This window comes from Talpa occidentalis, unplaced genomic scaffold (assembly GCF_014898055.3).
Source record: "Talpa occidentalis isolate TD23 unplaced genomic scaffold, MPIMG_talOcc4v2.1 talOcc4.3, whole genome shotgun sequence".
NCBI classification, from domain to species: Eukaryota; Metazoa; Chordata; class Mammalia; order Eulipotyphla; family Talpidae; genus Talpa; species Talpa occidentalis.
This window is the reverse complement of record NW_023603184.1, coordinates 85,571,521-85,643,609: the sequence shown is the minus strand read 5'-3', so window position 1 is coordinate 85,643,609 and position 72,089 is coordinate 85,571,521. Positions and strand designations below refer to the sequence as shown.

The 72,089-nt window shown below is 36.7% G+C and overlaps 1 long non-coding RNA gene and 2 pseudogenes across 1 annotated transcript; 1 reads left to right on the top strand and 2 right to left on the bottom strand.

The window, feature by feature from the left end:
* Positions 1 to 24,460: 24,460 nt before the first annotated feature.
* Positions 24,461 to 46,605, bottom strand: LOC119254754 (uncharacterized). The gene is made up of 6 exons (XR_005127345.2): positions 46,549 to 46,605; positions 42,320 to 42,432; positions 37,658 to 37,902; positions 36,900 to 36,945; positions 28,257 to 28,428; positions 24,461 to 24,561 (listed from the first exon to the last, which is right to left on the bottom strand). It is a non-coding gene; the product is annotated as an uncharacterized LOC119254754 (long non-coding RNA).
* LOC119254753 (NADH dehydrogenase [ubiquinone] 1 beta subcomplex subunit 3-like) lies at positions 30,327 to 30,613 on the top strand (annotated as a pseudogene).
* On the bottom strand, positions 32,103 to 33,984 carry LOC119254752 (60 kDa heat shock protein, mitochondrial-like; annotated as a pseudogene).
* Positions 46,606 to 72,089: the final 25,484 nt, after the last annotated feature.

The window sequence follows — 72,089 nt, the reverse complement described above, 5'->3', positions numbered from 1 at the left end:
ATCCAGAACTCAAATTCAAGTCAGCCTGCAGCCATACGCTTTTCCTAAAAAAGGAAGAGTCAGATTGGTGATGGGCAATGAGCGGTGTTGCTCCAAGCCATTAGAAGGTTCAAGTGACATAGTCAATTTCATTGTCATATTAAAAGCAGAGCCTTCTAGCGAAGGACAGTCCTAATTGCTTAAGCATATCACCATGTGTCAAAATTCCTAATTGATTTCCTACTCATTAAAGCCATTATGCTTTTTCAAGGCCAGATTGCTGGCTGAGCATACTTGAATGCAGATGACTAGGGGAATCAGTTTTAGAATCTATGGATTATGCCGGAATCTACATCAGAGTTGATAGAAACTAAGCTAAATGAATCACAGAAAACAGAATATAAAGCAGTATAAGTCTTTTAGTATGGTATTCTTTTAGATTATTGGGGTAATTGAATATCTTATTCTAAATCTTCATAAAGACTTAAAAAAAAAAAAAACCTAGACAGTACCTTTGAATATTACTAAATTTCATGGACCCTCTTTTTCTCTCCTCTGTATACTCTCACAAGAAGTATGTCCTATATTTTTAAATAAATTTCATGCACATAGAACTTAAAATCTCTTGTTAAATTGATTTTGAAAATAAAAACTTAAAATGAGAGTAAATTATCTGAGAATTTGGCCTCATATTTAATTCATAGATAAAAAAAACATGATTTTATTCAGTATATTTTTTTCAAAACAAATTTTGTTAAAAATATAAAATTACTATATATATGTCATAATAGTCTGTGAAAGAAACACATATTTTGGTCTGCAACTTTAGATGATTCCCTCTTACTTCTTCCTTCCCCTTAAAAGATCTAAGAATGCTATTTAAATAGGGAATACTGTTCTTCATTATTGTTATTTTTGTACAGTTAATGAACTTGAAAGGTTTCATGACTGATCTCCAGTTTGAGTTTGCTATTCTTTTGTTTCTTCTTTGACCAACCAAACATAGCCCAAGCATTTGGTAGCAAGCTAGGACTTCATGTGCTTTGCTCTTTGTATTGTCAAAGAAATCATATGTAGTATAAAAATTAACAACAATGTAAGAAAAAAGTACATTTAAATATCAAAAAAATAATAGAAATAATACATAATTTAATATATAGAACTGTTTGCAAAATCTAAAATAGCAAACTCACCAAGGTCTATAATAAGAAAAATAAAAGCAGGATAAATCTTAAAAAAATGGACTCTGTTAGAATTGCCTTTGGGGAGTCTCAGCAGAGCCATTGATTGAACTATGAGCTATTGATGACATCTGAATAACTTAGCTTTAAATGATACATACATTTTCTTTTTCTTTTTTTGCATCTTTCCATATTCTGAGAAAAATTATATACCTTTGTTTTTATACAATAGGTGTTTTTCACTTTGCTAAAATTCCTTTATCCTAGTTAACTTTTGTTAGCAGTTTAGTTTTATCATCCTCCCCCAACAAGATTTGTTGAAGCCCTGATTCTTAGTACCTGAGAATGTGACCTTATTTGGAAATAGAACCATAGTAGAGATAATTAATGAAGAAGTGGTAGTAGTGGAGTTGGGTGAACCCCTAATTTAATGTGGCCGGTGTTCATATAAGAAGATGGTTATATAAAGACAGAGACATGTGGAGAGCACATGTGACAATGAAGGCAGATTGGAGTGATGCAGCTATAAGCCAAGGAATGCAAAATATTGCTAGGGAACCACCAGTAGCTAGAAAGAGGCAAGGAAGGATTCCCCCACAGATTTTGGAGGGAACATTGTCTTGCTAACACCTTCAATTTGGACTTGTAACTTCCAGACCTATGAAAGAGTAAATTTCTGCAGTTTTAAACCTCTGAGTTTATGATATCTTGTTATGGCAGCCCTAAGAAACTAACACAGTGACAAAGCCTGTGGTTACTCTATCAGAGACTTTGTATGATTAATGTAAACCTGGTGACTTCAGTGGTTGGTCTTTTTGCCATTTACATGATCAAGTACATGTACTCCACACATCATGAGCCCTGCGCACCATCATGGACAACAGACATCACCTTAGGCTGTATACTAGTAATTAAAGGCCAGGAATATAGGCCTCAGTCAGTAACAGATGGCAGTGGAGATGGAGCTTTGCTATCTTGTGAGGTTCAGTATGCTTTCCCAATCTCAGTTCTATAAGCTGGCATAGCCATTGGCAGAGTGATAGAAGCCATAGTTATGTCCCCATTGCTAAACCTGACCCAATCAATAGCAGCAGAAGGTACTAGAGGGTTGTAAGGGATGCCCTAGACATTTGCTTGACCTGCAGATGGGACCTTCTTATGTCCAACCTTTTCCTTTTCCATTCTGCCTCAATCTCTTTCCTTACCATAACCAGCAAACCCTCTTCACTCTATAATTTCTCTAGTTGGACGTTTCTCTCAATAAATGATTTCCTTCCCTCATCCCTAATTTACACCTAACCTGGTCAAATAACAGTTTCTGGTGAATCCTGTATGAAGCAGAATGCACACAAACCTTGACCTGTAACCTGTCTGCTTTTCACCAGTTTGGTCCTGCAGGGTTACTAGGGACAGAGAAGGGTGAGCAGCAGTCACAAGCACAATAGTGGAGTTAATTAACCTTGTCTGTTTAACAAAACTTACATGTTCAGGCACAAGCCCATTGGAACTTTCGTGACTTGCTTCAGAAAACCAAATTATAATTAGGGCCACATCTCTTCTATTTTGATTTTTTCTTTTTCTTACATTTAAAATCTGTTTAATTTATTATCATTCATATAAACATACTTTCTGTCTTAAGGTTTTTTTTCCTCCAATTTTATTGAGGTGTAATTATCAAGTTAAATTGTATATATAAATATATATATATATATATTTAAATATTTATTTATTTATGCTTACAAGAACTGGGATACAGGCCAGAGGTATGGGGTGGTGGGTCGGGTAAGAGGATTCACCAGAGAGAGTGGGGAACGGAACAGGAGGGTTGACTGAAATATACTGCTGTGGAGCAGCGAGCGAGGCAGGAGAGGTCTGCTGCACCATGTCGGTTCTCTCCCTGGCCAGGGATCAAATTCGTGCTGCAGTGGCTGCTGATAGCTTCTTAGTGGTGACACTTAACCCCTTGCTCCACCAGGGAGGCCCCTAAATTGTGTATTTTTAAAGTGTCACAATGTGATGATTTGATATACCTGTACCTTGAGAAGTGATCACCAAAATCAAGGTTCATTACACGTTTGTTATTTCACAATTACATTTTCACATGTGTGTGAGTGGTAAGAAGACATAAAATCTACTCGGTGAGCAAATTTCAAATATGTTTGTTTAAATATAGTTATAATAATACTTTTAACAAATATTAAAACCATGCAATCCACTAGATTTCCAGAATATATTTGATTTTTTCTTATCAATTATGTGACATCCCACAGGTACTATTAATAGGAAGCCCACAGTCTCTTTCAGGAAGCACCATCTCTCCCCTCACTTGTTTCTTTCCTTCACCTGAAATATTTGAAGAAGTTGGAAATAACTCAGCATATTCTCAAAGAGAAGAGTTAATCCTGTTCCCAAACACCAGAGAGAACAGGTTAAAGATCAGACATAGCCATTGCCTATAAATGCCCCAAGTACTGCTATTTGGAAATTTCTCAACATATAAAAAATAGATCTGCCGTAGGATTCAGCAATTCCACTCCTAGGTTCCTACTTGAAGAATGCAAAAACAGTAATTTGAAGCCATATATGCACTCCTATGTCCATTGCAGCACCATTTACAATAGCCACATTAAGGAAACAAAATAAGTGACCGAGGACAGATGAGTGGATTAAGAAGATGTAGTTTATATGCACAATCGAAAACTACTTAGTTGCTATCTGCATCAACATGGAAGCCACTGGAAGGGATTATGCTAAGTGAAATAAGTCAGAAGGAAAAAGACAAATACCACATGAATTAAAAAAAACAACAAAGGAACAGATAAAACAAAGCAAAATGAAACCTGAAAGTCTGACTGTAGAATTGAGGCTTCCAGAAAAGGATGATGGAGGGTAAAGAACAAAGTGGGAAGGGAGTCCAGTGGACTATAGTGGAGAATTTTGAAGACTTTGGTGCTGGTGTGGTATATGGTAACATACTCCTGAAGCACCTGAAGATATGTAATCCTATGCTGCTAAACCATATGCAATGTTATAAACCAATGTTACCGCAATAAAAAAAATACAATTAAAATAGAAAATTACTCTTTTCCATTCTGGCAATTTCTAAAACTTTTTATAAAAAAAAATATTCTACCAGATTTCTCAGTCTTTACTTTCTAACTTGTCCAATGGTTCATCCTTTTTTTTTTCAGTCTCAGTCACATTATTTTCTTTCCCTTTACAGCTATATATCCAATTACCCTGTTTAAATTCTTCTGGACACTAAAATATCATTAGTCCAAAACATGAATGGTTTAGTGAAAAAAATCTACCCAATTTCTTAAGAAAGTATTTTATGGCTGGGAACTCTTTTTGATTTCTAGTTTGTTTCTATTTTTTTTTTTCTTTTTTGCTTGAGAAAATAAGTTTCAATTACTGTGCACATCAGTGAACTCAGATACAGTTCTGAAAAAGTGATGATAGGGAAGTAAATAGAAGTAGGGTAAGTTCTCTGGCCAAATTCCTTCTGTTTGATCATAAGGGTTGAATTAGTGTGGTTATCTGACTTGAATGGGTTCCTTCACAATGAAACTTAAGACTTGTTCCATGTTTGATGGAAGAAAGTGAAGTTTCCCATTGTAGCCTGTACCAATGGCTGCATAATAGCCACGGTGGCTCAGGAGCAAGATGGAGGCTGAGGTACGTGCCATGCAGGACAGAGCCTAGAGGAGAAGAGTAGATAGGTCTTTTGTGACATTGCTTAGTTGCTGGATCAACTCTTGTTGGAAAATTCGAAATGTTCTGGATTTTTTTAATTACAAGAGGGAACATATTTCTTTATTGTTTAACAATAGTTTGAGTTGAGAGTTTTTTCATGAGTAAAGTAAATCCTAATTGAGAAAACACTAAAAACAAAATCTTTTTTATTTCCCAGCTGTTCAATTAGTTAAATGAGTAAATTGCTCTTCACTGGATAAAGAGTGTTATACTTACTCTTTTTTTTTAAAAGTTTTATTTTTCATTTATACAATAGCTGGGGAACAGGGCAGAGGCGAGGGAGGGTGAGAGGATTCACCAGAGACAGAGTGGGGAGCAGAACAGGCAGATGGACTGAAAGCACTGCTGAGGGGAGCAGCGGGCGTGACAGGAGAGATTTGCCATGCCTTGTGGGAATCTCCCTGGCTGGCCGGAAATTGAACCTGCACTACAGAGGCAGCGGACAGCTTCACAGCACTGTGCTCAACTCTCTGCGCCACTGGGGAGGCCAAAGATACACTTATTCTTATGATGAAATTTTCCCCCAGTGGAATATCTATACATCAAACTTTCTTAATGTTTTTATTAGAAAAAAATAGCCACTATGGAAAAATGAAGATCCTAGATAAAATTTTCATTTCTATCAGGAAAGAGAGACCACATAAAAGATTAGGGAATTAACTCAAAGTCTAAATGCCCAACTGGTGACTCTCTTAAATTCAACCATAAACACACAATTCCAAAATTCCATTGTTAAGAACTTACAGAAGCAATTGTTGCAAAATTAACTTAGAGATAAACATTAGTAGCTTCTACAATCAAGAAAGACATAAAACACATCATTTTTATGAGAATTCCTTGCTTCTTGGTAAGGAGAGCTGGCAAATCCAGGCAGGCATGTTAAAGAGGTGTGTTAATATGGCTTTCTGAATTGAGTTTTGACAGCCTCAAAGTTGCACTACTGATTTCTTGATTTCTAGTCAGCAACAGAACACCTTCCCCTTTGCTCCCCAGTGCAGGAATAAAGCCCATCTCAGGAATAATAAAATTAGTACTTTGCTGGTCTTAATTCTTGAAATTTAGAGTTCTGTGGCACCAGTTAGGCAGCAGAGTTTCTGGCTGGCCCTTCCAGTCTGTGACAGGAGGTCACACCACAGAGGAGGGGTTGTCCCACAAGGCCCAATTAGTTTTCTTACATAGCATACTTTATATGCCCAGTATTATACCTAAATATTGTCATCTCAAAGATTTCTTCAAAAACATAACCATGCCCCTAAATGAGACCATTTTATTTTCCTTTCCTTTTTTTAAATCACTTTCCAGTTATTTAAATAAGAGTGATGGGCAAATCATAAGCTTTGGCTTTTGTTTTGACCTCATTTGCTCTGATCTCTTCTTCTAGTCTTTCTTCTTCCCATCCAGCAAGTGCTGCTTAAATTTAGTAGCAATATGCCTGCTGAAGCATTTTACACAATAACTTGCCATGTAAGAGTAATGTTAAAGACACAGTTTAGAGACTAAAACATAGTGGGTACACGATCAGTGTTAGCTGCTATATCATTAATAGTATTGTTATTTTTTTTTTGTATATTTATTTTGTATCAGTTTTTCATATATTTCAAATGTCACTTTAGGAGTTAAAAAAATCTATATCTAGCCAATATCTATGGTTTTTATCATATTCATAGAATGTTATCTTTTATTGGTGAGACATTTTAAATGCAAGCATGCAACAACTAAAGTGGATCCAGTATAACATGCATAATGATCTAGTTTATAGAATTTTAATAGATTTCTTTTAAAAAGCTGATACTTTTTCTACTTTTGTTTTTTAAAACAAAGTCACTGGTTGTGTTAAGGGGAATTCATTAATATCATCCTCATGGCAGCACCAACAAAAAGGTGTTTGCTATAAACTGATGTCCTCAGTAGGTTTTCTGGGCACGGCAGATGTGACCTGACACAATATAATTCTACTGTGGTTTTATCCACTAGGATTTGTCTTCATTGTTATGCTAGTCTAATTTCTCATTCAGACAATGAAATTGGTTTTCCATGCAAATTTCCTAGCTATCTATCCTTTGCTCCATTTTTCAAATTCCATAATTTTGTCATATTATTTTTAGCTGCTTCTACTAGCTTTGGTTTTTATGTTTATTTTTTTCAAGTTAAGAAAAAAGCCCAAAACAAGTTTTCACTTCCTATTCTCTACAATAAAACTCTAACTAGTTATTTACAAATATGTTTGTCATGATAGTTTTTAGATGATTTCTTTCCACTTTTATTTTTTTTTTTAAACTAGAAGAGACATGATGGCAAATTCAAAACTATCTGGCAATTCAATCAGACGCTGCATCTCACCTCAGTGTGTTCAGCCATTGTCAAGACTGGTATCATTAGCTTCTATATTATCATCTGCTATAGTTGGTGATTGATGATGAAGGTTTCTAATTATATGCATGATGATGGTCCAGCCAAGCTATATGATGACCAAGGTTGAGTGAACATTTCCTTCATAGTTTCTCATTCCTCAGCTAGCAAATGATAGAATAATTTCCTAGAGTGTTTAACTGCTAGAATCTTTAGGGACATTTTACTTCTTTTTATCCTGTTCTTTAAAACACTGCCACTTGTGAATATACATACACATATACCATGTGCCAAAATAATTGACAGTTGAACAAACTAATCATAAAATGTCAAACAACAACAATAAAAGTAAAATTTTAGGTAGACTTGGTCAATTTATTTAGTCAATTGCTTGATTTTAATGATAAAAGTATACATATAGACATAGAGCAAATAGTTCATGTAAGTTAATGAAAACTGACTAAATATTAAGTAAATCAAATTAAGAAATGTGTCATCAGAGCCATACTTTATGTAAGTGCAACAGAGAATAGAGTTTAAACACTAGCCTTTAGGTAGGAAAAGTGATTATATATTAGAAATAAGAATTTGGAGAACAACTAATTTAATTTCCTTTATGTAGAACATAATTTTCTTTATGGTAGAACAATTGTAATAAGAAAGGCATTAAAGTTATGATAACCAGCTAGTTAAAACTAAATTACAGTAATAGACTATTTTTGTGAACAATTTGGCAAAACTCACTGGAATCACTTGGAGAAAGTTTACGTAAAAACATGTGCTCGCAGATGGTTGCCAAATGACAATTATTGTTAGAATAAAACTAATATTACTGTTTTTGGAAAAACAAAGGGTACTTAATGGGTGTGAATTGTCTTACCCTGATGGCTGAAAACACAGGAAACATTCATTTTAGTTACTTATTTCCATGACTTTTTGTCCTAAGGCAAATATGATTGGGCCAAATCAGTGAGGAACAATGAAATTTCCAACAGTATTTTCTTCATTAGTCACTGAAATTATAACCACTTCTAAAAAAGGAAAATAAATATTATTTTAATAGGAACAATTCATTTTGTATATAGAAAATAGATTAGGGGCTTATTGAGGAGAAAGCATGTGTGCATTTGTAATTTGAACTGAGCCTTAACATTAGAGCTCATTCATCAAGTCTAGGGACCCCCTAGTAATTGCTACAATAAGTCATCACTTACTGTCTGCCTGCCACGTGTGAAACTCTGATAGAGGGACGGAAGCAATGCAAGAAACTATAAGTCATCGTCCCTCCACCTTTAGATCTGGTTGTAGAGCTAGTTTTCACACAAGATAAGGAGATGAAACAAATCCAAACAGCATGTGCTTATTGGTTTGGTGAGTAAATGGTAATGGGATGAATATAGTTAACATATTAAGGATAGGGATGTAATTTTTCATTTTGTTCAGAGAGAGCATCTGAGAGATTGGCTGTGAACTGGGTCAAGAAAGATAGGTAGAATAGGAACTGACTTGAAAAGGAAAAGAAAAGATGAACTTAAAGCAAGCAAGACAAGGATGACACGAAGTGAGCTAAAGAAGACAAAAACACACAAAAAATAATGCTAGATATATTCTGGTAGCCAGTTTGGCTGCTTGCCAGTCCTGGATAAGGAAATGAAGCACAGTTTATCAATTGAAGTTAGATTTGGGTGGGGGGTGGGAGGATGGATTTGGTTGTAGATAGAGGAGCTGTTGAATAGGGTTACATTCATCCTCAAAACTGTCCCAAAGGCACTCTTTCGCCCTGTTCCTATATCTTTGTGCCATTCAATACCCCCATGTTTTTGTCTCCACATAACCTTATCCAACTTATATGGTGCTACATGCTTTATATGTCTTACTCCATTTCTCTCTATGTCTTGAAACTAGAAGTCAGATTTCATTTTGTTGCATATTTTAATGAGCAAACTCAAAAGGTCAGAAAACAAAGGCAAACATTGAGGTAATTTTTTTGAAGATTTATTTATTTATTTATGCATACAAAAACTGGGGCACAGGTCAGAGGTGTGTGTGGGGGGGTGGTGAGAGGATTCACCAGAGACAGAGTGCTGAACAGAACTGGCAGACTGACTGAAATACATTGCTGAGGGGAACAGTGGGCGAGTCAGGTGAGGTCTGCTACACCATGTGGGTAGCTCCCTGTCCAGGGATCGAACTTTCAGTTGCAGTGCAGCTGCACTGGCTGTGGATAGCTTCATGGGTTGCGTCTCAACCCCTGCGCCACCAGGGAGACCCCATTGAGGTAAATTTTGGCCAAGATATTTCTGCATACGGAATGGGAACTCAAATATCAAAGTTATTGCTGGAGAAGTTACAAAAAGAGACCTCATCCTGTCTTCCCTTGTACCACAAATCTTCTGTTCTTTACTTGAATTCCATCATTTTTTTTTGCAAGTTGACATCAGGCTTATCAAATCAACTTAGCTCTGTCCTCCATTCCCAATACCCACCACAACATCATTCATTTATTAATGTAAATGCATTGAGCACCTACACTATGCAGAGAACTATACCATGTAATCCAAGGAAGAACAAGATTAAAACAGATCTCACTTTTGAGAAACTGATTAAACAAATAGACAACAATCAGGGAGTATATAAAAACAGAACCTGACCTGTAACCTGCTCAGGAAACTGACCTCCTTGTCTATAATAAACAACCCAGAAAATCAGTCTGCTATAAGTCAGACTTGTGGTAGGTCTGATTGCTGTCTAAACAATAACTTTTCTAACAAAGGTATAAAATGGTCAGGATTAGTGGTCTTTGATTAATGGCCTTGATTAATAACTGACAATTTTCCTAATTTTTGTCCCTGTTTTTAACCTAAGACCAACTGGAGAGAACTAAATATGGACCCCCAACTAATTACCTAAGATGTCCTGTTTTTAGCTAGTCTGTCTATAATCTTCCTTAAGCCAAAAGCTTCCAATCAGAGTGCACCTCAAGCCTTCCTTTTTTTCCCTTTGTAATGCTTTCCACTCCTCTACCTGCCTTTGAGTCTCTACTAAAATGCAAGTGATGCTCTTGCTATAGCAAACTCTTAATAAATAACCTTTGCTTCTCTCAGTAGGTGATCTTTATTTTCACACTTTAATGCAAAAGAGATGTTCTTGACAGTTCAGGAACTGTGGTATAGATGGATTGAAAATCTGGAAAAATGTAGAATGCTGCGGTAATACCAGTATTCTTTCACCCAAATCTGGAGAGGTCTTGTTGAAATTCCTACTCATGGAACCTATAAGTAACTTGGTTATTTCATGAGCAATAGTGTGGTGAAAATCAGGAAAACAATTTTAATTATACTCTCCTTGAGTTCTCTGAAGTATGACTAAAAAAAAAAAAAAAGGCACCCTGGAGATAAAGTAATGCTTGTGATCACTTCCAGACTTTAATAGTTTCAGTTTTAGGTAATACTGAGAAGATCAATTAGAATAAAAAGTTCTAGCTCTCATTCAATGACAAAGTCCCTCTCTTACATCCCAAAGGTCTGATGGAAACACACAGGAAGGAAACAGGATAGTGATTTCTTCTTTGCTAGTTTTCAAATCAACTCTCTGTCCTGCTTCTTTCACTCACATTCCCCAGAATTAGAGTAAGGCATTGGAGTGATTTGATTGGGACTCTGTCCATTGCCATGGGAACATGCTTGTCCAACAAAATATTGAAGTGGAGCAGAGGGCTAATGACTATGAAGTGAGAATTTCCCAGTGTTCTCCAGAGAGCAGACTACACACTTTTCTGTGGACTTGGGGACCTACAACTGAGCTGGTTCTGCCCTAGTGAAGTTGAGGAACCTGGAAGTTCAGGTTATTTTGAATTCAGGCCTGAGTCAACAAAGGCCTGAAAGGCAGACTTTTCCTATAAAAAATAGTAATTTTTTTGCCTGATTATTTATTAACCAGATTATTTATTAACCATTTGCCATTTTTGAAATCCTGATGTTGTATATGTAAATTAATATGCATCACTATACCTAAAAATTACATTTGAAAACTCTTCAATGTTGAGCCACACTTTTAATAACTCCACAAACCACAGGGAATTTAATCTGTTTGCATTGTATTTGATTATTTTTAACTAATATATGCAATGTATGAAAAACTTAATTGTTTGCAAATCTTTGCAAATCCTTTAGTTCTTCTATCAATTTTTTTCAATTATGTTTATTGAGGTATAGGCTTATATTATTGTATTTTGTTTGGAGGTTATAGGTTTAAACCTCTACATATATATATTTTTAAACCCTTCTAACAACCAGTGCCCCAATAATCCTCCACCATGTTCTATTAATTGGGACTTTTCCTTACTCACTTACACTCCTCTACCCTTCTGATTGCTTCAATTCAGTAGTAAGATATCAAGTGTTTATTACTGGGTTTTGTAATATTTCTCCATATTCCATATATAAATGAGACCATCTGGTATTAGTCTTTCTCCTTCTGACTTACCGTGCTTAACATTATCCTCTCCAGTTCCATCCATGCTGTCACAATGGCAAGCATTCATCTTTTTTTTTATAACTAAGTAGTAGTCTATTTTTATATATACCACATTTTTCTGATTCACTTCTCTGTCCTTGGGAACGTAGGCTGTTTTCATTACTTGGCTATTGTAAATAGTACTGCAACGAACTTAGGAGTACATATATCTCTTTAAATTTGTGTTTTTATATTCCTTGGGTAGATACATAGTGATTACACTGAATCACTGGGTCATATGGTAAATACCCTTTTAATATTTTGAGACATCTCCATAAAGTTTTCCTTTTGATGAAATCACCAAACGAGTGTTTACACCCCTTGACTTTTGGACTCCTTGTCCCAAAATCTTCTATGCCAGTAATTCCAGAGTAATGTGTCATGATCCTTACCCAGTCCTCATCAAGCCCTTTAGGTTTTTGAAAGATGCACCCTCAACCAGGATTAATGTTAATATTTGCAATATTAATATATATTCCAAAATTCCTCTTCCCATTGTGAATACATATGACTAAGAGTCTGTCTTGGAAGTTCTCTCCCTCACAGCAGTAAGAAACAACCTTGTCATATCAACTCATTGTTTTGGTCATATTTGGGGGCCTAAGCATATGAAAACCTCTCAACTTGATGTCATTCTCATCATAATATGATATGAAGTTAGATATAATATGAAGTTAGATATATACAGCTGGTGCTCGAGTAATGAATGTTTCATTTAACATTCTTTTGTCATATTTTGGTGAGAAAAAATTGATTCATGGCCAGAGCCACTGTCTATGTGGAGCTTACATATTTCCCTGTATCTTTGTGAGTCCAGACATTGGCATGTCTAAACTGTTCAGTCTTATAGAGTGTGGGTATGAGTATGTCCTGTTGATGGAAGGGCTTCCTGTCCAGCGTGGTGCCCCCCTGGTGCCTTGAGCTATAAGAATAGGTTTTGTCCACCATGACCTTGAACTGGAATAAGCAGGGTGGAAAATGAATAAAATGAATGAATACAAATTATTGTTTAATATTAAAAGTATTGGATTCTGTATTTAGTTTAATGATGCTTTTGTGACCATCCTTAAATACAGGTTTTCCCAACTATCTGAGAGTATTCCCATGAAACCTTCCCTAAGTCAAAGTATGTCAAAATAAAGGAGCAATTGCTATCATTTTATATGGAAAATATTTTGAGTTCCTAGATCTCAAAAATAACTATCAAATAATACCAAATTATATATGCAACCTAAAAAAACACTAAAATATAGTACAAGCAGGAACGATGGGATACACACAACTGTGTGAAGTAGTTCCCAGGGAAGGAGCTTGTGCAGCTCTTTAATGATCAGGCTCTTTAACAACTGCTGCAAAACTGATGCCGAAAATATTTTTGCTTTTCATGTTTAGTCCCCAAAATGAAAATCCTCTTTGGATTTCTTCTGGTTGGTAAAAATAGGTACTACTAATGATGGTCTTTCAAAAACTGAGGAGGACTGTCCAGAAAAGTCTGGACACCTATATATGTAAAGCTTCATAATGCAATCACAAATCTCATTGAAATCCAGTGTTTTAAACAGATTAAGAACCTGGATAAAGAAAAAAAACGTTTCTCAGTGAGCAGCAGTTGGATCCAGTGCTGTTTGCTCTTAAGTCTAGTGGAAGAAAGATATCCACGCAGGTAGCTGAATCTTTTATTGGTACTATGTCTGGCATTCATTATCTTATTGAGAATAGAGTAAAAACCTCTTTGTGTTATTCATGTACTACTTTTTACGGTCCAAAGGAGCAGTCACTTAATGACTAGAGAGTGGGAAAATTAATAATAATGGACCAGACTCTCATCCCATGCAATCAAATAGATGTTATTCTCTATTGAGTTATGCAGCATAAGACTCTCACCTAATAACAGTAATAAATAATGGGGTAATTTCCATGCCAGCTGCTAACAGTTTCCTTATTTCTAACCAGTTTTTTTTTAATCATTTTATTTCTGTCTTCAGGAAACAAAGACATTTTCAGACCTATTTTAAAAGTCTGCACTTTTTGCTTTTTATTGCTATAGGTTTTATGGGATGTCTCAGAGCCCAGGGTTGAATTTTTAGGATCCTAAGAGAGAGAAAAATGACCAAAACAGTATTGTTAATGGAGCTTGATGTGAATATTATGGAGGGTAAATCAGTACTTCTTTCCCAATAATACTTGTCACTAGGTTTGGGGGAACTTTGAATATGTCATTTTCCAGGCCATTTGTGTAATACTTGAGGAATGACATGCACTTTGCTTCTAGCAATTATTTTACTACTGATTTTGAGCTATCTTAGTGGTGTGGACTGAAGTTCAATAGAGTAAGGTTACCTGGGATTCTGAATCCAAAAGTACATAATAATTTTATTTTATATATAAATTATGATATATAAACATGTATTAAATATGTGTTAAATATATTAAATATTAACATATTTATCTTAATTTAAAATTATTTTGTATTTATGTTTATAAATATGTTTAATACATGCATTTAAATGTTATACATTTCTTATATGTTGGAGATTTATATATATATATATATATATATATATATATATATATATATATACACACACACATTTTGGATATAGTTCAGAAGGTGAGAATAAGGTAGAGTCCATGTGTAGACTTAACAATATTCCTGTTTTTTATCTCAAGTTCCATCCCTGTGTCATCTTAGCTGATCCTTTTGCAGTATTATCTTTTACCATCACACTAGTGCTGTAGATGTGAATTTTCTTTTACCTCTTCTTGGGACTCGTAGGTACTTGTTATATGTGTTATTTAACTGAATCATTATTTGGATACTGCTTGGGTTGGTTGTTTTCCTGTTTGTTTTCTTTGTTGGACTCTAAGTCCCTATATCCTCTTTGATATCTCATGAGGTAGGTTACTATTCCTGCGGGACACAGGTAGAAATTAAAGGTCAGGAAAGTTTTTGTTTCTAGGCTTGCAGAGCTAGCAGGTCCATGACTAATATTGGACCCACGCAGTCTATGACCCTAATTACAGCCTGCTTCCTCACTGCTGTGAACAGCTAGTATAGTTCCTTCCATGTGGTTTGTTCAACTAGATACTTTGGTCACAAAAATGGTATACAAGCATGAGGCTGTATTACTATGAACAAAAATTGTTTCCTGGGGAATGTGGTAGATGTGTTCTCTGTTTCTTGCTTCTCTGAAGGTGTGTCACATCTTTCTGATTCTTCCATCCCCATTGACACTTTTCTGGGCTGTCAATATCTACAAAGGGAGATTGGAATGCCAAGTGCTGGGCCTGCTTATACAATCTTAGAAGAATTTCCTGACAGCATACTCAGTCTCTAAACACAAGCAACATCCCTTGTAGATAACTTCTGTGGGTGTCCCTTGGCAATGGGATTGAACTTATTCATCATATGGAGTAAGCACACTTAGTGTGTTCTTGATATTCCTGAGAGTAAGGGAAATAACCTGACATTAATTATTTTTCTTTGAGTAAATGATCTATCTTGTTTAGTAGAACATTTACTATGAAACTTCATTTCCTTCTCACAGTCTCATTTGAAGACTTAACAGTTTCTAAGTTGCAAAGAACATTTTGAAAAAAACACTCTGCTACATTCCTTCAGAATTTTTTTGGTGGCAATACATATATAGAGTAAGAGACTAATTTTGGATCCAAACAGACATTCTTTTGGTTCTCTGAATGGCATTTTCCTAAAGAAACTGTTGAATGTTTCAGAAATGAGACCTGCACTGTCTAGTACAGGTTGCACAGAATATACATAAAAGAGATTCCAATATTCATTGAAGTGTTGGAGTCAGATGGTACTAATATGACCTCGCTATTACAAAGATGTATATTTGTGAGATTAGCTAAAGGAGACTTGGAAAATATTTAAGTTCTTTTATTTTTATCCTCACTCATGGTAAATAAATAAATCTTTGTATGTAAATGTCATACATCTGAGAAGGATTTTGATGGCAGCAGCTAAGCTCAGACTGTTTAATCATAAGAACAATAAAATACATGTACTAAAAGACTGTTTCTGATGAATAAATTTTTTTTGTTAGAGTAGGAAAGCCCTATTATCCAGAAAGTTTCTTAAAAGAAAACTTAAGGTTCAAATATAAGTTGTCTTGTGTATAGTTTTGCAGTTTGTCCCATCTTACCTTTACTCCTAAATACTCCTAATGAGTCAGCTTCATCTCGAGAGTGGTATCTGGTTATTTGTGTTGGAGGTAGGTGGATATGTACATGGCAGAGCTAATCAAAGGAAATTAACCATGGGAATGAAGATAGCAAATCTTATAATGAAGAAGAGGACAAAACACAACAGAAGATGGAAATTTGAACTAGATGTGCCAGGGAGAATATTGTAACTCCATATATTTATAGAATTCTTGATTAGGACATTAAATTTTCCAGAGAATGTGAGATGTGTCCTGGTCAATCTTACCTAGATTTTAAGGATCAGAGTGATCCCAAGTGGAATGTAGGTTAAAGTTAATTCAACAGTACTATGTATCCCAATGCATCAGGTTGTCTTCTAGGTCCTTGGGGTATGTCAATCAACAAAACTATGGTACCTCACCCAGACCACACTACCACCATGATATGATTAGGAACCCTGCTAAGTACTTATAGACATCACTGAATTTAACCTCTACTTTTTAGTGAAGACAGGAGATCCTGAGATTAAGTAACTTGCTCAACGCTACACAGTAAGCAAATGACAACACAAAGATCATACTCCTAAGTTTCCCCCTAGATCATATATTTCAACTTCTTGGTTTGAGATGGAAAAGTTATTAACCCTTTTTCATTGATGAGTTGACTGGGCCCAGTGAGATAACATAAGTTGTCTAAATATGTTAACAATAAATGGTAGAAGGAACCATATCTTACATGTCTGACCGCTTAGATGGTACTTCTTCATTGTTTCATATTGACTTTATACCTGTAAAACTGGATCTGAAATACAATTTATATTTCATTGTTATAAAGTATCATTGAATAGTTGGAATTGTGGAAGCAGAAAGTAAGACTTTCTCTGTGAGATGGAATTGATATGGCATAATAATGGATGTACCATAGTCATGATTTAAAAAAATAGTTTTTAAAAATAATTAGATTTGAAACTAAGAAAGGCATAAGAGTTTCAAAAATATACTGCTATATTTTAATATGGTATTTTATTATTGTTGTTAATGTTTTAAAAACCATTTCTCCTTTTCAGATTTGAAATGCTATTCTAAGATTTCATAGTGTTTAGCTTATAAAAAAACAGACAAATCAAATAAAAATTATTAAGGTGTCAGTAACACACTAAATTATTAGGGTGGATGGGAACATTTAAGAATAACCACAATATGAAAAATTCAAGTAATTCTCTTTAAATGCTTCATAATTTCCTTGTCCTTATTACTTCTCCTGTGCCCTATACCCACAAGCTGCAGTTAATAGAAAACAGGAGTAGTGTGAGTGTGAGTATGTGAGTGTGTGTGTATGTGAACTCAGGATATTACACTTGTATATCCAGGATTGGTTACTTTATTCAGTTTATTTGGAATTCAGAAAAGCAGGAAACACATTTAAGTCTTAAGCATCATGGGAATAGGTCACATAACACAGTCAGGAACCTCTAATAACAAATTAAATATAGCCAGGTGTGAGTGAAAATAAATTCCATATGTTTAAAAATGATTTGTGCAGATAGAATTTCACTGGAAAATATAAGTAGAATCTGGAGGTCCTTTTATTAAAAAGTTTATTAAACTATAATATGTCTGATGGCCATTGCTTATTTGAGAATGGGTTGATGTTACCATTGTGGGGACTTATTCAAAGTACTTTTGTTTAAACTAGACCTCTGGTTTTACTTGTTTAAAGTAGACTTATCTTCCTTGTGGATTAGAATAGTCACTGAATCCTTATAAAAAGTCTGGAACTATAGTCTTCTAGAACCTTCTTTATTCCTAAGAGATGACATTGTGTCCAGGATCAGAGAAGGCAGATAGACCCATATTCCAAAGCTGAGAAAAAGTTTTTGAAAGAAGCCTGACCCTGTGTAAGTACTTTACATGGATAAGCATTTTCCATGCTTACCATGATGCTATGAGAGTCTATTATTATTCTTTTTGGACAGAAGTGGAAATGGAAAGATTTAGCAAGTCATTCAGCTTTCTCCAGACTTTAAGAGCCAGCATTTAAGCCCAGACTTTTCTAGTGGCAAAACGTTTCTACAGGGTCATGCTACCCCTCAATGGAGAGACTTCAACTCTCACTTAACAGAAGGAGAAAACCATACAGAAAATATGATGGCACCTCTATCAGTTAAGTCAAACATTCTCAGTAATTCCCAGAAAATTTCTGTTCACTCTGGTTAGAACAGTGTTATATAGCCACCTCTACCTGTTGAAGGGAGGTTGGAAAATGTTATCTGGCTGCCCAAAATAAAATCAAGATTATATGAACATGGATTTATAAGAGAATGATGTACCCAATTAATCAACCTAATATATCACAAATGCATCTCTAAACTAATAGATTGGCAATTTGGGGATTTAAGACAGGAATGTATTAACAATAAAGAAACATAGTCAAAACCCCTCCCTTTCAGTTGTTTTTCTATCTAGGTTAATCCCATTAGTATTCCCAGAAGTACCAGTGCCTATAGCAACTCTTTCTAATAAGAAGCTATGGATTTTCTAAATTTGCTCTGTGTCTGCATGCCCGCTTTTGCATAGGACTGTGTCTCTGTCCTATGTATTTTCTAAAACAATTTAACTGTTCAAAGGTGAGCACTTTACATTGCGAATCACTTCCTTCCCACAGGATGTCTATGGCACTACTAGCTGTGCTGTGCAGTGAGGTCAATGAGTAGTGCTGTAAGAACCACGTGCTCCACTATGGAATGTCTCCACATCTCTGAAGTGAAGGAATGTAGTAAGGAACATCCCCTCAGGACAGTAAAATGATTTGCCTGCTAAAGAAGGCACATGTGCCAGAAACTGTGCTTGAGTTCTTGAATATATTAACTCACTAAATACAAAGAACAATCTCACAAGCAAGCATTTATATCCCAGTTTTATAGTTTGGAAACCTGAGCTTTAGAGAGATTAAGTGAATTTCCTCAAGCTAATGAATTGGAAGGTTGGATTTTACTAATCCAAGAGTCTGTTTCCCTCTTATGCAATCCTGTAGAACTGATAAAATAACCCCAAAACCACCACAGCTGTGCTTAGTCTGCGTAGTGTTTAGACACACCCAAATTTACCAGTTACAAACATTTCCTATGCATTTCTGACAAGTTCCTCCTTCATTTTATTTCACTATGTATCAGAAAGTCTCCAAATGACTCCTGTAGGGATTTAACACAGAGAAGTGAGGAGGCATGGCTAGTATCAGATCTCTCCAGACTACTTTTCTTATCCCTGGAAAATCTTTTTTTGTCCCAGGGTATGGAAACCAATTCAGAGGCATTGCAATAGATTAGCTGTTAGAATAAAAACATTTGCAATAAGAATATACCAAATACAATTTCAGAATAATATTATGTTGATACTAAATCTGAACAAAATATTACTTCTCTTTTTATGAGGCAATCTGGATTTACACTAATTTGTAATAAATTGGCATATAATCCTTGAGGTTTGCTAAACTGATTGCTCGGAAACTGATGTTAGGGCCCTAACAGTAAGTGTTAACAAATCCCAGTTACCTATGACTTTCAGTATCTTACCCCATGCTATGATCATGCTGTGATAATTTTCCAGTCTAAGGTAAATTAGTTAAATAGTATAGATCACAACTCTCAGTGTTCTCCAGATCCAGCAAGGGCCCCCCAAATACCTGTTTGATTTAATGAATTAATAATTGGACTACATGAAAATGCATTGAACAATATAGATTTGGGTTCCTGCAACTTCTGCCTCCTTGGAAAGAATTCCTCAGGCCAAATTTGTAGGTAAATTGAAGTTAAGGTTAAGATTAAGCCCTTCCTTATATCTATTTTATGTCTTTCCTACTTCTTTCTACAAGGTCAGAGGTCTCAATTTGGGAAATGAGGTAAAGGAGATGCATATCTGAAGCCAAGATTCCTGCACATCATTGAATCTTGCTGTGGGCATTTGGTTCAAGTGCTGTGGAGAATAGTTCAAAGTTAGCATTCCTCAGTTTTCCTTCTCTCAGAATCCTGCACATAGGTTGGGAGCATGTTCATTTTTAAGTAATTTGTCTTGTCAACAACTGTAGATTTATCCGGCATTTCATTTTCAAACAGAAATTCTCATTCAATATTAGACATAATTGCAATTTTTCCCTTTAGTTATTCATGGTTAATCCATATGTTTAATGAGTAGATTGCCAATGATAGCTACAAATAAGGTGGATTCATGCTGGCGCGATTTTGTCAGAAATTAAAGTATAGATGATTTCTTTTATTTTAAGAAGTGTTACAAGGTGGTAAGTCTGTGCTTCCTACTTCTCCCTCATTCTCTGCACCACCTGTGACATAAGTTGGTTCAGCTGCTTTATATTAAAGCCAAGGTCAAGTCCAGCTTTATGGACGTGTGATCTGCACAGCCCCACAGGGTCCTATGGAGCCACTGAGAAGGGCTCCATGTTTGGTTTCATGCTTTCTGGATGCCATCTTGAAACACTTAATTTTTTTGACAAGAAGTCTTGCATTTCTTTTTTCCACCAGGCCTCACATTTTATGTTACTGGTTCAGCCTAGATTATCTACTTTCAAACACCAAAAGGAAATGTTTGGAGAGAATGAGAATAGAAAGTGGCAATTTATAATTCCAGAGGCCTTTGTGTTATGATCTGATGCAGACACAAGAGAAGTGGCCAGTGAGAGTTGAACAGGGGAGTGGAATATGGAAGAAGTTTTTGAACTTTCAGGTCACATCCTTGCATCAGGTTTAATTACTGGGTTTGTAACGTGAATTCCCTGAATAGAGATAGAGTCCTTGGATCTTCCTTTCTGCTTCCCCGTAAGTTCAGACAGTCATTGGTTGATGACAAACCTCTTGTGCAACGGCCAGCATGACTGGAAATATGAGTCCCCATCATTCAAGAGTGATGTTGCTCCTTTCTCTCAAACGTCTTTCCCATCTGCCTACTAACTGCACAGATACTGTGCTGCCAACTTGACTATGTAAATAGCAGTCTTGTTATTATCGTTTTTCAAGAAGCATTCCCTATATCATGTCTGATTTGGGGATGCATGTTTTTAGCAACAGGCATATCTTCCTCTTTCATTTAAGCTATACTGTCTTTTCCCTTGATTGTATGTTCAATCCGGTCACTTCATATTCCCTGTATCTATTCCCTGCTGGTCCATAGCCTTTTCCAGTCCCTCACTTTTAGGCCCTCTTCTCTGCTCTCATGGGCAATACTTTATCCTTCACTGGTGTCAGATTAGTTTCCATCTTTTGCACATTTCTCATTGAAATCAGAGCAATCTTAAAGTGCAAGTGAAAAGGGTGGCAGATATGGAGGAAAAATTCTAGATGAGTGAACTAACTGGCAACACTGATTTTGCCATCTTTCTGCTTTATTCACTTCAAAAGCATCCCTTCCCTTCTCATGACAACAAAGGTCCTTCAGCAAAGTATTGAAGATATCTTTACCTTCTTCTTCAGTCTCATCTCTTATCAATTCTCCCCACAAACCTTCAGTTCTAGAAGTTCTTGTCATAGGCTACATTTTATTTTGCCTTAAGATTTGTGTCTGCTGTTTCCTCTTTTAGAGATGCTTACTCTGTCTTCTTCAAGACATTTGTTTTCCAAGACAGGAGAAAATGTTACTTTCTCCAAACAAGATTAATACTCCTCACTCTCTTCTAGTAGCCACTTCTGTGCTTTCAGAAGAACATTATGTATTACTCTATCATAGCACTTATAACATGGCATTAGAAATGTTTGCTTATTTGTATTCTGCCACTATGTTTCACCACTTTGAAAAAGGGCCCATACTTTTTTGGTACTTGGTTCTCATAACATGTTGAGTGAGTGAATAAATGGATAAATTAATGGAATAGACCAAAGGATACTTCATTACCCATAAGTTTGTCTAGAATGTCAAGAGTTAAAATTTCTAAGCCTCACTGGTGGCTCTAGGGGTTAACATGCAACCTATGAAGCTGGCCGCAGCCACTGCAGCATGAGTTTGATCCCTGGCCAGGGAGCTACCCACATGGCACAACAGACCTCTCCTGACTCGCTCACTACTCCCCTCAGCAGTATATTTCAATCTGCCTGTTCTGTTCCCCACTCTTTCTCTGGTGAATCCTCTCACCACCACCATCACCCCCACACCTCTGGCCTGTACCCCAGTTCTTGTATGCATAAATAAATCAATCTTTAAAAAAAAGAGTTAAAAATTTCCATGCTTTAACAGACTCTTAATGTTACAGTTAACCATATTTGATGTTTCCTGGAGGGACTAATGTAAAAATCTTTCTGAACCAAGTCAACAATATGATATTATAAATCAAGGTTGTACTGAATTTTGAAATTTGGGCATGAAAAATAATATATTGTAGTACTGAAAATAAATTTTGTGAAGCATAAATTCCAAAGTATATGGATAGGAAATTTGGGTATTGAGGGGTAATTCCTGTGGCTTGTGTGGACCAATGCAGCTCCCTTGGAGTGGGTGGACTATATTGAGGTGAAAGGCAAGTTGAGAGCCTGTTTTCCCCTTTCTATCCTCCATAAGGCTGAAAATCTTGGATTGTGGGTTCTTTGAGAGGTAGAAAGAGAACATGGGCAGAGAAAAATAAAGAGAAAGAATTACATACTTTATATAAAACTATATACACCCAAGGAGTGAAAATATTTGAGTTCAAATAAAGATGATGTGTATTGTCATCAGATATTTCTCTATGCTTATTTATACCCATAAAAAGGTATTTTGAGGTCTATTATCTAAGACTGGGATGACAAACTCATGGCTTCAGATGGGTCCAGAAAGATATCAGTCCCTAGGACCCGTGTATTTTCCTATTGAGCTTGGCTTCTCAGTATACTGCCGTTCTTATGCTAATGAGTATGCTTACCTATCCAACCACTGGTCAAATATTCCTTATTTTTTTTTTTTTTTTTTTATAGAGGCATGTTTTATTTATTTATTTATTTGTTTGTTTGTTTTTGTTTATACATGCACTGGGTACAGTCAGAAGTGCGGGAGGGTGAGAGAATTCACCAGAGCCAGAGCGGGGAGCAGAGCAGGCAGAAGGACCGAAGTACACTGCTGAGGGGAGCAGCGGGCGGCAGGAGAGGTCTGCGCGCCATGTGGGACCCTCCTCCCGTGGCCGGGGAGCAGCTGGGGATCGAACCGGCGCCTCCAAGGCCGCGGGCAGCTTCGCAATCCAGCGCTCAACCGCTGCGCCACCGGGGAGGCCCCAAATATTCCTTATTTTGTCTCTTCTCTTTAATTTTATGACCATGGTTGAAGGAGGAAGGGAAGCACAAGAGGACTTATAGGTCACAGAACTCAGTATTGAAATCATGGTTCTCCACAGAAATGGATCTATTAGTGTCTACTAGGATATTTCTATATGTTCACCACACACATGTATGCATGTATAGTTATGTATGTATATATATGAATCATAGGTATATATATATATATATATATATATATACATATAAATGTGTGTGTGTGTGTGTACAGAGAGCAAGAGGGAGAGGGAGGGGAGGAGGGGGGAGAGAGAGAGTTCAAGCAATCAGTACATGTATTATAGGGACTTGCAAATCTGAAATCTACAAGACAGGCTGATAATCTGGAGATCCAGGGAGAATTGATATTATAGTCTTGAGTACAAAGGCAGTCTGAGTGCAGAATTCTGTATTCCTTAGGGGTTCTTAGTCTTTTAAGGCCTTCAATTGATTGGATGATGTCCACCCACATTTTATAGGGTAATGATTTCCTCAAAGCCTACTGATTTAATGTTATTTACTTCTAAAAAGTACCTCTACAGCAACATCTAAAAGTGGGTAAACAAATATATATTTGAGTTCTCACTTTCTCTTTTGTGTGCAGATCCAGATGGGGAATTGATGGATCAATGATATTTTATTTTTATTTGCTAAGTACATTTTAAATACTCCTAGTCATATTCCCTTCTCAGATTTTCTTTCTCTGAAACTTGCCCATCACTCATGGTTCTAAAATGGCACAGTGATCACCAGGTAAGTTACAGGGAGGAAAATGGCATAGAGATTAGGAAGGCAGAGAGCGAGACAAGTAAGCTCTCTTTCCCCATCCCCTATTTCAGGGAACAGTGGCAGAGTGAGGGGTGTATTGGAGAGGTTGAAGGAAAGGTTGAAAGCAGGGGGGAGTTAACTTCACTTGCCCTTTGGGATCCCTTCAAAGGGTGATCTCCCTATTCTTTAGAAAGACATCTTGTTTTGCTACTAATCCAAGGAAATATTTTCTGACATTTTTCCTTGGGTTTTGTGTTTATCGTTGAATGTGGGGGGTGTGTGTGTGTGTGTTTTGTGTGTGTATGTACGTGAATGACAAGTGGTGAGGGCAGTATGAAGTAACAGACTAAGAAATGTGCTATTAATTACCAATGAAGGGGATTATAGAATGACATGGAATGATTAGAAGGAAGAGGTATGCCTTGAAAATGTAGTTTAACTCACATATTTCTTGTGCACTGTTTGGAAGTCTTTATTTACCTCGCAAGTTTGCTTTCAGAACTAAAAAAATGAGTCCATTTAGCAGTCAGTGTAGTGGCTTTCCAGTTTCTGGCCATCATATTGTATCTGTCAAAATGATAATGATTTTACTGCTTATTCTGACTACACTTTTCACTACTATTATATTAACATCACATGTAGATATTTGCATACTCTTCTGATGATCTTTTCTAGAAAATAATTTCATAAGTAGAATTCCCAAATGAATGTTATGAACATAAAATTGTATTCATTTGAAAAAATATTGCTGTATATTGTTGACCAAATTTTGCTTTCACTTAAGATGTATAAAAAAGATCCATCTCCTACCATCCCTACCAGTCTGTGGAGTCAATTCTTTAAAACTTTGCAGGTTTTCATTTGCATTTCTTCAATCACAAAAGAAGTTAGTACTTGCATGTGTTTGCTGCTTGTATTTTTATATTAATAAATTGATTTTTAATAAGTATCTCTTTTTCCCTTTAAAGTTACATCAAATACCAAATACATACAGAATAGAGAATAAAAAAAAATCTTTCAAATCCTTTTACACCTTACAATGGACCTCTAAAAAGATTAAGATAAATTACATTGTTTTAACTGAAAAGAGAGAGAAGCTGACCATACTTTTTTTATATAATAAACTCATAGTGGAAGCAATCACAGAATCCTGGTTTCATCTTCTTTTGTTTCCCCCTTTGTTCTGCCTCCTATCAACCACCCTGGTTGACCAGAGAATCTGCTAACAACAGCTGTAATTGAACAGGAAGAGTATCCCACAAAACAAGATAAGCTGATATGGGTGACTTCAAATGAAAACAGGCCCAATTCCTAGGGACGCAGTTTGACACTGTGAAGTGTCAAAAGGGACAGTAGACTTAAAAAGAGGAGAGAAATCAATAAATCCAAACTGTATCTCAGAAACTAGTCATCTCCTTGGTCTGGGTTAACACATGCACTTTGTTTTGTCATATGTGAGCTACTTAGGTGAAATTTCAAAGCTAAAGAAACAAAAATGAAAGAGATCTAGGTCATAATTCACACCTATGTCAATCTACAGTGAATGACATTTTATGTAGATAAGATAGGTATTTAGGAAATCTTTTAAAGTTCTAATTCCTAAGTGATGTGGCATACTTGAGTACTCAAAGTTGTGTATATTTTGTATATACACAAATGTGTATATATTTTGAAGACCTAATTTCAATCTATACTAATATTAAAATATAATAAATGGTCAGAGAAAGACCATACTCTTTAAAATCAGTTTAAATAAACTCAAAGCCAAGCAAAATCATAGCATTTTAGAAAGACCATTTTTATATACATGCTAGCAATAAACTTAAAGGAAATTTCCTTTGGGAAGGAGGGAATAAAGCCAGAAATAATTGTTAAATATAAAGTGGTTTCAGGAAAAGATTATTAACTCACAATTGCCCTACAGACATATATAAATATGGAGGAAGTCTGAATTCCATTGGGATTTTTATCACTTAGTCCATAGTGTTAGCAAAGAAATCTGAAATCTCCCCATTAGCCTTCAGAGTGAGGCTCAAAGGAAATGTAAACCAGATGAGGTCTGTTTCCTGAGACCCAGAGCCTAGGCTGTCAGTGGGTCCCAGGGACAAGGGGAAGGGAGAACTCACAGTCACACTGAGCAGTGTAAACTTACCGAGTCCTGACACGGAGAGAAATGAGTGTTATTTACTCTGGCGACCACTTGGCTGATAGAAGATAGAAGGTCAACCAGCTGGTTTTAAAACTTAATTTACTGTCTTCTAGATTCACATTGTATTTATTTGCAAAGGAAGAGTAGCCAAGGGCTCTTACTTATTTTCCAGTGACCAAAGCTAACGGAAGCTAAAGTAGATTTTTGAAGCATCTATTACCTGCTAAATGCACATTACCCATTAGATTATGGGGTTGTGTGCTGGCCTCAAGTCATTTTGCTGGCAAGTCAGATTAGAGTGGTATTTATTACAGATGAAAGAGGGTGTCAGTTTCTAATGTGGTTGCTCCTCTGAAGTGCTTACAACAAAGTATTAAAAGGAGAATGTGATACAAAGGGAAGCTATAATATTTCTGGTGTCCTGCTTAAGAATGTGTTCTTCTATAAAGGGATGAAAAAATATTCTTTATGCATTCGCTGGGAATCTTTTCTATTCCAGGCAGTTTTCTATAGACAACTTAAGAAAAGTTGAATAATGTACACCAGTAAGAAGAGCTTTTGATATAGTTGTGGCAACCTTAAAAAGTAAACAAACTTCTTTACTTATTTGAGCATGGTGAATTTTTGAGAATTTAATGTAGTAGGATATGAAAATGTGATCAGTATTTGCATTTAAGAATCAGATTTGGGGAATGGGAGATGAACCGTTGTATTTTGAAGGGCAGAATTTTATCCCCAGAAAAGGTAGAAGAGTCTTTTGATGTCCAAAGATTTAAACTTGACACCACTTGCAATACAATTTTCATTCTCATAGTTTCAGGAAATGAACATGACAAATAGTGGTATAATAGTGGGCAAAAGAGGAGTCCCAGTGCTGAGCATCCCCACTGATTTGTAGACACTGGTGCTTGAGTGTGACATGCCCATTTCCTTTGCCCCAAAAAGAGGACAGAATTTGGAGGATGCCAATGCTGTCTGTGGAGGATGATGGAGGAGGGAGAAAGGGTTGTTGTGACCTTGCTGTCAAAGAGGAGGGAAGCCACTAAAGAATCCACAGGACACTGAAAGGATTATGCTGCTCAGGGGGTGGGGCTGGGCAAATAAGACCAGATTTAGACCCAGCAACTCTACAAAACCACAGTGGGGGCACCCAATTCATACTTTGGAAGGGAAGCTATAATATTTCTGGTGTCCTGCTTACGAATGTGTTCTTCTATAAAGGGATGAAAAAATATTCTTTACGCATTTGCTGGGAATCTAGTGAATTCCAGCAAGACTATATGGTGATGTCTAACTCTAATTTACAGAGATGTTACACATGTAGATAAATGTTTGCATGTCAGTGTGATAAGTATTATTTTAATAGAGCAATTTGAATTTTATTATTTTTTAGGAGAAAAAGAACTTAATAATGAATGGAGAGTTTTGCACAACTATAAATTTAAAAGTATACTAGGGCTAACCAGGAATGTATATCCCATAATAAGGGAGTTGGGTCATCAAGGAGAGAGGTGGGTTTACATACTAAAGAGGGGATGACTTCATCTTTACTCTTAGAGTGAAAAAAATGAATTTCTTAGAGAGGACATATTTACAGACGAAATTACACCTGCATGATATGATCTCAAACTATAGTCTTCTAGATCATAAAAAGGGGAGCAGTAATTTCTTCTTCAATTAGGGAAAGGACAAAAGTTCAGGGAGTGATGATTTCTTCATTGATTAAGGGAAGAGCAAAAGAAGTAAGACAAGGACAAGAATTTCTCCTTGGCCTCTAGTGCTTTCATTACTCTATTATTTTTATTAAAAAATTTTTTTATGGAGGTAACCTTGAATAAAACATTATGATTCAGATATATAGTTATACATTTTCTCAGATGTGTGTTACCACACCACACCCACCACCAAAATCTATAATCATCCGTGATAGTCCATTGGGCCCCCTTCATACTTAGTTTTCCACTTTCCCCTTCCCTTTCTGGTATTCCAAATTTTACAGCCAGATTTCTGGGGTTTGTGTTTGATTTGTTTTTGCCTGACCCTTTATTTTTTTTCTCTATATTCCATATATGAATGACAATGTCTGGCATTTGTCTTTCTCCTTATGACTTACTTCTTTTAGTGCAATCCCATCCAGTTCCATCCATGTTGTTGAGAATGTCAATGGTTAACCTTATTTTTTTAATAGCTGGATAGTATTTCTTTGTGTATACAAACCACATCTTCTTAATCCACTTATCCTTGGATACATAGTTGTTTCTATAACTTCTGTTGTGTTAAAAGTTCTGCAAAGAAATGAAGAATATATATCCCTTCATATTAGTGCTTTTACATTATTTAGGTAGATACCTCAGAGTTGAGTTGCTGGATTAGGAGATCTATTTTTAATGTTTTGTGATACCTCTATATGTCTTCCATAGTCATTGGACCAGTCCACGTTGCCAACAACAGTTTTTTCTCCATACCCTTGCCAACACTTGTTTCTGGTCTTTTTTAATGTGTTATTCTCACAGGTGTGGTATAGTATGTGGCTGTTTTTCATTTTTTTTTTCAATTGAGGAAACATTGGTTTACAACACTGTTATATGATTTAGAAGTATAGGCTCATCCCCTCCAGATGTATCTTATTGTGATTTTGATATGCAGTTCCCTGATGATTAGTGATAATAAACATTTTTTCATGTGTCTGTTGGTCATCTATATGTCTTCTTTGAAGAAGTGTCTATTTAACTCTGCTGCCCAATTTTTTATTGGGTTTTGTCGCTGTTCTTATTATTTTATTTTTTAAAGTTTTATTTAAATGCATATAAGAGTTGGGGTGTAGGCCAGAGATGTGGGGGATGAGAGGATTCACTAAGACAGAGTGGGGAGCAGAACAAGCAGATGTACTGAAATACACTGCTGAGGGAAGCAGTGGGCAAGATAGGAGAGGTCTACTGTGCCATGTAGATCACCTCCCTGGCTGGGGATGGAACTCGTGTTGCAGTGGCTATCGATATCTTCATAGTGTTGTGTCTTAACCCCTTACACTATCAGGGAGACTCCTTGTTGCTGTTCTTGAACTGTTTGAGTTATTTGTAGGTCTTGAATATAAGCCCTTGTTAGATGTATGATTTACAAATATATTTTCTGAATCTCTAGGATGATTTTCATTTTAAAGATAGATTTTTTTTAACTTGATGTACAGAATTTTTAAGTTTGAAATAATCACACATTTGTTTATTTTTGCTTTTGTTTTCCTTGTTGTTGGAGTTGTCTCCAGAGATACTCAAAGCCAATGTCATGGTGTATTTTGTCAATGTTTTCTTCTATGTTTCAATGGTTTCAGTCTTATATCCAATTCTTTAATTCATTTTGAATTAATTTTTATGTATGGTGTGAGATAGTGGTCTAGTTTCATTCATTTGTATGTGATTATCTAGATTTTCCAGCAACATTTGTTGAAGAGACTTTCCTTTTGTGAATGTATACTCTTGGCATCTCTGTTGTAGATTAAGTGTCCATACAGGGTTTGGTTTATTTCTGAACTCTCAATTTATTCCATTGGTGTGTCTACCATATTGTTTTTATTACTATAACTTTTTAGTATAATTTGAAGCCTGAGAATCTGATACCTCTGTTATTCCTTTTTTTTTAAATTCAGAATTGCTTTAAATATTCAGGGTCTTTTTGGTTCCATATAAATTTCAGTAATGTTTGTTATATGTCTCTGAAGAGTGTTGTTAAATTTTGATAGGGATTGCATTGAATCTGTTTATTGCATAGGATAAGATGTCTATTTTAACAATGTCAATTCTTCCAATCCATGAGAAGGGGATATCTTTCCATTTTTTTTGTCTCCTATTTCTTTTAGTAATGTATTATAATTTTCATTGTATAATTTGGTCTTCTCTTTTGTTAAGTTTATTCCTATGCAGCTGGACAGCTGAATATTAAGTATCCTGAAGTCAGACACAAACTTCAAAATTGTCATGTCATGATAAAAGGAAGAATGATGTAAAATATATATATATATAATAAAAATTAAAAAAACAAAATTGTCATAACAAAGAAATTAAAAGAAATGGAAGAGAACCTAGAAAAACAAATGAATGATCAGAGAAATAAAATGATCAAACAGATAATAGAAAGTAAGCCTTCAAATAAGTAAATAGAATAGAGATTGGTCAAATTGCTGTCAGACATGGCCCATGGACATGAATGTGGTCCCAGTAAAAGAGAACTTGCAGATTATAAACAATTAAAGACAGAAAGGACACCTTTAGAATCTGCCCAAGAGAAGTTGGCTTCATGAGGGTTGAGGGATCCTTGGTGCTGCAATGAGGCTTGGAGAAACATGGGTAGCTTTGCAATGTTTCCTCATTGGTGCACTATTACAAGGATTCAGATGGGAATTTGTTGCATTTGTGGGAACTGTTGGGACCTGAATATTATCTAGAACCCCAGAATAAAGATGAAGAGCATCACTGAAGATAAAATGGAAGTAACTTAGAGACATCTTAATTTGTAAAAATAAGACTTCTTAACTGTGATCTATTTGTCTGTGAGTTTGTCCCTTAAAGAATGCTAGTAAGATTTAATAAAGAAAACATGTCCAAAAAAAAGGTTATCTTTAGGTATTCAGTACTTCTTTTTTTAAAAAAATTTTTTTTGAAGATTTATTTATTTATGCATATAAGAACTGGGGTATGGGCCAGAAGTGTGGGGGTGAGAGGATTCACCAGAGACAGAGTGGGGAGCAGAGCAGGTAGATTGTGACATACATTGAGGGGAGCAGTGGGCGAGTCAGGTGAGGTGACTGGGGATCGAACTCATGCTGCAGTGTCTGCAGATAGCTTCATAGGTTGTGTCATAACCCCTTGCGCCACCAGGGATACTCTGTATTTATACTTCTTGATGTAATAGTAAATGGGATTGATTTCTTTCTCCTGTAGTTCAGTTTTTGTTTATAAGAATGTGTTAGTTAACTTTTGTAAATTGATTTTGTAACTCACTATTTTACTGTACTCATTTATTCTAATAGTTTTTTTTTTTTAAGTGGAGTCTTTAGGATTTTCTATGAGTATTATTGTGTAATCTGCTAATAGTTTTACTTCTTTCCCAATTTTGATTCCTTTTATATTATTCTCTTGTGTAATTTCTCTAGTTAGGACTTCTAGTACTATGTCGAAAAGCAGGGTGAAAGTGGATTTTCTTGCCTTGTGCATGATCTTAGAGGAAAAGATTTCACTTTCTCACCATTTAAAAGTCCAACAGAAGTAACTTTATAGGTTATCTGCTTCCCCCACCCCACATACACCTCCAAGTCACATTCAATATTATTTTTTTGTCTTAAACTCTTGGAAGTCTCATAAGTATATGTCTTCCTGTAGGTCTAATTACCTTTAGATAACCAGATGTTCTTTCAACTTCATGGACTTGTATCAATACATCTTGTACCTTCCCTATGTTTAGGAAGTTATCCTTAGTTATTTCTTTGAATAAGTTCTTTATTCCCGTCTCTCTCTCTCTCTCTCTCTCTCTTTCTTCCCCTTCTGGAATACCCATTATTCTTATTTTGCCTTTCCTAGTGGAATCAGATAATTCTTAAAGTACTTCTTCTTTTTACTTCATACTTCTTGTCTTTTTTTTTAACTTTAAACAAATTTTTATTACACAAAGGTTGTCACATAATTGGATATTTCTCTACTTTGTACACAATTATTTTTCTCTCCACAGAAAGGCTGCTTCTTAACTTCTCATCTGGTGATGGCAAGCACTAAAATCCTGATTTTAACAGAATAGTAGTAAAAATGCCTCAGTGATTTAAGTTTAAAGCAGTACATTGGTACATGGCTTTTGCACTCAGTCATCAGGAATGTACAAATGTCTTTTTATTCAAAAATACAAAATAAATTATCTGTAGGCATGGACAATGACAGCAGTAAACCATTATATGTTGTAACTGAAACCTGTAACTGATGATTATAGTGATTTTCTTAAACATCAGCCAGCCTTTTCTTCAGTCATTTCCTTCAACTGACTTCTCTGAAGTTATAGATGAGGAACTCTGCTTTGCGCTTCCTCTCACAGTTCATCAATAATGGTAAATCACTATTCTAGGAATTAGAACATGCCACCTCCCATACCTACTCCCATTCCTACTCCCATTCCACCCATTCCACCCATTGCAGGGTCCTTCTCTTTTTTAGGAATTTCTGTAACTACAACTTCTGCTGTAGTTAAGAGAGAGGCTACTCCAGCAGCATCCAATAAGGCTGTTCTTACGACCTTGGTTGGATCAATGATTCCTTTTTCCACCATATTCACAAAATCTCCTACCATAGCATCATAACCAACTTCTGAGGAACTCTGCAAAATTTTCTCAACTATTAATCATCCTTCAACACCTGCATTCTTAGCAATAGTCATTGCAGGAATTTTGAGTGTTCTTTTAATAATCTCTATACCAATTTTCTGATCTTCATTAGCTGGAGTTAATGAGTCCAAGGCTGGAATGCACCGAAGCAGAGCACAACCTCCTCCCAGAACAATGCCTTCTTCAACAACAGCTCGTGTAGCATTGAGGGCATCGGTTACTCTGTCTTTCTTTTCATTCACTTCAACATCACTTGTGCCACCAACCTTCAGCACAGCTACTCCATCTGAGAGTTTTGCCAGATGTTCATTTAGTTTTTCTTTTTCATATTCACTAGTTGTGACATCTAACTGCTCAATCATTTCTTGAATACGTTTTTCCATTTGAGCCTTGTCACCTTTTCCTTTCAAGAGCATGGCATCATCTTTGGTCACAATGACCTCTCCAACTTTTCCTAAGTCATGAGGTTTGAACATCTTCAAGATTTAAAGTTAATCCCTCTTCTCCAAATACTGCACCACCAGTAGCAATAGCCATATCTTTCAGCTGATTCTTTCTATTGTCACTGAAACCTGGAACTTTGACTGCTACAACTTGAAGACCAACGTTTAGCCTATTCAAAACAAGTGTACTCAGAGCTTCTCCATCGACATCTTCTGTAATTATAACCAAAAGCTTACGGTGAGCACTGGCAAATTCAAGAGCAGGTACAATGGACTGGATGCTAGAAATTTTCTTTTCACTCAGTAGAACATAGGCATCTTGGAATTCACATTTCTGACCTTTTGATGTATTAATAAAGTATGGAGAAATATAACCTCGATCAAACTTCATACCTTCAATAATTTCTAATTCATCATTCAGTGTTTTTCCATCCTTTACTGTGATGACCCCCTTTCTTCCAACCTTTTTCATTGCATCAGAAATGATGTTTTCAATTTCTTTGTCTCCATTTGCAGAAATCGTAGCAACCTGAGCAATTTCTTCAGGGGTTGTCACTGGTTTTGACTGCTTCTTAAGTTCAGCAATTACAGCATCAACAGCCAATATCACACCTTCCATATTTTTCCACTGGATTAGCACCTTTGCTAATCTTCTCGAAGCCTTCCTTGGCAATAGAGCAGGTCAGTACAGTGGCAGTAGTAGTACCATCCCCGGCCTCTTCATTTGTATTGTTGGCAACATCTTGAACAAATTTGGCACCAATATTTTTATATTTGTCTTTTAAGTCAATGGACTTTGCAACAGACACACCATCTTTTGTTACTTTGGGACTTCCCCAACTTTGTTCAATAATCACTGTTCTTCCCTTTGGCCCCACAGTAACCGCCACAGCATCAGCTAAAAGGTCAACACCTTGAAGCATTAAGACTCGGGCATCTGCACCAAATTTTACATCTTTGGCATAAGCCCGAGTGAGATGAGGAGCCAGGGCCCTGGACACCAGCCTAATCTGGCAAAGGACTGAGGGTAATCGAAGCATTTCTGCAGGGCGGTGGCAGGGCGTGGGGGCAGCAAGTTGGACCACCGGCGGCGAGTGAGGGACAGAGTGCAGGGCGCACACTGCAGTGAGCCTGTGTCCCCTCCCTGCGCCTATACCCCCCGACCCCCCACCCCACACCCTGCGCTGCAGCTCCTACCCATACTTCTTTTCTTATTCTACCTGGGTCTTTTGTGTATTACCATATTTAAGGTCATTAATTCAATCTTGTGTTTGTTCTATTCTGCTTTCATCAGAATTTTTTATCTTCTCTGTTGATCTTTTTGTATCATGCATCTATTATTTTCTTATTTAAAGGCTTACTTTCTATTACCTGTTCAATCATTTTATTTCTCTGATCATTTGTTTTTCTGAGGTTTTTTTTTTATGTTTTTTTTTTTTTTTGATTGATTGATTGATTTATACAAGCACCGGGTACAGTCAGAAGTGCAGGAGGTTGAGAGAATTCACCAGAGCCAGAGCGGGTAACAGAACAGGCAGACTGATAAAATACACTGTTGAGGGCAACAGCGGGAGGCAGGAGAGGTCTGCTGCACCATGTGGGCAGGAGAGGTCTATACACCATGTGGGACCCTTGAGCTGGTGGCCAGGGATTGAACCAGTGATGCAGAGACTGCGGGCAGCTTTGCAACCCAGCGCTCAACTGCTGCACCACCCGGGAGGCCCTGTTTTTCTGAGTTTTCTTCCATTTCTTTGAATTTTTTTTTTCGACAATTTTGAAGGCTGTATCTGATAGGAAGATAAAATCTTCCAAATGTTTGTGGGTGGATTCTGGAAAGTTGTTCTCTCCTTGTGATGACATATTCACTGAGTCTCAAGGTTCTGTGTGTTGTATCTTTTCATGTGCCCATCTGTAGCTTTAGATTTCCTTATATTTTTATTTAAGTTTCTGTAGCAGTAACTTGGATATTTGTAGTACTTATACATTTTCAGTAGGTGGCACTGTGGTAATTTTCTTTTTGCTTTTCCCAACTTCAAATGATTTTAGATCTTCAGTCTTTCCTGGCTTCTGTAAGTCTGGAGACCTAATCTTGCAGCACTGAGTCATAGTGTTGGAGATGGACTTGGAGTGTCCAGTCACTGGTGGGAATGGGGGTTGATAGGTTTGTGTTTGTGGCACCACTAATATCCTTCCTCTCTGGGATAAAAGACCCAGTTCTCTGTTGTCTGTGAGTTGTCAGTACATGTCACAAGGTCAGTATCAGTACTGTGGGTGTGGGAGAGGGAGAATGTACCAGCATATTATCATTGCTCTTTTACCTGGGGCCCCAACCTGCCAGGAACACCCTAGCTCTTCTGCACATGTCTTCCCTCAGTCAAGGATATGTTTCCATACTGTTCAGTTCTCTCTTAACTGGGACCACTGGCAAAGTGGGCCAGGGTTTATATGGCAGCTTCCTGTCCCCAGGCCATACTCTCCAGGCTTTTCTCTCCTACCATTTCTTGTTTAATGAAGCATAATCTCCTCAGTGTCCCTGGTGGGGTGATATTTGCTGGTTTTGTAACAGGTGGTCCCCAGGAAAGGGGGAAGTTCCAGGTTTCCTGCCCCACCCAAAAGAAGGGTGGAACTGAGAGAGAGAAGAAGCTTCAGAGGAGACTGAGAAAGGAAGGAAGGAGGATGGAGATCCAGAGGAGACCTAGAGGAGGCACATGAAGCAGAGAGACATGTGAAGAAAGTACACTTGCCTTTTGGTCATGGACTGGGTGACACAGATGTGGGTGAGAGACCCATGGGGAGGTGACAATGGTGGTATTTGTCTTGATTTTGATTTTGCTCTTTTCCTTCCAGACTTGTCTGGTTGTTTCTGATCCTTTTCTGTGGGTCCCCACTGGAAGATTTGTGGCAGGCTTTGGGTCCTTGCTCTGGCAATCCTGTTTGGGTGGACTTTTACCCATGAGGGGACAAGTAACTTTGGGTGCTTGATTTAGAAACTATATTCTTTGCCTTTCCTGTATTGTTTCCTAATTGTATTAAAGTTCCTTCCCATTAAAGTCTCATATGTTTTGTGTTGATGCAGTGGATGGTAGAACCTATTTAGAGCAGGCAGGTTTGCGGGGTCTAGGGTGCCCCTCTCCCTGTCCTGTAACAGTTTCTGATGTCCAAGAAGTGTACCAGTTTTGCCTCAAGCTACAGACCCACAGGTTGGTGTGCCAGTCTGGGTTAACGTTTAGATTATTCTTCCACCGTTAGAGCAAGGCATCTCCTCTGATGCTGTCTTGATTCAGTCTCAGTCTTCATTGTTTGATTCATATAGATTTTAATGTGTGCAACATAATTTTAAGTATGAAAACTCAGTCATGATTGGGTTGAGACCTATAGAGTGTCTACAGAATTTTTTTTTTTTGACCTCTAATAATATTGTCTTCTGTGACATTTAAGTAAAGGCATTTCTTTGTACAACACTTGGAAGGTTGATATGACTAAGTTCTCAGAAATACTTCTCTTGGTGTCAGGTAGGGTCAGTGCAGCAGAATCTTCTTGCAGAGTATGCTGTAGCCTGTGCTACATCCTGTCAGCAGTGAAACTGGGTCAGCTACCTTCAGAAGACCTCCTAAAGTTGTGTGCTCAGATATGCAGTCTCCCAGTTAAATGAAAAAAGTACATGCAGAGCAGGGCAATGTGGTACAAAAACTGGCCTAGATGTGAGGATTTCTGCTCTATCAGCCTAATCCAGCTTTGTTTTTAACCTAGTCACAGCCCATTCTCTTTTATGAGTGTGTATTAACCTGTGAGAAACTGAGGCCTAGTTGGCCAAATTGTTACTTAACACATCCATTGCTAAGTGTACATAAATCATGAGATTTGTGTTATTGCCTTGTTTGAGGCAGATCTGTTAGAATGAGAATGAGGATGTTACAATACAACTGCATTTCAGGGAATCAAATGAACTACAGACCTTGAAAACTTGACTATCTCCAATTGAATGTAGATTGTCAAATTGCCTAGGGTTATGAGAGAGAGAGAGAAAGAGAGAAAGAGAGAGAGAGATTAGGAGGAGGACTTGCCTTTGATAAACTATTTTGTAGATTCTATTCTTTTAAAAATTAGTAATACCTAAGGACTATTTATTCTTTTGTCTATAGTAAAGTCTTTTGTAGTGAAAGATCGTTACTATTTTGTGCAATGTTGAGGAACTCTCAACCCCTTTGTTGTATTAAAGTCTCTACATTATCACTTTTGTTTGCAAGGAACATTTCTGCTGCAACACTTGTAACATTGAACAACCTTTAATGAGTTATCAGCAAACACAAAAGATAAAAAGAACTTTGATTGAATTTCATAAGCTGCTTAAGATTCCTGTGTTCTGCATATTGCAATGAATGTTTACACTTCTGTTAATAAAATTCTATCACGCAGATGACAGGTACCAATTAAAAGCAATCACAAGGCAAGCTCTTTCCATAATCCCTGAAGTAGAATCTTTAAAAGCTGGTTTGTGGAAGTGTTACCTGGTTAGCCTGTGGGATTTTCACCATTCCAGTGCAGAAGAGTCAAAGGAAAAAGAAAATGACTTTTGGTGTTTTTGAAGTCTGGAAAAGCATCTAAGCTTAATGAAGATAGTAGATGCCTGTCTTCGTTGGAAAGTCTGAGTTGTGACAACAAATAGATACATATGACATGGCTCAGATACAGTAGATTTTTATTTTTACTCACCTAAATTGTTAGTAAGTGTTTGTTTACAGGTTGGCTCTTATCCAGGTAGAGTAATTAGGACCAGGCACTTTCCTTCTCATGGCCTCACTGTCATGGTCACCTTTAGCATGCAGCTGCTAATTGACTTCTTAAAAGGATTGCACTGGAAATGTACATCATTCAGCTCACATCTCATTGAATAGTATTCAGTTATAGAGCCACACCTGACTCATGGGAAGCTGGGAAATGTTAACAGTGCCAAGTGTCTGTAAGTGCAAGAAAATAGGAATTTGAGGAATAAATAGACGCTGCCCCAATACGTAAATTTGATTCACGTAAAGACAATTTCTTTTGGAGAAAGCTTGCACTGACTCTGCCTGGGACTGTTTCATTTGAGGTAGAATCAGATTGCATATCCTGAGAAAAGGAAGTTACAATAATTGCTGCAGGATTTCTGGGTACATACATTAGTTCAGATCTTCTCTTGCCAGCCCATTCCTTCCCCTTGGCTCTATGTTCTCATGAGCACTGTGAGTTAAGTTTTTCTCTCCTGGGGACAATTCACTTGTATTCTGAGCAAATTTATATTTTTGACAACATATTTTTATTTGTTATAATTGTGAATACATATTTTATATACATATATGTATGTAATATGGTTATTGGAATATGGCTAGAAATATACATATGCATGCTATACTTTATATAATATACATTTTATATAATTGAATAAAAGTATAAATAAAGTAGGTTCCAAATGCCCCTAATAGTTTCTCTCAATGAATCATTTGGTAAATTATTATACTTTTAAAATCCTGGAAACTGTTTCAATCCTACTTGGAAATTTATATTAATGTCTGACAACATATGAATTCAAGAACATTCATTATCAGTAACTATGTCCTCTGTTTGAGTAATAGCTGTGCCTAATTCTCCCTGAACCTAGGAGGCAGACACTTGCATGAGCCAATTATATCAACTGATTAGTCTAGGAAAGGGCCACAGTTAAGGAAAATTTTGAGGGTCTGTGGGTGGGAGAGTTGAGACTGGAGAGTGGAAGAACTGTCTTCTTGTTCAGCTATCAAACTAGTATCTGAGCCCTATGCAGCAGGGCAGAGAGCCTGAAACACAAGATATCAGCAGCCATGGAACCACAGGTGAATTCTGAGGAAGAGGCCCTCTTCCCTCTGGAGCTGCTCACCACTGTGGTGAGTAAAATCTTCAGGCTATGAAATATGTCAAGAGCAACCTGAGAGTGAGTCATTCTGGGAGCCCTGGCAGAGAGCATTGTTGTAAAATGTTCGTGATATTTTGTTTTTATTCAAGCTAGATGAGGCAAAAGAATTAATAGACAGTTGCCATTGGAAAAATAGCTTGTTTCTCAGTTACCAAGAGATGGTGTCATGTCATTCCAGGAGGGTCACATGGAGAGGCATGGGGTCAGCTGAGGGGGGTGAGCAGGAAGGGGTGAGAACGCTTGGTAAAAGCGTTTTGTGTGTGTATGTGTTTCAGGAAGGAATGGGCAATGGAAGGTAAATATCTAAACAGAGTTAGGATTGGAAAATCTGGATAATTCTGGAACTCTGGGCTACAAGTATGGTCAGTAGCTGACCAGTATTCGTTCTGAGGTGATTTAGGGTAGGAGAATAATGTGCTAGACAATAGAAGCCTGATGAAAGGAGACAGATGTGGTATGGTTGGTTTGCATATGAAAAATATACTCATAGCCACATTTTTGTACTCTCTATGGAATGGCTAATTCTGAAGGGACAGTATTTCCATGTTCCAAAAAGTCCCAAAATGTCAAACTACTAAAAATGGATCTTCCATTCAACCAGCAATTCCACTCCTAGGAATCTACCCTAAGGACACAAAAACATTAATTCAAAAGGACACCTGCACCCCTATGTTTATTGTAGCCCTATTTACAATAAGTAAGCTATGGAAACAAACCAAATGCCCAAAAATAGATGGCTGGATCAAGAAGATGAGGTTCCTATACACAATGTTATATTACTCAGCTATCAAAAAAGATAAACTCATGCCATTTGCAGCAACACGGGTAGACGGGAAGGGATCATGCTCAGTGAAATAAGCCAGAAAGAAAAAGAAAAATACTGTATAGTTTCACTTTTAGGAGGAATGTAGAGGATCCAAATAAGGGATCAGGGGAAAAAACAAGTAATTATAATAAAGTAAATATCAAAATCAACCAGCAACTATAAACCAGAGATATTCTACACAGGGGGGAAGGAGAGTAGGAGCAAAACAGAGGTGGGAATATTAGAGACATGTTGTTATATCTGTTACATAGGAACCATTGGCTGTTAGGAAAATGTTGAGAGAAATATTTTGCATAAATGAAATTTTAACAAGACCATACCCTTTTGAAAAATATTTTAAGGTATCGTAATAGCATTTTTCATGAACACATAAGTACTTGGTATAGAAAGTCTAAAGGTTAATCTGGAAGACCCCCACATATAATAAGTTTTTGAAAATAGCCAAAAAAAAAATTCAGGGTCTGATCTAAGCAGGAAGTATGAGTGGTATTACTTTGTCCTTTTGGCACAAAGTTATTACATGGAGTGAACGAAAACTGGGTTTCCATAGTCCTTGTAATACAGCCTCTAGCATCTTGCAGTCATTAGGAAACCAAAAAAAAAAAGGGGGGGGGAACAATAGTTTCTGGTTAAAACTGGGTGTTATTGTTTTCCAGATGAACTTGCTGAGAGAGGGTGGAGGGAGTTCTGAAATGTGTGAGTTAAACATGGATCGGGTATGAATTCCAGAGCTGAGGGCCCAGGAAAGGCCTCTTCCGGACCTTGTGTAGAATTGAGCTCCTCTTATAGAACACAGATGCTTTATTGGAAGGAAACATTTCAGATTAGAAGCTGGGCAGTATCCAGGGTCATGAACTTAGAGTTTAAAATATCTGTCTGTGACCCCACCAGCCAGCTAAGATTTCCTGCTGACCCTAGAAATTCAAAGGATTTTAAGTTGGCATGAAAGTTTGCCTCCTCCTCACACTCCAGATGTCTTACTAAGAGTTTCCAGGCTTGGAGACAGGTAGCAAACATCTTTGTGGCTTTGCTGTTATTAATTAAGGACTGAGGTCAATACCCTGAATAATAGAAATGGCCAAACTATATCCTTAAATAATATATCTTGAAAGGAGCAAATATGAATTCGTTGAGTTAGATAAATGATGACTGTAAAGCAGGATTAAAAGAAGTAAGGGCAGCTGTGTTATTGTTAAAAGAAATAGGCAGCTGGAATCCATAGGATCCCAGTCTGGTTAGTGACCCAGTAGACTAAATTTTAAAACTGATTGTCAAGTGTTAGGAAATACGAAAACCACTAACCAGCTTTACTGAAGAAGATATTCACTTGCTTATAATGGAAACAGTATCAACAAAATGTGAAATTTTAAACTTGATTATTTTTAAGAAAAAGTATGTTAAAGGAAAAATTTTAAAGGATCTAGTCATGACTCTTGCAAATACAGAAAAAAATGTCAAAGATTTTATTTAACTCATTATTTAAGGAAACCAATAATGTGACAAGTAGTTTGAAGAAAAATTCAGAGACCTACATCATGCACATTCATACACTCACACACACAAGTAAGTAATAATGAGAATAATTTTACAAGTTAGTGTAAAAGTGACTTTTTACAGAGCAGTGACTGTAGAGGTTTGGGAGGAAAACCAATTGTCCTCCCACCTGGACAGAATAATTTGCATGTCTGTGGTCAAGAACATTTGCACTGCTATTAGTAATCTTCAAATTACAGAGTTCTAAAATAGCTCAAAGACAATGAAAGGTACAAACCCCAAAGTTTCAGAAAATCTAGAATTAGAAAAGGAAGGCCTAATTTTCCAAGGAATATATCCAATATTCTTAAGTCTTTCAAAATTTATCCTAACATATGTGACACTTGAATATATGGAGGAAAAATATATTACTTAAGTCTTTTCAATGTCAAACTAGAGTAGTGGGTGTCAAAGTGTGGTCCCTGGTTCATCTGCAGATGCAGAAGCATCACCGAGAAATTCCAATTCTTAGGGTCGCCCCAGACTGACTGATTTGGGAACCATGGGCATGGGGCCTAGGAATTTGGCTTAACCTTAGTCACCTCCAAGTGATTCTGATGCACCTTTGAGCTTTTTCACACTGCACTGTTAAATGATTTAACACTACCTGTCTTAGTATTGATTAGGATGCAAACTCAGTAAATCTAGATATTACCTTGTAGAAGATTGAAAATGGTATATGATATTTGTTCAGTAGATATGCAAATGATTTCTATCTTATAGACAAAATAACCACAAGTCTGTGACTTTTACATCTTTTTCAAACAATTGTATTTTAGCCTTTGTTTTAATTGATTCCATATATAGCACTTTCCCCTATCTTTGAACTATCATTGTTATCCTGCTGATTTCTTCTTTATGAGGTAAATACTTTTTTGACAAGTGCTTACTAAATATTTAAGAATCATGTTTTTAACTTTATGAAAGTTATATTCTGACATAATATAACTAAAGTAGGAGGTGCTATCTTCTGATAAAGGGAATGCAATACAACTGAATCAAAGTGATCAGGTCAGGATGTCCTTATTCTAAACTATGCAGAAGAGTGTGAGTTACAAGAAAATTATCCAATCATTACCGCAGATACCTTTTGATGAATTTTCCTCCTCTTCTCACCTCCCACCCCTCTCTCTGGCCACCATTTCACCACAATCATCATATTTTATTTGTCTCTGTGGAGTTCTAGGCCATTCTTCATATCTAGGAATTGAGAATATCAGTGATAAAAAATTATTAGAGAAAAACTGAGTTGAATTTTTTTATGACAAAATAAAAAGTAAACTTCAAAGGTTTTCAATTACCCTTTGCTTGGAGCTTCACAAAATCACCCCAGGGATAAGTATTAAAATTTATCTGCTTTTGTGAGTAACTTGGAAAAAAATTTAGAGGGAAAGGGTGTCTAAGAAGAATTTTTATCTGTCAACTTTTACAAAATCCTTTTTGGATGCACACAATACATTTAATGCAGAGTCTAGCCTCAGAAAGTATACCAGGAGGTGTGAGGAACAATTCTGTTATGCTTTCAAGTAGAGGGGACATCTACTAAATTGCAACATTTTCTATTTGTTCAGATAAAATTGGTCATTGAGGGGGCTCAACGGAGTTGAAGACATATTTAAAGGTAGAGCATAAGAATCATGATGGGAGGTCTTAAAGGTGAGATTGAATTGAGAAAACAAGATTCAGTGTTACCACTACTGTCTTTCAAAATGTGTTCTAACTTCCACCGTCAGAGAAAACAAAACAAAACAAAAAACCATGATGCTGTTGTGGATTTTGGAGTCAGTGGGTTTGGAGTACAGGGTCCTTGGGTTCACTCTGGGAAAGGTGTCACCAGAGCTCCTGTTTCAGCGACACACAGCGAGTTTCCCAGGCAAGTTTCTCCATGAGACAGAGACTTTAGTTATATTTAAAGGTCAGGTTTATTGGAGAAGGAATAAAACAGTGAAAGACACTTGCATAGACACACGCGGGCAGGAAGAGCTGTCCCAAAGGGACAAGTTTGCTGAGAGAGGCCTGCATGGTGCTGGCAGGCAGCCTTGAGGAGAGCGGGCCCCCACTGAGGGAGGTCAGTGAAGAGAAGCCGCAGCATGTACAGGTCATGGGCAGGCAGGAAGCTGCTGCCCTGCAGAGGGAGAGAGTTGGTGAAAAGAGGCACCTGCATAGTCACAGGTGGACAGAGGGAGTGCTGTCCCGAGCCTGTACAGAGACTGCACTGATATAGTCTTCTTCTCTTTGGGAGGGTTCACTCCTTGTGAGTCATCAGTTGGTTGCTAATTTTGTATAACCATGTGGAATTTGAAAGGGATCGGAGATTCTACAATGGGCTGAATCTCCATATCTTTACCTTTGGATGCTCCTCCTGATACCTGCTTGGATGTTATGCTTTGTAATCTAGGTGTCCTCACCGGAGGTACTAGTCTGGCCTAAGGATACTAGTTTCCTCCACTGTGTGGTCTATGCCTAAGGATCTTGGTTTCTATAGCTGTGTCAATGGCTATGTTAATCTCTTGTACCCCCACCTCCTTGTGAACCAGGTTTCTGGTCTTGTGGTACCCCTCTTTTCAGTTTTTTTTCTATTCTTGTCCTCCATCAATGCAACTCAACTGCAGATAAAAGTATGTGCAAAACCCCTTTGTATCCACTTGCATATACACATATAGCATGGCTTTTCCTCCAAGTGTCTCCTCTGATCTGCTTTTGGGTTTTCTACACCTGCAGACCCATTAAAACACATTGTTGTCTGTATGCAGTTTTTTTTTTTTAAAGATTTATTTATTTTTATACAAGAGCCAGGGTACAGGCTAGATGTGTGGGAGGTTGAGAGGATTCTCTGGAGACAGAGCGGGGAACAGAACAGGCAGACTGAAGAAATACACTGCTGAGGGGAGCAGCCGGCGAGGCAGGAGAGGTCTGCGCACCATGTGGGATTCTCGCCGGCTGGCTGGGATTGAACTTGTGCTGAAGAGACTGTGGACAGCGTCACAGTGTGGAGCTCAACCACCTGCGCCACCAGGGAAGACCTGTATGCAGTTTTGTTTGGCCTGCCTAGTGTTTAAAATGATTGCCTTATCTGACATGTGAGTTGGTCATTTCTCTTAGACTACATTGACATTCTTTTCCTTTGAGATTCTCCCAGTTTTAAATCCACAGTTACTGCTTTATACTAAATATAAAAAACTTTATTAAATAAACAGAGATATTATTACACACTTAAGGAGAGAAAATGTGACCAAGACCTTATAAAAACCACATATTGGGATATGCTAAGAAATCATTGAGTTCTCTGCAAACTTGAACCTTGAAATTATCTGGTGTAATGAACCCCACCTATATGACCTAGGATTCTGGCAGACTAGCTTGATTTGCTCTGCAATATCTGCCTTGGTAATAATAACATAAGCAGTTTGACTCAACGCACAAACTCTTTTCATCTCTGGGAAACAGCCTTTAATGTAAACCAGAGTGGTTACTCCACTACCCTCAGTTTTTGCAAGTAAGACTGAAACATACCACAAAAACAAGGAAAAGGCCCCCTCAGTGCATAACTCTCTACAGTAATGACCTTCAAAGACACTTGTGGTATTCCATTCACAAGTATTTCTAATTTGGGGCAGATGCACATATGCAAAACGACTCAGTCAGCTGTAAGAGGTATTCATGTTGTAAAGCTTTTATGTCCAAGCTCTGCTCTCTTCCTTCCCTCAGTTGTAATTTGTTTAGAGAAAGCAGCTTGGAGGTAAGAGAGAGTGAGCTGTTGGCAGCAGTCTTCAGGCTGGCAGGATGGATGTGTGTGGCCTTGGGGGAAGTCAGCTTTGAATGAGAATACTGACTGTGGGTTTTCATCACCAGAAAGAAGGCTCAAGGGAAACTATCTACATAAAATTCCTTTTCCTGAAAATCAGGAGCAGGCGGAAAAACTTTCAGAGATGCCCTCTAGTATGCCTTTGTGTCTTAAAATACATAAATAGTAACTGCATCTCTGTGCAAACTAGACACAAAGCTTTCCCCAACACCCTGAAATTATAAAACACAATATTTTATTTGTCTAAATTCATTCCTTCTTTATTAGTTGTCTGTGAAATGGGAGAGGCAAAATATATGGGATTAAAAATTAATTTCTTATTATTTACTTTAATTTAATGAATATTTAATATAATAAAATTCTGTCATTTTATATCTTTTTATCTATTTCTTGCTGTCCATGTCATAGTGCTATAATTTACTTCGTAGGCTGATACCTATCTTCTGGTTTCTACTCTTTCTTCACCACAGGATCTGTTTAAATTTTCCTAAAACTTATATTTGGCACTCATACTTTCAATTAGCAAATATTCAACTGTCCATATGCAAATAATTGTTACCGGTCTTGAAGCATTGCTCCCCTTTTTTTTTTTTTTTTTTTCAGTTCTATCTGCTACATTTTCCAAGCAATTTGCCTGCTCGTTTTATCCTTTACACCCTTTGATGATTTTGACCTCCAAGTTTTGTTTACTCTTCTATTCCTACCTAGAGGGCCTGCTTTCTCTCCTTGTTATCTGCTGAACTCCTACTTCTTGTGGAAGGTCTGACCTAATGCCAACTCATCTGTGAAACTTTCCATGAACTACTTCTAGTTCACTAATCTCTCCCTTCTACAAACTTATCAGTAGTTAAGTACATTCAGTCAATTGATTTCATTTGCTCATTAGCATTGCCTTTTGTTTATTCTTGTTTCACACCAAGTCTCCATTGTGATTGTAAGTTCTTGGAGAAGAAGAACATATATTTTCATTCCTTTTTATATTATAGTGATCAGCATAACCACTAGTTTAAAATATATAATGATTAGTTGAAACATGTTTACTGTCAAAGAGACAGTCTGGTATCTGAATAAAGAAATCAACCATTAATCTCATAAGTCACAAAACAAAGAATAAACACAAAAGAGGATATTCGGGGTTCAGGGGTAACCCTGGAAGAGCTAGTTATCTGGATCCAGGTCAAGAGGACCTATTCAATTGCACCTTTGAAAATGAAGCCAGTAGTTAGTTTTGATATTGTTTTCACAAAAGCCAAAATGGTTGAATCCCAGCGGCGTAAGCCATACTCATTCAGGTTGTTGGCCTTGCACTTGCATGACTGAGCTTCCCAAGATTTCTCAGGTTGTTGGATAAAGGCTGCCCTCACATCCGAGAAGTGACCTATGGTTCCTCGTTATAGGAGCTTATTTAACTGGCTTGCTTCTTTGAGACCAAATCCAGAATTTTTTTCCTTTGGTCTGAAAACTGAGATTATATATAACATAACATAAGTGAAGGAGTAACATCTCATTACCTTTATCATAGTCTATTGGAATTTCTTCATAGGATTGTTCAAGCACAGAGAAGGAGATTACATAGAGTATAGCATTGAAGAATTGTGACACCATCTTAGAATTTTGCTTTTATGACGTATATGATTTAAAAGTGATATTTCAATAATGCTTATTGTTTATTATTATGCAAAGTTTATTATACATTGTTATTCCAGAATTTTTGTTATAAGCCATCCCTTATCCCTATTTAGCTCCATCCAAAACAGTTGTCTCGACATATTTAATAGATTCTTTTGTTATTTACTTGCATATTCCCCTATTGTAGAGGGTGCCTATGTATTTCATTCCTGGATTATAAAATTTATTAGCTTTCCATTTGGAGAATGAAGTTCTTGTTCTCTTTGACCATCCTGCCTTTCTCCATTTCACATACACACTTTTCCTCAGCCAATATTTCTAAAGTAATTGTAACAAGTTTGAATTGGTTTAATAATCAGTATTTATATCATTATTATTTGTAATTTTTTACAAGTGTACTTTTTTGTTTCATTGAAGTTGACAAATAACTTGTTTTTATGTTTTTTTAGTGTTTATTTTTTAAGTGAACTTTAAACTAATTTATTCCCAACATGTTTCCAGTTCTGTAAATCATCAAATACATTCAGGTCTATCTAGGATTCTATTAATTTCTTTTCCTTGGAGACATTTCTCCCATTATCTTCTGGTCTCTACCAATTTATGCAGTCTGCTGTATATCTCTGATCTTGAGAACTTACTCACCATTATCCTTTTGACTGTCCCTTTTGCTGCCTCTCATTTCCTGAATCTCACATCCTTCCCCATTTGATTTACCTTCCTGTGAAGATAGAGAATATCTTCCAGTATGTTCCTTAGAAAGAGTACATAGGGAATCCATTTTTTGAGATGTTGCCTATCTTAAAATTTCTTTGTTCTACCTCATAGCAGATTGACAATTTTCTTAGAAAGACAATTCTCCATTGTAAATCATTTTCCCTCAGAATTTGGAAAGCATTGCTTCTCATTTCCAGCGCTACTGGGAGATCTCTTTTTATTTGGATTTTTGACATTTTCTTCTGGAAGGTTTCATTCTCTTAGTATTTAGTGGTCCTAAAATTTATACTTTTTGCTTTTCTGAAAACTCAAATTTCTGTTAGTTTGCTTTTATGAGTTTTATTTTTGCCCATTGCACCAGGCATTTATTTGAGCATCTTGAACTTGGAAGTTTCTGTACTTCAGTTCTGGGGACTTTTCTTATACTATTTTATTGATGATTTTAATCTTCCATTTCTCATTTTGCAACAATTATTATTTTGAATGTTGGACCCTCTTGACTAGTCCTTTAATTTATCAATGTTTTTTTTTTTCTAAATTGTACTTCTTTTTATCTTTTTGGTCTGTTTTTTGGTACATTTCCTCAATTTACTTACTTTAATTTTACCATCTTGCTAACACATGTTGATCTCTAAGAGTTCTTCTATTCTGTGTATTGTTAGTAGAATGATCTTGTTATTGCAATTGACCTCGCCACGTCAATTAGATACCATTCCAAATAGTGAAGCATAGTATGGTACTAAGAATATAAAATGGTGTATGGTCTTAGTCAAATTTACTGGTGTTGTTACATAGGAAATACCTCTACCTAGGACCCATCAAGTTCAAAGGCCTTTATCATTACATAAATAGCATACTTACATATCATTGGATTTCCATTATGTACAAAGATTTTCATCTTAGAAAATATATTCACATATCTTACTTCAGAGTTCTTTCATTTTTGAAGGAAAATTAGTGTACATAGTCAAAGAAATGAAATATTACTGTAATAATCATTATGAGTATAAGTAGTAGACTTAATCTAGTAGTGAGAATAATTGGGATGTAGTGCTCTCTGTGGGCCTGGATATAAATTCCTTTTTCAGTTTTGTAGGCCATGACACAGGGACTACATAAAAAAGGACTCACTATTACCTCACTCAAGATGTCTCAGATGCCAAAATCTCTAGTTTTATATAACCAAATGGTATTTTTATTCCTCACGGGTATGCATAATTTACCTGCATAATTCAAACTAAGTAAAAAAAAAATGGTTTAAGTAAGAGAATAAAACTATAGTATATTTTTATGGTAAGGAATTTATGCACATTTGGTACCTTGTATATTTATAAAATCACTTGAATGAATGCACATTTGGTACCTTGTATATTTATAAAGTTGTTTGAATGACAACCTTGCATTTCCAACGAAATTCTTAACCAATTCATTTATACATGATTTTAAGTGAAACTACTAAGTTTATGTGCATTGTTGCCATTTTAAAAATAACTTTGGTTTCATTTTATTTATAGGAGTAAACACTATGAAAGACTCTATGTAAGTGTGCAGCTGTAGTTTCAGCTGAGGTCTTAACATACATCTGGTGGTCAGACACATGAATGAAATTGCCTTCAGATGATTTCTTCTGAGTGTATGTCACTATGTCCCAAACCCTGCTGGTTTTTAAAATTTAACAGACGAGACTCCCGAGACATTGTGGAAAAAAGTAGGGTCATCTCCACTGTAGCTTTCCTTACACTCAACCCACAGGATCCATGTGCACAATGATTATTTTAAGTTACTAAGCTTTAGAATAATTTGTTATACACCAATAGGTAACTAGAACAGCTATATTATCTTTATAAAAGTTGTTTACGTTTATGAAAAGATTTTGTTTGACCAAATAATCGAAGATTACTAAGATGTAATTCAATGTAGTTTGAAAAATTCAGTGTTTTATTTAATTACTGAGTTTGTTAATAGGAACAAACATTTAAAAACCTTTAAAATGAAATGTTATATTTGCTAGATGTAAAAATTGAATAACAAGATTAGTAAACTGAACTTAAAAGCTTAAGAAAAAATTACAATTTGAAGATATAATGAATAAATTGGAACTAAATATTAAAACCAAAGTAAATAAAATTATATATTGTCTTTTCTATATGCAAAAACTGCTCTCAAGCACATCAGGAAACATCAAAATGAATTATCCCTTTTATAGCATCAAGTTTGTGTTTCATGTCATAGAATATTCTTACTTCCATGAGAATACTAATGTTAACTATATCCCCTCCAAGGTGTATTTTCCTGAATGTTCTTTTTTTTTTTCCCCTGGCTAATGTGTTTGTTTATCTGACCTCTTATTTTCATTATTTGAAACATTCTTCATTAGTCTGGTGACCCTAACTTATCACTCACATTCAAAGAACAGGGCATCCAGAAGTGACCTGGAAACAAAAAGAATTAATTTTAAGTTCTAATGTCCAGGTTGGGCCTGTCAACCATGGGATTTGTGGAGGGTGATAGGATTTGTGGATCTGATAGGATCTTTTTTTCCCTCTGTCTTTGACCATTTACTAAAAGTATTTTATTTTCAGTACTGAAAGTATTTTTAGGTCTCTCATTTGGGCAGTTTAGACTCCTCACAACATGAAATTCCAAATTTCTGTCTGGAGAATACTAGCCCGAATACCAGAATTTTGGAATCAGGCAATAGAAAACAGCTGGAGGGCCCACCACTTACTGTGTCAAACATTGCCTTTAGTAAAATACAGCAAGGACAGAGATTACTCAGTCAGCAGTCAGTTTGACCCTTCTTTATCAATTGAGGTGAAATTTGCATGTTTTTTCATGTGTCTCAGATAAGCTCCACACAGTGGTAGTTACAGGTTTTTTGGCCTAGGAGGAATTATTCCCTGAGGTGATTTCTTCATGATTAATCATGTGAGTACAAATGATAAACATATCTCTTCTATATTAGGAATGGTAAATTCAAGATCATTCCACATTGTTTCTCTGGATGTTAGAGATGCTCCATCTAAACACAGGTAAATGAACAACTCAAAAGAAAAATAATTTGCACAAAAAGGACATTACATTACCATTGATTAGAAACTGATACATACTGCTGAGTGTATAGAGAATAAGGAACTCTCTTACACTGTTAGTGGGAATGTAGACTAGTCTATCTCCTGTGGAAAGAAGTATGGAGGTTCCTCAAAAGAACGAAAATGTATCTGCCATAGGACCAAGCAATTCCATTCCTAGATATCTATTCAAAGGACATAAAAATGCTAATTTGAAAGAAGACCTACAGTCCTATTTTTATAGCAGCACTATTTACAATAGCCAAGATATGGAAACAACCAGAATGTCCCAGAACAGATGAGTAGATCAAGAAGATGTGGTATATATAAACAACGAAATGCTACTCAGCAATCAAACAAAGAACAACTCATGCCATTTATAGCAACATGGATGGAACTGGAAGGGCTTATCCTAAGTGAAATAAGCCACAAGGAGAAAGATAACTACTGGATGGTTTCATTTATATGTGAATATAGAGACCAAACAAAGGGTAGGACAAACTTGAAAACCAACACCTGGAAAATGACCATAGATATGAAGCATCCAGGAGGGGAGGGAGAAGGAGTACGATGGGAGAACATGGGGGTGGTTGTGGCAGAACAATGGTGGAGGACTATGAGGGTTTTGGTAGTGGGAGAATTATGGTAACTACTTCTGAGGAGAGAAATCCTATATTGTGAAAAAATTAACAAGAATGTAAAATAATTGTACTTCATTAAAAATAAATTTAAAAAAATATAAACTGATATAACTCTTGTTGCTAGAATTTGATATTGGTATTCAATTTGAACAACTAAAGTAAAGGAGGGAGATGTTATCAATTTCTGAATTTGACACCTGCAAAAAATCTATTTTATCAGGGATATATGAATGGCTTCAAACACTAGCATTATAGACACATTTTTTTCTTCTTTTCATTTTTTGTATCAAGCTCTTGATGTCATATGAAATATCTTCATAGAGAGTACATTGATGGTGCTTTTATCATAATTATGATTATTATCATCTAAACTCATCATTTGGAATTTTCCATTTTCTTGTTGTATGAAAGAAATAGCTTTATGTCATGGGCCTTTTAAGAGTAGAAATTGAAAAATCAGTTGAAACATCCATCTGAACTGACCTTTGAATTAAATATAGTGAAAGAGTTTTCAGGGTTTGTCAATCTCAGTGTGAGACAATATATGTTTTCCTTTGAAAACATTTTCTTTAAAAAGCCACTTCATAAAAATGAAAAATAATTAATAGATCCTATGAAAAGATGAAGGACCAAGTTTTAATTACAGTTATGAATGCATTGTACTCGAGGCAGCTGAAGAAGAATTTTTGTGAAGCTATTACAGAAACATCTCCATAAAAGGGGATGGTACCATATTCCCCTTTTCCCCACTAACATGTAAACCACCTTTAACTAGCTACTGGGAACTAGGGGGAAGGGAAGTGGGCTCAAGAAGAGGGAAGAGGAAAGAGGAGAGAGCTTGCTTCCGTGCCCTGATTTGAACCCTGGTACTTCTGGGAAGGAGACATGAGACACAAAGAGGAGAGACAAGTGAAAGAGAGATGTGGGTGAGAGACATGTGGGGAGGCTGACAGTGGCAGCCATTATCTTGATTTGTATTTTGATTTTGCTCCTTTTGTCCCAGATTTGCCTGGCTCCTTTCACCCCCTTCCTATGGTCCTTGCCGAAGTGCCTTAGACTTCATAGCAAACTTTTGGACCTCAGCAGCCCTGCTTCAGGCTGTCTCTATTTGGCTGGGCATTTACCCATGAGGGATGGGTAATTTGGGGGTTTTATTGGGAAACTTACTAGGAAAATTCTTTCTTCTTCCCTCTCTGTGCAGACTAATTCTATTAAAGTTCTTTAACGCTTAAAGTCTGTTTTGCTTTTGTGCACATGGATTAACTGGCCCCATAAGAGCATGCAAGTTTGGGGGTCCCAGGGTGTCCCTTGGTCACAGGCTAATGAAACTATAGAATTTGTAAAGTAATTGCAAAACTGGTCCGTAAAGCAGCCAGTGTATCCAGTTTTCTTAATCCTAGGGACAGAGATGGTTTTCCCTGCCAATACAAGCATTCCAAAATAAGGCTTCAACATACCACCTGGTATAATTTAAATGTAAAATACTCTGTCAAAGTTTGAATCCTTTAATGACACTGAGGTCAATTAAATGTGTTTTATGTTAGGACAATTTTAAAGCTTTAAAGTCTCCTTTTGCAGATTAAACATCTACTCTGAGTGAATCTTACAGGATTTGCATTGACTGATGAATTATACTGACTTAAAACAATGTTTAGCTCTCATTTGCAAATGAGTGTTGAAGGGAACCAAGAAACAGTTTAAAAAGCCTAATGAAATATTTGAAAACAAATTACTGCTGAAAAAGTATAAACTTTCTAATTTTAAAGTTCTCAAAAGGGATCTCATGCATTTATTCTAAAATATTATGTTTTATGTTTTATATTATGAAGTACTTCAAACATATGGAATTATAGAAAATAATATAATACTCTTATGTCTACTATTCAGACATAAAGTATATTGTATTTCCCATAAATATTTTCAGACCATTTTTGATTTTAAAGAAATAAAATCAAGAAAACCAAAGCTAAAGCTCTGCCACATTTCCATTTTCTGTCTCTTCAACTATTCTGAAATTTATGGTAATCACTCCCATCCAAGTTTTAAAAATTTTGTCATATTAAAGAATTGTTTAAATAAATAATAAAGTATTGTTTGGGTATTTAGCTTATTGTTTTAAATATTATAAATACAATAATTATTTTTGTGATATCAGGTGATGAAATGTAAGTAATAACGGAGATGGTAGAGTTGTAACATGTGAGAAAAGTGGAAAATGGGAGAGTGATATTCAAGAAGGAAGTATTTCATGAAAGAAGGATGGGTTGACTTGTTAAATCCACCTGAGAGGAAAAAGATAGACTAAAAATGGTTGGACTGAATTTGGTGACTTGGTGACAGTGGGTGACCTTCGTAACAATGGCTCAGTGGATGGTGGGAACACAATTCTAACTAGTTTTATTGCAAGAGAGAAGAGGAAGTGAAGATGTGGAGATAGGAATAAATTGAAATCATTTGTTCAAGGATTAAGTGAGATAATTCGTTTAAGGTCCTTGGAATAATCCCTGACTATAGTATGCTTTAAATCAATGTTAGTTGCTGTGTTTACACTTTTCATTACTATTATCATTTATTACTTGACAGTAGGTTCAGCAAGGACAAGGACATGACTATTTGTTGAGGTTTTTTAAAAAATTTTATTTAGTGTAGCATGTTAACTCTCTTTTACTCATATAGAAAAGGAGATTCAAGCCAATCATTTAGTAGATTGATAAAGCTGTTCTCTGTGACAAAGGAGAAACTGCTTCTAGTTATCTGGTTAGAAGTAACTGTACTATAGAGCTACTTTTAAAAGGCCCATTCTTTTCTTTGGCACTTTGGTAAAATCTACAAAAGAGCAAAAGTCACTGAGGCTATAGGTGTATAAGCCAAGGAAGATCTAACTAAAAAAAAATTGTCAAACTTGAATAGCACCAACCAAAAGATAGTGGCAGTAACAGAATTATGAGACAAATAACTTTGAGTAGCAGAGCAACACATGCACACAGACACAGCCACACACACACACACACACATACACATGCATATGTACAGTAGGTTTAGAGGGAGATGAAAAGCAGAAGAGAGGAGTTAGATGGCATAGTTTTCTATAATCAGCTTACTAGGCAAGATGAGGATAGAGTTCATTTGTCCAGTTCTCCTTGCAGTGTGGTACTCATGTAGTAGAGAGTCTACAGATCACTTTTGTTACAGAGCAACCCCAATGTGAAATGGGTTGCCTGACTGTAGGACATCACCTGCACACTTAGAAAGGACTTATAATGAGACTCAACTGCAGGTACACACAAAAAGGGAAAATAAAGGGCTTATTTACAAAAAGGGGAAATGAAGAAGTGAATAACTCAGGGAGAAAAAGAGAGCAAGATATTGGTGAATGTGCCTACCAGTTGTGCTGAGCTGGAACCCCAATAGCATGATGAAGGCCAGCAAAAAACAAAGGACCCCCCAAGGCCCACATGTCTGGTCATGTACCAAACCTGGCTGCTTAACTCCACCCTCAGTTCCCAGCAGTCCTCCTTGGCATTTGGGATTTGTAATCCTTGGTGTCTTGGATCTCTTCGGTCAGGGTGAGGGTGGGGCCCATGAAGACCATTTGTGGAGTTTATTCAGGACATCCTTTCCCCCCAACACTTTCACATGCGTGGCCTCATGGAACCTCAATGGCTCTCTGGAGAAGGCATTGTTAGCTTTATTTTATGGGTAAGAAAAATAGATTCTGAAAAGGTCAGAAACTAATTCATTGTCAGACAGTGGGAATTATTTAGTCTCCTTACTTACTAAGTACTCGTACATGACTTCAATGTATCCTCACTTAAGTTGCTTAATTGGAATGTTAGAATCCTCCTTTGGGGTGACTTTTTCCAGACATCCCACTTCCGCCACCTCTCTCCACTATATACTTTGTTATTTCTCCTTAGACAAGCATTAAAATTGTGTTAAATATTCCTTTGATCTTCTCTTATGTCAACTACTTGTTATAGGTCTCACACGTTGAAATCAATGCCAAACATCTTTGGGTCTTTGATTAGTTAAGAATTTGGTAAACAAAAATGAAAGTCACAGAAATTCCATTATGATCCATTCCATTATTATGGGAATATTAATTCATTTAAATAAAAACAATAGAAAAGGCTTAATTTTCATCATTTCAATGAAACCCATAATATTTCCAGGCTATGTACACTGAAGTGAAACATTGATTGAAAAGAGCCTGGTTTACTCTTTAAGAGTGATGTGAGTTTGGGAAGTGTCTGGCCAAAGTGCACTGCAAGTTCAAGGCTTTAGACCAGAGCTCTGATATGTCTTTGTTAGAGGTGGGGGTACAACCTCTCACAATTATAGGAAGATTTCATTTGAGCTGTGTTTAATTTCTATCTCCATGAAAGACTAACATCCTTAGCTTAGAGACTTGGTGAGCAGCTGCTGGCATTTGGGAGAGAAATGCATAGGATGTAACTTGTTTTAGGCAGTCTTCAAAGGATTGGTATAAAAAGAACAATTATGGTGAGGGACTTTTCAATACACTGTGGGACTGCTAAAGAAATTGTCTCCATCCAAGCCTGTTGGCATGGAAAGGCTAATCCACGATGCCGCAAGGAAGGTTGCTTTGCTCAGAAATGTGGCTTTCAGTTTCTGTAACTCTGCATGGAAATTCCTTTTAGAGCTGTGCATTTCACAAAATTCAGTAATTGCCTTGGGGTGTAATGAATTACAAAAGATGGGGGTAATCACAAAGAAGGAGCATAAAGGAGTTGGAAATGCACAGAAACCTCATTGTTTGCAATGATCATCAAAAAATAGGTCAGAAAACAAGTCCTACTTTGATGTTTGGTGCTTTTATTTTCAAGGAATTTTGTGTAATGAAGTGTAACCTCAGCAAATGGAAACTAGGCTCAATAAAGATCCAGAGAAAATTATAGAAAGCGCTTGGGATGAGTTATTTTCATGTGATATATTTGAATAGAATCTCAATTCTTATCCTTTCCACAAAACTTTTTCTTAGTTCCATTTTCTTCCAGTTTAATTAATCCACTGAATTGAGTTGTAGACAGGTGGGAATGATTTTAAATGGAAATCATGCCCATATCTTAAACAAAATAAAGATATCTTTATTGTGCATGGTAGAAAACACGGAGAGGGTAGTGGCTGGAAGCTCATATAGACCTGGTTCTAATTTGTCTCCCACACTTGCTGTCTGTGTTTCTGGCCTCAGGTTTTCAGTCTGTTAATTGGGAGTGATTACCATGTCTCATGATGATGAGGTTATGAGGTTATGAATGCGAAGCTCCTGATACATTGTGGTGCAAGGGGGTGCTGTGGTTATTATTTCCTGAAATAGTTATCAAATGCCCAGAGGAATCTCTCTCTCTCCTCTCTCTCTCTCTCTCTCTCTCTCTCTCTCTCTCTCTCTCTCTCTCTCTCTCTCTGTGTGTGTGTGTGTGTGTGTGTGTTGGGAAGGATGGTTTCTGCCTGTTGGAAAAATGAGTCTCTGCTTTGGATGAAATCAGACGTAACCAGGCTTAGTGTGAACACTTAAGAGAAGCTATAGCTTTCAATCTCCTCTCTTACAATCTTCAGCCTTCTTTACCCATCTCCTGATCATTACTATAGTTTCAATATTTTGATAAAAATGCCAGGATGTGGTGGGATTCACAGAGTTCGCTTTACTCTTTCATTATGTCTGTCAGAAAACTCTAGACTCCTAATTCTTGTTAAATATGAAGATGTTTCAGATGCATGAGTAATTAAGCATAAGAATGTTCCTGGCATAGCTGCATCACACTTGCTCAGTAGTTGTATGGGCACAGGGGAAAATTCACCCACCCCATTGGGGTTCTTTTGAGGCTAGATTGATTAGCAAACTAATATCAGAGTGTGGAAGAAAATTCCAAAATTTAACAATATAAATATGGAGAATTTACTTGGCTATAACTTGTAAAGTAATTTATAAATCACATATATGTATATAGCCTCTGTTTCAGGACCTCGGACATCAAGGGGAGAAGTGGAGACACTCCACATGACAAGGAGGGGATGACCTCATCCTTTTCCTCTGAGAATAAAAAGATGACATTCTCAGATAGGGAAGAGATATTAACTGATAAACATAAACTTGGATGATATCCCCCAAGTATATTCTTCTAGGTCATAGAAAGTGGGAGTAGTGATTGCTTCTTTGATTGGGGAAAAGGAAAGGACAATCTTCTGACTGTCGGATCTTCACTGTTCTTAAAATATTTTGCATTCTTTACATAATGGTAGCAATGTCTTGCCAAGACCCACAGGGCTTCCAATGACCCTGGTTCTCCATGTCAAGATGAGAATAATTGGAAGAATCCTATTGTGGGCATATTGAGAAAAACCTATCTGACCACTTTGGGGAAACAGATCTCAAATGGGCTTGTTTCATGAACTCTTTAGTTTTATAGGGGAAGGAAATTATAATTTTCCTCTTTCCATCTTAGGTTGAGTGGATGAGGTCCTGCAAATTAGACTCCTGAAAATTAAACAAAAAACAGAAGTGCATTAACATGTGCATCCTACATGCAAAGAGGAGTGCTCAGTGATTAGTAAATTGAAAGACTGGTTAGAAATTCATCTTATATAGAATCTTAGCAGAGTAAATAATTTTTTAGAGAAATGACAAAGGACTTCAAGTTTCTAGGGGTGGTATATTGTAGGAAGGCAAATATATGGGGAAACTATTGGAAGATAAGGACTAGATAGTAAATTTTTATGTAGATTCTTGGTATCATCTCTGCTCTGAGAATAAGGTAGTTATCCTCTTCCTTGTATGAGAATGGGGAGGGACTCCTTCACAAGGGGAATTTGTCTTTTTATTTTCAGATAGCTAGGGGATGGGCTCGAGAGCTCCATCTGTGTCTGCTTTTTCTCAAATGCCTTTATCTGAAAATAATCTCATGCCAGAGTGGCATACTTTAGGTTGGCATGCTCTGAACCCCTTCAGTCCACAAGTGAGAATGCATCTGCAGTTTAGATGCCATAGTGGTCATTATAATTCTGAGTTGAAAAGTCTTCCTAAAGCTGCTGTTGAGACTCATTTACACTCTGTGGATGGTGTTATTAGTTGACTCCTTCCCTCCAAATGCTAATTACTATCTACTCAAAAAAAAAAAAACAAAAAAAACCCAAAAAAACAAAAAACAAAACTGGCCAGTAGAGTCAAATCTGGAAGACATTACTCTCTGTTAAGACAAACTTCGAATATGCATACGTTTACATATATATATATATTATATACATAAAACCTTTGAATATTCTATTTTATACTTTGCCTGTAGTAAAAGAAATATCCCTTTTAATGTAGAACCTAGAAAGAAAGTTTATCAAATTCTTTTAGGTTCCACCTGTAAAAAGGAGATAAGCTTACTATAAGCGTTGATACAGCGAAGTCAATACAATTTTTGAAATGAGCAGTAAATTCACTGTGTGCTGTTTCTTCCCGTATTATCTATTTAACTGTCATAAATACATATAAATTCCCTTTACCTGCACTGAGACAGTTTAATGCTTTTTTTCAATATGTAGGTGGATGGTTTCACAGAGCCTTTCATTACATTTTAGTTTATAAAATTTTAGATATTCACCTGCATGCCATGTGCAGGCCCCTAATCAGCCTTCAAAACATCTCCCCTTAAAAAAACTGATATGACTCAGACTGTTGCCTAAAGCAACTGTATGTGTCCTCTGAATGCCAATGAATACATAGGGAAGGAAGCGGGAGGGAGGGTGGGAGAAAGGGAGACAGGAAAGTATAAACATACCAGGAGTGTATGGAGAGACTGAGTGAGGGAGGAAAACATGTTTTATATTTATATCCACTGACTTAATTTCATGAACTCTCTCTATTATTGTAGATTCTGGACTGAAGTTTTGCAAAACTGCAGCTCCGAGCAAGACGATTTTGATAATATTTCCCTTTCCAGCTGGGTGTTCTCTTCTGCAAATGAGGGCTTACTCTTTCCTAGGTTTGTAAAATCACCCATTTTCTCTTGTTTCACACTTATGATGAATTGCTTACATTCCCCCCACCCCATTAAAACACATTTTCTTTTAACTCTCTAATCTTCATTTTATCAAAAATGAGACTCCACTAATTTGAAGATAGCAACTGGTAAGTGATATAAGCTTGCTTCCAAAGTTTCACATTTGTATTTTTTATCCTTCAACTACAAAAATAATGCTAATGTTCCAGATGTTATACACTTGAATGGAGGCTACTTTCATAGCGTGACTGCCTAATAATGAATTCTAAGACAAATGATTATTCCCTACCATCCATAGTATAAGATAGGTGCTGCTGAGGTCCCAATTTTATGGATGATGCAATAGCTCTAAGAATTAAGTGACTTGCCTAAGGTAACTTGGATGTTTTAATTGATTCATATCCAGCCTCTTCCAATTCATTTGACAAGAAGCAAAGACTTAGTGCTGCAACCCAGTTACCCTTGTTGCCCTGCACATCACAACTCTCCTTATAATATAATTGCCAGTTTCTAAATGGGCCTCTTGGTCCAAGATCCTAGGACTAGATTTCCATTTTGGCTCAATCCCCAATTATGTACATATTTCTCTGCCTGAAAATCACCAGGACTTGTTAATGAGCAGGACTAGTGTCTGATCTGTTTTGCTGTTAGTAATTTGCCCTGCATTGTGGATGAATCCCAAGTGTAACACACACTCTTTCCATGCATGGGGATATATTTTATCCATTCTACAGATGCAGGAAATTGAGACTAAGAAGTTGTGTGGTTTACTCAGTTTCATAGGGGTCTTGAAGTTCCTCTGGAGAAACAAGAGAAACTTGGAAAGAAAAATTTCCTATTCATAGGCCTAAAAATTATATTGAAAAAAATGAGTTATTATAAACATGTACAAATGACATTTATCTGAGGGGCCCTGAAGTCTCTGATCAACAAACTTTAAAGACTAAATGGTACTGTTGATAGTTACGCCATCATCTCTCATTCTGTCTTTGGGTCCCAAGTGTTTGGATGGTTAACTGAGACCCTTTATTTGCACAGTGTGTGCCAGCTGGGTAGTGGCTGATACAATGTTCCTGCCCCCTAGATTTGTTTCAATATTGTTAGGAATTGGGAACTCAAGAGGTGGGAAATTTTGTTCTTGGTGAGGGTAGAGCTTCACAGAGGAAGTGTTCAGTTATATTTGCCACATAAATATGTGGCTAGGGACTGTGTGAAGAGTAGAGTCCATCAAAGAAATAGCTCACTTCCTTCTCATTATAAAGAAGTATTTATAAACAGGGCTTCTGAACCCCTGGTCCTCTGGGAAAGTGCCAAGAATTTTAGAACAATAATGATTTAAAACCATGTTTCTTAAAGTCAACATGCTCTTGGGGAAATTGCTAAAGTTGGAAACAAGATGATTTTATTGGAAAAAATATGTTAAAATATAAATATATATACTAATAAGTTCAAAGAACTGGAACTTAACACTCTCAATATCACTTTCCTCTCATTTCTAGAAGTTTATGGCATTTATTAAAGGAATATACCATTGTATGGTAAGAGCACTGTGGATAAATATTATATTCACATGTTATCATATGTTGGAGGTGTGCTTACCTAATACTTGGTCCATAATAGGTGCTCAGCTAATGTTTGCTGATCCTGAAATAGAAATCCATCGACATTAAAGAAGAAATTGAGGATTTTTTAAAAGCCATACTTTTGTTTCCCTATTCGTTATTTGATGTAATCACTCTACACAGACACCCCTGGTCCCCCCGAATGAATTGAGGACATGCTTTACTCTAAGTGGAATAATTATAGAGAAAACGTTCCAAACTACCCACACTTGCATATATTAGCAAACCAGATGTGTAGATAAAGCCTCATTTTCACTACATGCTTCCATTTGCCCAATGGAGTGATTTAGGTTCCTTTTAACCAGTTCCATTATTGGTTTTCACTGCGTGTTTTGGCCTTTTTAGAGGTACACAATCCTTCTAAATAGTCAAATATCTGCCCAGAATGTGAAGCTTGAGAATGGAGTAAGTGCTCCTAAGAGGTTATTACAAAAAATAATAAACAGACCACAGTCATTGAAATGAAAATGTAAGCATGTGATGAGAATTACTCAAAGAAGGGTAGGCAGTGAAGCAAATAAGTCTCCTTTTATAGACTGGAATAGTTTTTGATCTTCATTTTCCTTTTATTAACAGCTGTATATCTTCATATTAGGGCAAGTGAGGCTAAGACACGCTTTCCAAAATACATTAATTATATGATGTTGATCAGACAGTTAATAATCATGGACTATGCAGATCTAGGGTATTTATTAAAGCTGAATAGAGCATTGGATATTATTATATTCTTATAGTGGAATAATACAACATAATACAATAATAAAAACTAACATATTATTTGTTTGGGCATAGCTATTTTGATTGATTTGAATATAGTCTTACGACTTCCAAGTGGCATAATGAAGTAGTATGAACTGTGTATCCATTTGTACATTGTATAGATGGGAATTGACTTACCAAGGTGAACAAAAGTTACTGGTTACATAAGCTGGAAAAATAATTTTTCCCTGCCCTTCTGAATTCTTGGCTAAGATTCTCCACGAAGACAGATTAGCCAGAGAAAAACAGAAGTTTATTAACATATATGCTGCAATATACATGGAACATACCCAGGAAAAGTGAATAAAAGCGGTGGCTTAGAAATATGGTTTGTATAGCATCTCAACAAAGAACAATAAAATTCTGGAGAAATGACATGATAGAGGAAGCAGATTCAGGCTTCCAAAGGCGGAGATAAAGGCTCAGCAATAAAACTTGTTATTTTGGTTCTTCCAGGCTGATTGGGTCTTAAGTTATCTTCAGGTGATTAACTTTTACCCTTCATGGTAGAAAGGGGAAGAGGGATACCTTTGAAAATTTATGTCTGATTTTTAATCAAATAGGGGGAGGCCATACATCCTGGTTTACTTGTAATGCTTCTAATTTTTGCCCATTGTCTTTAGCAATTAGTGTCTTCTGCCCTCTAATGTTTAAGTGATAAATTCTGTGGCCACTCTACCTAAGTATAATAGACTCGTTAAAAGAAGTTTGCGAGGATTTGTTTGATAAGAATAGCCTAGAGATAAATAAGGTAAAATTCTACATCACTTATCTAAGATTCTTGGAAGTGTTTCATAAATTAGGATTATTCTTATTTTAGAAGGTAATACAATGCATATATTTGCATTATATAATACTCTCAGTAGTTTATAAGGCAGTGCTCCCTAATCAAGTATACCACTATTTCTGTTGAGAAATGTACAAATGTAGGAATTTTCTTCCAAAGTGGGAGCCTAAAGACTATATAGATCAGGATAGGATTTAATGCTGTGTGACTATGGAAACATAATTGGTTTTCAGTGATTTTTAGCTTTGGTAATAATAAAGGGAATGAGAACTTAATTTTAGTTGTATGAGCTTGTGAAAGTTCTTTGGTCTCTCTGATCTTTAGTTTTCTTATTCATAAAACAGGAACAAATAAATGATCATAAAATATTTGTACCTCCCTAGTGGAGTTGTTGTGATGATAAAATGATATAAATTATATAGCTGAATGAGCAAAGGGCCTAGTACAAAATGCTTAATAAGTAATATTTTTTTTTTATTAGCTGCATTCTATTCTCACCTCCCAAAGGTAGGAGTCCCAAATTATGTCATGGCATGGAGAGCAAGTTAAGAAAATGTGATGATTTAGCAAAAAACATCTAATTTTTCATCTATCTAACCTAAATTCCTCCAAATTCTTTTTCTACTGTATTGTCAACGAAACAAAGTTGTCTTATTCAACATTGTATCTCAAGGGCCTACTACTCTTTCTGACACATAATAAGCACTTCAATAAATAAGATTGAGCGAGTAAGTAAATACCAATGAGATCCCTACACAATATCACATTCAAAGTTATTCTGAACATAGGGATAGTTGAGAAACCTCAAAATAGAACCAGCCAATAATGGTGTCTTTCATAATAATGTTCAGAAAATCCTAAGACACTGTTTCTTTTTGTTCTGGTCACATGACACTGTGACTCCATTTGACTCCTCTACTGCTCAGCAAGGTATTCCAGTACTCCAGGGTCCATCGGGTCCAAGAGAGCTGTCACTGCTTCCAAACCATCTATTTATAATGGAGGAGTGAATACCCTTAAAGAATCATGATCGATATTTCTTCTCAAATGTTTTCAGGAGCTAAAATTTCAGTAATTTTTTCAAAGTCTTATTTTCTTTAATTTAAAATAAATTTGTAATTGCAATTTCCCTTAACTTTCCATTATATCAACCCTGGAAAGTATATTTAAAAAGTTGGTAAAGTAGGGCCTCCCCAGTGGCACAGTGGGTTGAGCGCTGCGCTGTGAAGCTGTCCACAGCCTCTGCAGCACAAGTTTGATTCCCGGCCAGCCAGGGAGAAACCCACATGGCATGGCAGACCTCTCCTGTTTCACCCACTGCTCCCCTCAGCAGTGTCTTAGGTTTGTCTACCTGTTCTGCTTCCCACTCTCTCTGGTGAATTCTCTCACCCTCCTGTGCCTCTGACCTGTACCTGAGTACTTGCATAAATCAATAAATCTTTAAAAAAAAAAAGTTGGTAAAGTAAATTTTAGTGTTATTTGATAAATTTTTCCACCAATAACTTAAAACCATCACAAAAACCTAAAAGCTGTTATTTGTTAAAACTTTTTGTATTACCAACATAGTGTTAAAGCATAAGAGGAGAATTTGAAATAATTTACAGCCTTTTATGAATTCACAAAGTGTATTTAAATGCTATTTTGAATCTTGCCCACAAGTCAAAAAGCTCTAAAAACTTTAAGTGTTCTTCTTGTCATTTGGTTGTGAAACTTGATCTGAATTTTGTGGCAGAACATGCATTGAATGAGGTTCTTTTTGGTCTACATCCTGCTAATGTGGATATTTATATATATATTTTATGTGAGAAAAATTAAAATGTTTAAGAATGATATGTCAGACCTATTGGAATGTTGCCTAATAAATAGGCAACATTACCTCTATAAAGTTAGGCAAAATTGCGTTCCATAACTGTTTGATCAGTAGGTTTCAGATATGGGCCTGTATTACAACTAGTTTGTGGCAATCTTATCAATGAAAGAATTATATGCTGCAGTTTCCAAATGCGTATTTACAACGTGGCTAGCATTATGAGTATGCATTTAGATCAGAGCTAGCGGTGCTATTCTAGATTGTTTTCTTGCACTTTTCTGTATACTTAAGGGGATGATATATCTGTTTTGAACCTTAAAATCTGCTCTCTATTTTTTTTGAAACTACCCAAACAAGGGCCTCCCCTGGTGGCACAGCGGTTGAGCGCTGGGTTGCGAAGCTGCCCGCAGCCTCTGCAGCGCCAGTTCCATCCCCGGCCACTGGAGGAGGGTCCCACATGGCGTGCAGACCTCTCCTGCCGCCCACTGCTCCCCTCAGCAGTGTACTTCGGTCCTTCTGCCTGCTCTGCTCCCCACTCTGGTTCTGGTGAATTCTCTCACCCTCCCGCGCTTCTGACTGTACCCCAGTGCTTGTATAAATAAATAAACAAATCTTGAAAAAAAAAGAATTTATGTTCTCTATACAATTGCGCCCACCTTATTTGGAGAACATAAATTCTTAATGAAATTCTAGGTTTGTGTCTTCCACATTTTTACCTTTTTTTTTTTTTTTTTTTGTGGGACCCTCGCCAGCAGCCAGAGAATTGTATGGGGAATATAAAAATTAAAATATATATATATATAAAATAAAATAAAATAAAATAAAGAAGTCCCCAGGCAGAAGGATAGAGAGAGAGAGAGAGTGTGTGTGTGTGTAAGTACACACTGTACACACAGATAATAAGGATTCAAAAAAAAATGAATTTATGTTCTAACTCACCAGCCTTTATTTCCTGGCACTTGTTAAATAATCCAGCTATCACTGCCTTAGGAAGATGGATGGCTAGTAGAGACTTAAATATCAGAAAAGGCAAGTTAAACGCATCCATTTTATTGTTCTTATTTTGCAGTGCATGTAGCAATATGCCTCTTTCCAGGAAAGAAAAATTATAAAATACCTTCCGTTAAGTAACAACTCAGGGAGACCAGTTCGTATGCCATTCAACTCACACCCAATACAGGAATTTCTCTTTAGTGAGAGGTTCTCAAACTTAAGTATATCAGAATCACCAGCAGGGTGATTAAGTGATGCTATGTTTATACCCCTGGAATTTCTGATGCAGTAATTCTGGGGTAGGGGTCAAGAATTAGCATTTTTAACAAGTTCCCAAGTCAAATAAATGCTGCTGATCCAGGAACCACAATTTGAAGACAATTGCTTTGGTGAATGAAAATACAGCAGGTCTTGAAATAACATTGTTTTGTTCAATGTCATTTTGTTAGAACTTTGCTGAGGGGGAATGTAGTTGTTTGTCCTTTCTCCCCTTGTCTGCTTGGTTTTCTCAGGGTGCTTCAGTTTCCAATCATATCCCAAAGAATGCATAGGTTCATTGGCCTCTATAGATTGTGCCGTCTGAGTGAATGTGTGTGTGTGTGTGTGTGTGTGTGTGTGTGTCCTGTGATGGAAGGGCTTCCTGTCCAGGCTTGGCTCCTGTCTTGCATCCTGCACTGCTGGAACGGGTTCTGGTCACCTGAGACACTGAACTGAAAAGAATGGGTAGGAAAATAATGGATGCATACAAATGATTGTTTAATATTAGAAGTGTGTGAGGTCTTTCTAAGTCTGGTGATATTTTTGTGACCAGAAATGTGCTGAAGGGACTTAAACCTGGTTTATATCAGTTAACCTCTGGTGAAACTGGTTTTATCATATATGGTTTCTCTTAAAGGAGCAGTTTCCGAGATCCTGTGACTATGCTAAGTGAGGACTAACTGCAGTTTGACCTGTGCTCCCCTGAGCCCCAGGGCCATGATTCTAGGAAATGAGCATCAAATCACCAGGGATCTTGTTAAACTGCAGCTCCTCCAGAGCTGACTGAACATTAGAATCATCAGTGGAGATACTGTGCCCAGATCCTGCTTTAAACACACTGAGTCAAAATCTTTGAGGTGAAGTTCAAGATTCTATTTTTCAGAAGCTCCTCCTGTGATCTTAATATGGAAGGGTCATAACCACTGCAGACCTGATTTGTAAGCATTTGTTGTTAGTAACCCTGGTATATACATTGGAAATCATGACCTGGCCAATTATCATACACTTTAGGGAACAATGTTTTAGGGCCCAAACATAAACCTTCCTCAAAAATTTACCACCCATCCTATGCCTCTAAGTTCATTCTCTCTCACACCCAGTTCCAGCCTCTGTATGAGCTCCTCCCTACTGGAAAGCACATTTGCTCCTTTGCTCACCTGTTTAACTCATTTGTGTCCTTCAGCACTAAGCTTAGGGAGTCCCTCACCCAGAAACCCTTCAATGCACCTCTTTGGTGCTCCATGGGACCTTCTGCTCTTTTATGTTAAGGTTGATAATACTATATAGTAGTTTCCACTTTCATATGGTCTCTTCTATTTAGGTCCTAAATGCTGATGAGAGGGATGATGATTTCACTGTTTATTGCACTTACTGAATGTAATTTTTCTCAATGCTAAGTGCTCAATAAAATTAAATAGGTTAATTAAATTCTAGAAATGGGGATAAACCAGCTTTTATTCCTTTGACACAATATTTTCTTTCCATCCCTCTGTCTCTCCTTCCCTTGTCCTCCTCCTTCTCTCTCTGTTTCTCTTTAGTGAATCAACATAATTCTGGCTCTCTCTGAGATAAGATAAAACAGCTTCTTGAAATGCCTTCTTGAAATGCCTTCTGTTAAATGAAATCAGTTATAGTACATGCAATAGTCATGAGAAAAGACTTATTTTTTTCTTTACTCAACTGAACTCTGCTGTTATGATATAAAATCATTGCAAGATATCATTTTTGAAAAAGCAACACCGAATGCTTGCTGCTTGAAATATTTTCTCTTAAATTAATCCTGAATTTTTAGTTTGCACTTTCTGAGATAGTAGCCAGTGTTAAAACAATTGTTTTGACTGTGAAATTCCTTTGCACATTCCAAGGAGTGATCACAAAATAAGGAGGTGGCAGGCAGGACCTATACTGATGCAGCACCCCCCTTTGAAAATAGTGGAATATGAAACACTACAGGTCAGGAATCACCAGCTTTCAGAACAATAGAACATCATAGATTCCTATCTTATATTCTCACCTGGCGGCATTGGTAAAATAATGCCACAACACTGTGCAGTAGTTATTACAGTGATGCACACATGATTTCCTTTGGGATGGGCGAGGTGTTGGGACATGCTTAGTTTTTTTTTCACTCTGGAATGTGCTTTGTGAAAATTACAGCTCTACAGAGTCCATAATGGAATTCTCATTCTGTTAGAAAAGGCATGGCTTTACCAAAGATTATTTATAGCCAATAATACTTGATGTCTGGCTAGAGGAAAAAAAAGTGACCATCAAGGAATAATGAAAACAAATGTTTTGCTTGGTTCTAGTCATTTTTTTCTAACATAGAAGAATATGGATGTTTCCTGCTTTAATGACCTTAAGCATTTCCATATTACTAGATACAATTTTATTGTCTTGCCAATACGTTTTGTTAGATAAGCAAACAACTATGAACCAAAGAGACACTTGAGGGGGGTGGGGCGGGGAAAGGAGGGATTGGGGTCAAAATCAGGAGGTTGCAATTGTATGGGGAATATAAATATTAAAATATTAAAAAATACATATTGTTAGAAAAGACCTGTTGTCAATTTATATACCATCACAAACTGCATCACAGAACATTTTTCATTTTGCATTTGAACAATATTCATTCATTTGCATTTTAGCAGATATTGCTCTGCTTTGAGATTATATTAATATTTTTGGATTAGGTCTATAATATTCCAGGTTGAATTCAAAATTATCTCTAGACTTATGGGATAAAAAGCTTTCTGCTCAGTAAGAATGACAGCTTTCCCAGAAATATGGAATCAGTGAACCCAGGCAAAACCTGAAAATTACTCTGATGGCTTCATGACCCCCTACCTGGCAGGGGGGTGGCTTGACTTCCTAGCCCTAATGCTTATCACCTTCCCATATTCTGAACAGAGCACTGATTAGTCCTGAAGTATCTCTACTTCTATCTCTAATATGTGATTGTAGATATATGATTACTGGTATATGTAATTATTTGTGTTTCATTTCTACACACTATTTTAACAAAACAGAGCATAGAAATGAATGCTAATCAGTTACTTTTCCCCTTTAACTTTTAAAACATTGAATTCTTTTAGTTCTACTTCTGTCTCTTGGTTTATATCTTTTGAATTAGCCTAAGGATGTGCTTTTTATGTAGTGGGCAATGAATGAGGAGCCCACTGAAGATTTTTGAACAGGCAGGTGATATGTTTGAGAAGACTTGGAAAATGAGAGTAGTGCTATTTTGTAGGATAGATTGGACCTAGGAGAAGCAGATTGAGTGAACATAATCATCTCAGTGAGAGAAAATAGAAGGTCATATCAGCACTGGGAAAAAGGAAAAGGAAGCAGATATAACTGTGTAGAAATAATCCTCAGAAGTTGTGCAAATGATAAAATGTATGTAGCAAGAAAGAAGGAGCTGCCAAAATGACTCTGAAAATTTGAGACTGATTACTTCAAGATGATAGTACGAGTATAAAACAGAAGCTCATTTAAAAAGATACAGGTTCAATTATGTTTTTAAATGTACTATGGGTTTTAATGAGGTGTGGTAGGACACACAGACATTGGTATGTTTGTCATAAAAGAAGAAGTTTTTGTAATCATAGATCCCTAGAAATAAGAAACATGGCATACCATGTGGATTATATGGGAAAGCACCAGGGTTAGTTAGGAGGCAGAAGAAACTAGGGGAATGTATTAGCAAAAGCCTTTATTGTGGTTTTCAAAGGAAGGAAGGGGTGAGGTAGAGGAAGCTGCAAAGTAGATCTAGCATGGTTAATTTCAATATAGTACCTGTCCAGTACCTGACCGTGGGGTGATTTAGGGCAGTGTTTTTTGATTTAGGGGGGTAGAGTCCTATGCTGCAGGAGGTTAGTTATGTTGCATTGGTCAATACCACACTGATAAAGAAATGGGAGTCATGGAGTAAGCTACATAATGCAAGATGCTACTGAAGAGCAAGATCCTGGCCTTTTTTTTTATTGCTAGAATAATCATACAGCATCAGTTATATGGGTTAGGAGGACAAGGAGAACAAGATGGGTGCATCTAAGGAATGTCATCTAGGGCTTCAGGGGGACATGAATCTGCTGATGAGATAATTCTTATCTGCTTGATGACCAAGTGTTGTAATTGAAACCATATCCCAGATCCTCGGCCATGGTCCTAATCTTATCAACAAGGCATTCCACTGATCAGCTTCTGGGGTCCCTTGTCATACATCTGTCCTCAACACCCGCCCCTGCCACCACATTCCTGGTCATGCCTTGTGATGTATTAAGTCGGGAGTACATTTATGCATCATTCATCAGCCCCTGAGCATTTCTGGTCATATCTCTTGATGCATAGCCTTCTCAGGGTGATCAAGCTTTCTGCTCATGATTGATTTGAAAGGCATCTAGTAAGGTTTGGATTGACCAATTCTGAAAGGCAGTTCTGACCTTGTATAGTCATGCAGAACTGCAGGTAATAATAATGGTGGCCAAACAGGCTGCTTAAGTTTAGCCCACCCACAGCTAAAGTATGAACTTGGGATTGGTTGTTTTGTATATCAAAGGTGTGGGTGTGCTGGAAGTCAAGTTATTTGCTAATTTAGGAAAAGTTACCCTTGAGAGGGAGGGCCAGTAAAATCCTAGTCAACAAGGACCCAGATGTTAATGCATCATAAAATACAGAAAATTAAATGCATGGTGAGCATACTAGGCAGTATATCAAGTTAGAACTTACTCAGAAAAAGCTAGATACTGAAGAAAAGTTAGGACTCTAAACTAGCATTTGGACTCGTCCTTATAGACTAGAACTCTTTCAAATAGATGAAATTTCTAGAAGGGAGCAAATGCATGTAGAGAGAAAGGAAGCTGATCAAGTACAGGAGGAGAGGAGTGCCTGCACTTAAGAGATAGGAAAAGGAATCAGAGTAAAGGAAGAGATTCTGGAGGTCTCAGAGGTGACATGCAAACATGGAGAAAAAGTGTTCTGGAAGAGAAGCTAGCAGTTAAGGAGATTTGAGATTTGCTGGGTGAGAGCAGGTAAGAAAGTCACTAGTTGGGAAGCCATAGTCATAAGTGATGGAGCATCCATCCTGTAGGCCTATATGGGTTTTTCAGAGCCTGAAACTCTCTTCTTCTGTATCACATTTGGGATGATAGTGTATTTTTTTGCAAATCTGCCAATAGACTGGTTTGCATGTCTTTTCTCTGTTCTTGCTCATTCACAGGTGGTGTCTCTGCATACAGAATCAATAGTTTCCTTCCTTTCTTCTGAGTTTAGAAGTCATTTCCTTCTCTGGGGGATGGACAGGGAAATCTGTATGACCCTTGGTCCTCACCCCTCACCCCCTTCCCAAGACATGTACTATGGGATCCTTTCTAATTTTAGAACTCAGATTCCTTCTCTTTGACAGCTTGCACAACACTCTTCCAAGTTTCTGCAGTAGTGATCAAGTGAAATGAAGGGGATCAGAAATAAAGGGAGGAAAAAAAGGATCAGAGGTATCTTAAAATATTTCCCTTACAGTTATGAAAGTGTTGTGACCCAGGAAGAGTATGCAGAGTGAACACATACTAAATAGAAGACATTCTACCAGCCTTTTTATAGGGGTTTGAGTGGGAATTAAGTGTCAATATCCTAAAACATCCTTTGTATATAAAAAATTATCTTATTCTCTTGCACCTAGAATGGTATAAACCATACTATCCCTTGGGGGGAATTGAGAAAATAGTTACTTAAACCATCTCGCAAGGGAACTAATTATCCCTCTAAACTGGTTGAGAAAGAATCACAGGAATGATAACTTTCTTGCAATTCAAGAAATCCTTTACTAAAAAAATAGAGCTCAAATTTTAGCAAAAAATGCATTTCTGTTTACCCCAGAAATGAAGGGTCAGTGAAGGTAATCTCAGGAGTAAATGACTATATGAGACTAAGGGCAAAATTCCTGAACTCTAGAGAATGTGACTATACTGCTCGTGTAGATGCTTTGGCACCATATAGAAAAGAAGCTTGGAAAGTGGGAAAATAAGAATAAGAAGTGGGAATTCTTTTAACACCTGTGCTTGTGTTTGTAGCATGCTATAAAATTCACCCTGATGTCCTGCATTCTTCAAATGAAACACATAGATCATGATCAGAATTGCAAAGCAGAGAGAGAAGGTAGTCTTTAAAGTCAGACCAGTTGCTCAGTTCATTAACTGTTCATCTCCCACATTTACTTAACTGCAGATACTCAGTTCAACCATCCATTAAAATAGAAGCTACTATTTAGCTTGTAAGGTTCTGAGGCTTTCAAATGAAATAGGTGTAAAGAGCATAAGATGGTCAGCAAATTACAGGCATTATTATTTCTCTTCGTGTTATTTTAATTGCTCTACAATAAGGCAAAATACTGCCTCAAAAGTAAAAAATGAGAAACTAGGGCCTCCCCAGTGGCATAGTGGGTTGAGCGCAGTGCTGTGAAGCTGTCCACAGCCTCTGCAGTGAGGCTTCAATTCCGGGCCATTCAGGGAGAAACCCATGTAGTGTGACCTCTCCTGTCTTGCCTGCTGCTCCCCACAGCAGTGTATTTCAGTCTGCCTGTTCTGCTCCTTGCTCTGTCTCTGGTGAATTCTCTCACCCTTCCGCACCTCTGGCCTGTACCCCAGCTCTTGTATAAAAAAAATCACTAAAAATAAATGAAAAATAAAAAAATAAAAAAGATGAGAAACTATAAAAGTGTTTTATTGTTTCCCCCCTTTCTAGACTTTTGAGAACCACTCAAAA